Genomic DNA, 60,948 nt, shown 5'->3' with positions numbered 1-60,948 from the left:
GTATGTGTTTGGAGTTGATGATAAGGGTTGTGTTCGAGGAATGGGAGGTTGGATATCAAAAAATAAACTGCTTGCTTCTGTAGTTCCAAGGGAGCAGCTACGGAAGCAAGTGCTGAAGACTAGAGCTGTGGAAGATCGTGCCTGTAGTCTTGAGGTAACTGTTGAGACAATAATGGCTGGTTTGAGTTGCAATCCTAACACCAGCAATGTTAATGCTCAGGTAACATTATATAACTAGTTTTTAGTTTGTAACTCATTCAATAACTAGTTTTCAGTTTGTAACACCAGCAATGTGTCTGATAGCTCTTTATCTGAGTTCAATTGAATTTCTTTATTCCTATTTTTCTTGCATTGTTTTTCTTATGAACATCAGTAATTCTTATTGCCATATTGGATGGGATTATGATCTGCAGGGAATGAATGGTGGTGGTTGTCAACCTAGAACTCAGAGAGTAATTGTGAGAAATATGAGAAAGAACTGTGTTTCCTTGGGATGTATAGATATGAGTAGGCCTTCACCGACTGATGAATATCATTTGGTCCGCTTTGATGAAATTTGTCTAACTTCTGAGAGTCTCTGTGATGGCGAAGGAAATTTTGGTGATGTTATCATAGGCAGCAAGATTTTGTGGCCTCAACACTCGGTTTGTCTACTTCCCACTGATGATGCCGGTTTTTAATGAATTAGGAGTTTTGTTGTTTGTGGAGGTGGAGGTGAACTGACTTTTTGGGACTTTTTTGGGGACATTTTTTAGGTATATACATGGTTGGTATACATGTACTTGGTTTATATATGTAACTATTTTGGGAAGGGAAGCTTAGTTTTTAGATGTAAGTATTTTGGGGTTTAGTCGATCTTGCAAGTTTTTATGGTTTTGAGTCTCATCTCTTTTTTATGTAAAGAATAAGACACTCAAAACATGTAAAGAAGTGTCTTGCAAATTGATGAAGTTTTCAATTGAGTTGTAGTAATAGATTCGTTGAGACTTGTGAAGGTTCGATTGTTAAATTAATTTTCTACGACTAAAAAAAATTTAAATAACAAGTGATGTGAATATTACGGAGAAACTGGGGCTAAGGGTTCCACTATTTACCAATATCAAAGTGATTTAAATTCTCTAATTATAATTGTGCAAATCATGCGTTCAAATTGATTCTAATATTGCAAAAGTTGATTTTTTAGAAATAACGATTGTAGATCGAAAGTATGGGACATCAAAACCTAGGCTAAGCATGCTCCATCAATTGAAATAACAATTTCTTAACAAAAACCATTTTATCAATTTATTTATCAAGCCAAATAATCATATAATAATTGCAAAAATTAAATAATATAGAAAATACCACTTTTCATTGGAGAAAAATCTTCCTCCGTCGCCCCAGAGGATGGGTTTAGCTCATCATCATGTTGGAAACACGCTCAAAAGTTGATTTCACAAATGATGAAAATGGAAGAAAATGATTAAAACTGGGTTTGTAACAATTATGTTTGTTACAAACCGAACTGTTACAGAGAACGATAATTAGAAACTGTCGTTGTTACTGTAGCATAAGACTGTTTGTTACTGTCGCATACAGTGTAGCTAAACGACTGTCCTTAGCAGCACTTTGTTCTTCGTGTTCTTCACAACATCAACAGAAAGGTGTTCTATGCAACTGATTTTTCTCCTTCTATGATGCTCTAAACTACTCCCAAACTCTTCGTAAACCTCACACAACTCCTCAGCGGTGTATATATACTCGACAGGGCCTCTAATATTTGATAAGAACTCCATATAATCTCCATTAATTGTTCTTATTCTTCGCTGCCAAAAACAGAAATAATTTTCATTTTTATCTTCACCACGCGTTAAACTTCTTCCAGCACGCTCTAAATCGTCATGTACACGCCTCAGATCTAGTTATACAAACTCCATCTCACGCCATGCACAGAAAAACACGTACGATCCCGTGAATATCTTCTCTTAACCACGTACTACCATGTTTTCTTCAACTCGATTATCTAGCCAATTCTATCCGACAAAATAAGCCCTAACAGGCCTGTTAAGACCAGTCACATCATCCCAACAATTCTCAGCCATTGAGTCTCATGAAATCACATCAAATTCTTGACTTAAACTTTGCCAGTTCACTGCTCCATTTTCCTGCCAAAAACTCGAAATTTGAATGATGAAGATGATGTCTCCCTAACCAAACCGGGGGTGCAAATAGAAGGAGCCCAACTGAGGTGCCCCTTATCCAGAATGAGGGTGCCTTTAGTACTTTTCTCCGGGGGTCCAAATAGCACTTTTCGAGAAACTTTTTCCACACAAGTGTATTTCTCCAAAAACACCTACAAACACACAAAACATCAAAATTAGTACAAAAATCGAGCACTAACAATACAGACACTGAGGACAATTCAGACACAAAAAATGTGTCTATCAAATACCCCCAAACTTATTATTTGTTAGTCCTCGAGCAAAACTAATCTAGAAAATAAAATCCTAACTCACTAGGTGGACCTAGTGACCGAGATATAGTCTCGTGAGGGTTTACCAGAGGTGTACCCACCAAACCTTTACTCCAGACCCTAGCTATCTACGCAGAACCTTGGAAGGCACTAAAGAGTTGACATACAATCATTGACTATAGGAGGAAGTACCCTGATGCGAAATTCCAATTGCTTTACACGATTTTGCACTCAAGCATACTAAAATTCATATATAAGTGACAGAACTCTACTCAGATAGTTTCTGGACATCATAACCGGAGTCAAACAATCATATGGAAAGATTAAGAAGATGGATGCAGAGAAAAACGTAGATGGTTTTGATGTTGACTAAGGTGAACGGTGTTTCCCATATCTATCTGAAGGCCACTACTTGGATGAACCTATCCTAATGGACTAATATACCGGTCTGACTAATATCAACACAGCTGGCATATACAAGGGGACCAGCGGGTGATAATCCTAACCCTAGGTCAACACAACTGGCATATACAAGGGCATCAGTGGTCGGCTTTATTGAATTTATTCCGGTTGATCTGATGGTCTGGTCTCAATTTTTTTTTCTTTGTATCTCAATCACTCTATTTCACCCTAGAAGCTACAAAAACTTTATTTCCCACCCCCAAACTTAAATCTAACATTATCCTCAATGTTTCTAATGAAAGCGCAATACCAAAAAGTAAAGTAACACGAGGAATCAGTAAAGAGAGACGTCGGAAAGATAGTACCTGGGTGAAGAGAGAAATCAAAAACTAATATACAACATACAATCACCTTGATGGTCAATCAAGGGTAAGCAGGGACCTCCTCGACAAGGTATAGGAATATCCTGTACTTGAGTTGTTGGCATCATGATCCTAGACACTGGTGGGTAAACATATTTTGAAGCAGATGAGCTAGCCTCCCTGATAAGATTTTTTTTTGCTAGGTGGGATAACTCGTATGACTATAAGGAAGCCACAAGCAAACCAAGGGCGTTGCTCATTTATCCTGTTGAAGTCATTTTCTGCTAAGAATCTGATAAGAACTTTGTTTCTCAATCCAGTGAAATTTGTAAGAGTGGGAGTTTTGGCTAGAGGCCATTGAGAACAGATGTGGTATCTGGTATAAGAGGTAGGAACTAAAGTCTCACTATGTACATAACCTACCATACACACAACTTCCAATTAGAATCGTTCTCAGCTAGAACAATTGTTTTATCAATAAAGACAAGTTCAGAAAGGTAAGCAGAGATATTTTTGAGTAAGATAAGCTTTTCAGCCATTTGGGAAGAAAGGTTTCGAATAGTGGTAGCATAATGAGTATCACTTGAAGAGTTAGTAGACTCCATATAAGCAAAAATCTTGATATTGATCTTAAGAGACCAGTGGGTATCTGTGTGATTAGGATTGGATGAGGGGAAAATATGTATTTGTATCTGGAGATGATAATGCCAAGAGATGGTAGAGATCAAAGAGGAATAATGACAGGTCATGTAGATATCAAAAAATAAACTAATATAATTCTGTTCAGGAGACTGAACCTTAAAAATAGAAACTCTTGGAGGGTGAATGTAGTTTATGTTGATAAACTAAGAATGAATTTGTGAAAGATTCAGGTTGGGTGTGTATTAGTGATGTTCAGTAGCAGTGGTGTTGGACAATGTATTAGTATTATTTTCATGATCCGCGATTGTTGTGTGATGTTGGTCTTTTCTTGACGTAATCAGCCAAGACTGGTGGGATAATAAGAAATCTGCAATAATGGTAGAACTCTCCGAGCTATAAAAAGTATTGAACAACATGTGGAGGAGAATTAGCATCATAGTTGTAGGAGGAGATAAACAGGCGTGCACTGGAAGAGATTCGTCAGAGATATGAGAGGGAAGAAATTGCTGCACGGGAATTGGCTTGTCAGATACGTGAAAAGGAAGAAATTGATGCTCTGTTTGAAGTTTGGAAAGTAAAAATTTTTGAGAGGGTTGACAGGAAAGAGGATGAGAGATCAGCAAAAGCGGAAAATCATAAGAGTTATGGAAGTGCCACTGAAAGTGATTCATAGGAGTCTGAGAGTGGGTTTGAATACCCGGTTGAAGAGATGAATACAAGTGATGAAGATTCCGATGTTGCAGAAGAGAGGAAGCGGATGGAGGCTTATCATGAGAGGAGACTTCGCAGAAGATTTGAAGATGAACGAGCCAATCCGAGGATATTTTCCAGAACCATGCGTGAAGGAGAACCCGGTGATGATGGTGATGAACTCTTAGAAGATAAAAGTGATGAGAATGAAGAGAGTGATAGTGATGGGAGTTCATCATCAGACGACGGTCAAGTATCTCCTGCATCATCAGGTAGTGATTATAGTGCACAATATGAAGAAGAGGGGAATTGGAGCTACGATGAAAAGGACTTTTAGAAGTTCCTTCTGGGGTACTGAAAGCAGCCAAGTCTTCAGATTTTGGGACAAGTTTGAAGATGAACAACAAGTTTTTTTTTTGAATTGGCTTTCTCGGTACTTGCTCTTCTCCTTCTTTTTTTTGAACTTCTTTAGCTTTTTCTTCTCCTGACGACCGGCTTTGTTATTAGTTTTACTGGTATTTAGTTGTTGATATGCACTGGTGTTATCAGTAGTGATGGTAGGGAGGTTATTGGTGGTAGACTTGAAAGTATTTTGTGTAGTCTGACGGTTGAGAACCACAAGAATTTCACTGATATGTAAAAATTGGTGATGTTTGCTTTTGTTAATTTGAACTTTTCCAATAGTGATTGCAGTAATATTAGAACTTTGGGCGGTATTAGTGAGTATATTTTGATAGTCGGGATAAATGATTTTCTTTCTGTTGATTTCAGTGGTGATGTAGGTGGTTGTGTAGTTGCAGGATTTGATTACGATCTTAATGAAGTAACTTAGAAATCCGAAGATAGAAAATAATAGGAACTTGAGTTGAGTAGAGCATGAATTTCTTATGGAATCTGGGAGTTGCATTAGAAATTTCTCAAGACAATTACAGAGAAGAAAATGCTTACGTCATGCTTACTGAGCAGAGCGTTCCATAAGTGACTTGGGATATATACTCTTGCTACCAAGCAAACCTAAGAAAATAGACAAACTGGTCCAGGTTTTACAATGAGTGCAAAATATCAAGCTGCAGCTGCCTCAATTTACAGCTCTCAGCCTCTAATGCTCTATGAATCATTTTTTATAATAAAGCCATGTGGATCCCTTATGGTATACAACACACAAACTCCTTAGTCCTCAGCTCCCAAAAACTATGACACACTGTCACAAATTTGGCACCTAAAGAAAAATCTTATTCTTTATTTTCATCATGGCAATTGCCCCGCTTACAAGTTACAAGCAAAAGCAAGATCGGAACAGTCTGTTTAAGACTTTACAAGCAAGGTCAGAAAAATTTAGCAAATAAAAAAAGCAAGATAACACATTGCAGCATCAACAACTAGGGGCACATGTGCCCTGAATGAGGAAACCCAATGGTATTTAATGCTTTTTTCGACTAAGTAGTGTTTTGAACCAATAAGCAGACAGCTTAGGATACCTTTTTAGGTTGCGGTAGTCGACATAGACAATACCAAACCTTGATGTGTAAGCTGATTTGCATTCGAAGTTGTCGAGCAATGACCATGCAAAGTAGCCAGTAATGTTGGCTCCATGGTCAATCGCCTTCTTGAGTTGAATCAAGTACCCCTTGTAAAAGTGCATTCTTCTGGTGTCATGTAATGCCTTAGGAAGAGTAACATTTCCGGGATCGTCCATGCCATTCTCTGAAAGAATTACGTTCGGGTTCTCGTAATGCTCCTTCACATAGGTCAGAACTTTATACATACCCCAGGGCACTTCGTAAAGCCAAAAGGAGTTTGCCCGTGGTCCGATTGGTACTCCGTTACGCTCATAAGCAAATCCAGCATGCCAATCTAATTGATAAACTCTGACCTGGTTCTTGTTTATATGCTGATCATACACGTAGTGGGTGCTGTACTCGTTAACTCCTAAAAAATCCATTGAGCCTTTCACCATATTAATCTCTGACTTTGTGAACTTTGGGAGTCTCGATGCGACTATCCGTTGCATTGATTTTGGGTACTCGCCGTATACGATTGGGTGAAGAAACCAACCAAGATGAAAGTCTGTTGCTCTCTTAGCAGCTCGGTGATCTGCTTTTGAATCTGTAAGAGGTTCATACCATGTAATATCCAAGAGAATTCTTATCCGTCCTTTTTGTTTTGCCTTATACTTTTGGCGGTACCTCTGGACTGCAGCAGCATGAGGCAATATGAGATGATGTGCGACAACGTAAGGTTCAGTCGAGGAATCCCCTTGTGTGCAGTTTCCAAATGGCGTAGAACACCTCGCTGGAGCAAATATTCCATTGTCGTAACCCAAGGCAGCAATTACTCTTGGTTCATTGAATGTCATCCAATTTTTCACTCTATCACCAAACGTCTTGAAACAGAAACCAGCATAATCTGCATAATCTTTCACAACATTCTGGCTTAATAACCTTTTATACTTCTTTTCAAGTGCATAAGGAAGATCGTAGTGATATAAATTTGCATATGGAGTGATGCCTTGGCTTGAGCATGTAGTCGATCAACCTGTTGTAATAAGCAACACCTCTCCAATTCACCTTCCCAGCTCCATTAAATAGAGAAACGGTAGGCGTCGAAGTTGAGATGTTTCATGATATCTACATCTTCTTTGTATCGGTGATACTGATCCACATCCACATCTGCTGTAGCGTTGTTTGCAATGTTACCAGGAATTGCAACAAAGACGTCCCAAATACTCGGTCCCCTACCATCTTTCTTTGCCATTCCTTCAACTTGATAAGCTGAAGTTGCAGTTCCAAACACAAAATCTTTTAGAAAACTCTCCCTACTTAACCCACCTGTGTCAAACCGGATGCTTTCCGGCAACACACTGGATCCTTCTGACGATGCATGCACACTCAACAGATCGAATTAGTAACAAAAGAAATGGACGTAGCAGTACAACCCAACAAGGGGATGATAAAAAAACTCCTGCTCCTCACCATCATCAATTGTACCAAAAGCAAGTAGAATTGACAAAGAAGAAGATAGAATAAACCAGTTTGCTGTATGAGGAGGATATGAGATGACGCATATGTGGTAGAAAAGACGAGTACTCGTAAAGATTTTCATGGTGTGGTCACTGCAAAAACAGATGGGCCGTTGTCGTGCAAAAACAGATGGGCAGTTATTTTTAATTTCTTCGGTCCAATTGTTATATATGATCTGGGTGCATCTGAGTGCACATTAGGAGTTTAGGACTTACCATTTTGTCGCATGATCAATCAACAAACAAAATACAAGGACTTAAAGAGTTATTACAATTTCGCTATACCAAGTATAGATCAAATCATACATGTTGAAAGAGAGTCATGGACTTCTGTGCTTCGCTACAACAAACTAAAACTGCAACTTCAACCGTGTCGCCAAAAACTGTGTCCATTTGATGCTGACTTCCCGCTAGTTAGATATATACAAAAAAACAGGCTCTTAACAAGAGCTCTGGAACTATCTAGTCACTGTTGATAGAGATGAAGAGGGTATGTTTTTCCTGTAGGCTAATACACCTCATACAAGTCGATCATATTAATCTTAAAATATATCACAGGTGACTAAATTGTAAGTAGGTTGCTGGAGTTAACACACAAAACACTACGAACAATCACCAATAAAATCTCATTTACTTACAGGTCTGAAGCAGTCTCTCAGTCTCCAAGTGAGGCGTGGGTTCTTAGAAACTTCCATGAAGGCTTCATTGTAGTTGCAAACTCAGCCCCATACTCAAATGCTCCTTTGAGCCGTTTTACCCTGTTAACAAGTACTTCCAAATTCATAATGGACGACTCTATCATGTCAGAGAGTGTTGAGTCAGTCTCAGTTTTTCTCATCTTCTTCGAGGACCCACAAGAATTGTACCTATGTAACCCATCTCTCGGAGGCCGAGATTTTCTTGCTAAAACTGATTTGCACGTATCACCATCGATACTTGAAATACTAGAGGGTAGAGTGGATTTATCTGCAGTGCCGCTGTTCATGTTTGCTGTGCCAGTCTTCAGTTTGTTCAGCAGATCATCCGAAGGCTTAATCAGAATTTCCCTATCTGAAGAATCCAATGATAACCCAGGAGGAAATGAGCTAGCTGAACCATTTGAAGAAGCAGAAGATGGACTAAACTTGAACGGTGATGTCTCTCCTGTACGAACGTTGTTGTTTTTGATTTTACCTACATCCGTGAATAAAAATTAGATGCAACTAAAAGAAGAAAACTAGTATAAAATTCTTTTGAGATAATGTATTTAATCACTGCAACTCCCCGACTAACTAATCACGAAACCCAATTTTAGGCAAGAAAAAAGGGAGCTTTTAAAAGCTGTGCATTCCATAACCAGGAAAAGAGGCAAATAAAAGCATGTACTTGGTAACATAATCTAAAAAGTACACATAACCATAAACAATATCAAGCAAAACAAAAATGTTACCTGGACTCTTAGGGTGTATCAAGCGAACACAGGGTTCAGAAGTCTCATCTACCTACAACCACCAAATTTAGATGATAAAGGTAGACAACAAAGTTTAGAAGAACGAACTAATCACTCAGATAAATTGAGATTAATACAGTCCACCAAAAACATAAATTATACACTACTTGATTCCAAAGCAGTGCAGGATATTGCACTTCTCTACTTATTGCGTCATTGTTGCACTTCAGAGGGTTGCATCCCTAAATAATTACCTGAAACAGCAATATATATGCATGCATAGGGAGAGACATTGCAGAACTGGTATTTGTGAGGGTCCATGCTAGATGGACCAATGGCTCATCATTGGTGGTGTGTTACACTCATCATACCGATCATCTTATCCGTAGATTTTTACCATCTGTTTCAGGCCTGTGATATTTACTGACTTTTTCAGTCAGATAGGAGGAATAGCACTTGGCTTGTTCATGATTGGGAGTTTGGGACCCCCATTAGTTTTAAAATGCATATGCTTCAACAGTGATGCAGCAATACATATATAGATACAAGGTAACACTACATAGTGTTTTGAGGGAAGGAGGACATTTAGAAGCCATCTTGAACGGTAAAATGTGTATGCCAAAGGTTTATTTGATAACTAACACAGAAGCAGTACAACTTATTTGGAGTATAATTATAGAGTAATAATGAACTGCAGAAGAAATCACCTTGGGCACAGTCAAACCTAGCTCTGGGGTCCAATCGAGGGATGGGCGTAATTCTTTGCCAGGGACTACATAAGACTCTCCTTCACCCATGGGGGATCTCGGAAACTGAACCTGAAAGCAAAACCAAGCAGAGAAAGATAAACTAGCCAATTCAGCCTTAAAGTTGAAAAATCTTCAATTCTGAATGAACTCTATTACAAATAGTCAACAAGGAAACGTGAAGTATGAACATAACCCACTGGGGTTGACAACAATTTGGTTTTACTTTTTTATAAGTCATAAATCTGTCAGTTCCCAACATACAAAACAAGGAAGACAGCATAGAACAACTTTTAGATTTGCATTAATCATGTGAATAGATATGTGGACGGAGCAGATTGAAAGGAAATACCATGTTTGACAGCACTTAGTTACGGCATACCAATTGTATTAGTCAAAATCAATGACACCCAACCCTCTATCCTCTCAAACATATACCCGTAGTGTTTCCACACCCTAGATGCCCAGGCGAGAAGACAGATATGAGATATGGAAGAAGAAAAAAAGGTCAATAGAACAGACACAATAAGGAAATAGAGAGAGTTGTCTTGACAAAGAAAACTGACAAATATCTAAGAGATGTTATGAAGTCAATATCAGTGTGTAACATGAATCAATTCATTCTAAGAACAAAGCAGGCAGTTTCCTGTGATAAAAAAATAAATATATATGGATATCAGTAGATTGCTACAACTCGTATATCCCTCTCTATTATATATGCCTTTTTCTTTTATTTCATTTCTTCCTTCTTACATCTAAGGCTCGGCTACGTAAAGGCGTAATAATAAATAAACTTGTGTCTACAAGTTCCAAAAGAGCAGCATCCTGTTATTTCTAAGAGACAGGTAAATAGCTAAGTGATAGGCGCAGTACATCCCAATAGAAGCTTTAGACGGCAAGACATGCAAAAATAAAATAAATAAATAAATAAATAAAAAAGCTTCTTTATAATTCCATCTGTTGAAATTTGACAACCAAAAACGAACTGCGAGGAACCACTATATGATATAAACTATTGCAAATTCAATCTTTTGAAACTAAGGAAATGCAATGGTCATCGGGGATCAGCTCAGAAATACGTGCTACCGCCGCAGAACAGGAATGCCAGGATGTATTGCCACATATAATCAATAGGAATGCCAAACCTATCCCCATCCTAAGAACCTCGAAATTTCTGTTTTACTAGTTCATTATATATCAACCACAAGAATCGGAGGAATGGAGTACACACTACCTGGTATATCATCTGATTCTGAACTACCTGAACCTGACTCGGGCTATCCACTCCATATTTAACCTTTTATCCTGATCTCAACCCTAGCTTAGCCTTTCTCAAGTTTGACTAATCCTAACTCTCTCAATCTTGGATCGAAGAACAGTAGGACACATCAAGTTTAACTAATCCTAACTTTCGCAATCTTGGATCGAAGAACAATAGGACACAAGCATTGATAAACATGATGCTGGTGGTAATGCCAGAATGAACCTTTTCTTAAAGAAAATGATTATCTAATAGTCAACGAAACCACAGGGAAGAGAAAAGAGGTCATCCCAAGATGATATACTGAATGAACTTTAAGGGTATATAAATATTTGCACCTGTACAATTTCATCCCCAGTACTCTGATCTACATCTCCAGCTTGCGCCACTTGCTGACCAATCGGTCCCATATTAACATCTCTGTCTTCATTTGCATCTTTGGCTTGCACCACTTGCTTATTAACGGGTTCCATATCAACGTCTCTGCCTTCATTTGCATCTTTGGATTGCACCACTTGCTCATTAACAGGTTCCATATCAACATCTCTGCCTTCTTTTGCATCTTTGGATTGCACCACTTGCTCATTAACAGGTTCCATATCAACGTCTCTGCATTCATTTGCATCTTTGGCTTGCCCCACTTGCTCTTCCACTGGCCCACCAATGGATAGCAGCGACCCAGATTGACCAACAAATTCAGAAAACAAAGGTCGATCTTCCGATGCCGACGTAGAAGGTTGATCTTCCAACGGTGGCATAGAAGGTTGATCTTCCGATGGGGGCATAGAAGGTTGATCTTCAGGTTGCGGCAATTGATTCCACAGGTCCAACACCACTTTATAACTGGCAGCGTTCTTTTTTGGTGCTTTTGGTACATTTTTATCCAATGCTTTGCGATCACTAACAGGTTTGAAGACAATTAGATTACCCAAATCACTAAAAGCTACCGATCTGAATTGCCGATCAGATAAATCCGGCCGGTGGTAGCACATTAAGTGGAAGCAGATCAACGGTATTCTGCGAGCTTCCGTTATTTGATACTTTTTGCAGTAGTTTATTGGAACTGTAAGAGATTCATACGGCTTCCATCTCACCTGCAATGGAAACACAAGTATTACAATTAAATTTTTGCATACATACGTAACAATTTATAACAAAAAAAAGTAGTGAAAAAAATGAGATTCTTACATCATCCAGCTTTACTCTACTCAGTATCTTTAGAAATTTTGAAAGTAGGCCAGGGGTATTAAGATTTGTACCCGTGAGACGCATCCAATCTAACATAAGAGGGAATGTCTTCGAAATTTCAAAAGGTTTGGTTCCCTCAACATCCAATGAATTAGAAGGCCATTTAGAAACAGCGGCAAGAAGTCTGGGAATCCGCCCCAAAAAGAAAAGCTGCAAATAGAATTACAAAGAAAATGAAGCGGAACCATATCCTCGAGTAAAAACATACATAATAAAATTATGAACTAAATCAAGGATTTAAATAAACGTAACTTACGTCAAGTGGGTATAACAGGCCCTGAAATGTTTTTGTTGCAGGCTCTATCCGCCCGAGTTCGCGAATTGTATTTACATACGAAGCAGCACCCCATGCATAATCTTGGTTTGTGGACACATCTTCAAGTAACGGCAAATATTTATGTGAGACGACACCTACTTCTATTTCGGGGATCATATAATGGTAGATAAGGAAAAGCATATATGCTCTCTCATGCTCCTTCCAAAACGCATCACCTATCTTATTCCCTTTATTTTTAAAATGTTTCACCAACCAAGCAACTTTAACTCCTCTTTTCCGGCTTGGACCTCTGTTGTCTTTCGTGATTAAGCCGTCATTCAGTATTTCAACTCGTGTGTCTTCTGGAAAAGCATCGCCAAATAATCTAGCAAAAAGTTTATCGACATTCTCCGCTGGAGGGGCAAATACTGGTTTACCACTAATTGGCAAACCAGTGATGAAAAAATGATCTTGAAGCCCGTAAAAAATGCTAACCTCATCATTTATCTTGAATACACCATCTTTGTCATAGAAATTGAGAATTGCGTTTGCCAACAAATAAGAACTATTCACTGAATGATCTTTGAGAGCCTCAAAGCACTCGAGGCCCATACGTGGACAGTGGTGCATGACTGATGGGCTCGGTGGCCATTCTTTCAAACTTCTAAAGTGTTGTGTACTACTATTAAGGCTGTACCGATTTAGCGTCATTTCTTTGTCCCTTCAGTAGCTTTTGAGTATTGCATATTTCTGTTCGAAGGAAATTCAATTAAATTCCAAAAGCAACAAACTACAAAAGAAATTTTAAGCATTCACTTTCTGACAAAACAGAAACCAAGAAGCAAGAAACCACAAAACAGAATTTAAGCATTCACTTTCTGACAAACCAACAAACTACAATGCATATTGGTTATTATTGAGGGGTTCGGTCAAACACAATTCCTCAAAGACAATTCCGAAGACTGAATTTAAAGGCGAGATGACATGATACTTGGACATTTTGCTCAAATACATTCAAAAGACTGAAATAAAAGTATATTAATTCAGAGCAGTTAGCCAATCCAGTGTGTGAGTACTGTAATAAACCTAACAACATGAAGATAAGAAGCAATAGATCTCTCAATACCAACTAAGCGATGTATGAACTTACACTAATTTCAGTACACTGATCTGTGTCTCTGGCTTCTCTGGGTTCAGTTGAAGTATCTTTCACCAACTGTGCAATATGTAATCTTGTCTTCCGCCTATGAGCATACCGAAGTTAACTGTTAGAACCGTTTTAGCACATATTTACACAAAAACAGTGCCATTGACTCAAACAGAAAAGACTGGGATCATGGGATCTAACATCCTCCCATGTATAGACAAATACTTGCCTAGTTAGACTCCCTATCCAGCAAAAGCGTATACTAGATCAAAAAAATAATTTGGCTTCAAGGGAATGAGTCAAGGTGAAATGATTATCAACAATGACCACCAGAAATGAATATTGGTTTCTCCAATATGTTTAAAGAACAATTGAACCTTAAACGAGTCTGCTAGGAACTAAGATCCTGCGGACCAGATTAAGAAGCCTACAAGATTGATATCAACAACTAGTTCAGTAGCAAGGCAAGCGTTCACTTCACCAATGAAATCTCCTAAACCAGACATAATTATGATCAACTAAAATGCATTGTTTTAAGAAAAACCCACCTATATAAAACTATCTTAGTATACTGTAGCATCTCCATTGAAACCCAAGTTTCATAGAAAACCCTTATTACCGAAAACAACCACAACCCATCATGAGTTTTCCCCAAATACAATAAAAAACCTAATTTCAGTACCCAGATTAGAGTTTATCAAGAAAAGAAAAAAACTCACTTACTGAACAGTACAAAACCCTAACTTACAAAACGTAACGAACTTAATAGATAATTGGAATTTCTGAGCATTTGGGTCTATTTACCTTTAAGAGGAACTGCTAAGTTAAGAACTTGTTTAGCAACAGAGACAACTTCAGGACCAATTCCATCACCGGGAAGCAGAGTAATGTCGTAACTGTTTTAAGTGTGACATTTAGGATCCGAAAAAGAAGATGAGAAGAATTATTGAAAGAGGGGTATTTTTCTTCTTCTTCTCCGGAGTGTCGATGAATTCGAGGGAGGCCAGAGGGGGGGAATCAAGAAGGGAGGCGGAATTCTCCAAGTTATTTGAAAAACGAGTTGAAACGGGTAAGCTAAGAACTTTATTATTGGGGCTGCAAACTCTAGTCTACGGGTTTTGGGGGTTGATATGTCATCAAATAACATCTTACAACCCCCTTATCCTACTGTTTTATTTCAATAATACTTAATGTACCTTGGCTTTGATTAGTGATAATTATAATGATTAAGTAAATTAATCATTTTTTTAATGGGAAAGAAAATACATTATATTAAGAACTTAAACTAACAGGGATGTATTGGATCAGGATTTATATGGATAAGAACAGATACTAGTTTACCTGAATCTAGAAGATTTATAAGGTTTAGGGATGGTCATGGGGCGGGTATGGGGCGGGGATCTTGTATCCCAGTCACTGCCCCGTTCAAAAAAAAAAACCCACACCCTCTCCATTACCCGCTTGATCTGGGACGGGGCGGGTATGACAAATACCCGTACGGGGCGGGTTTTTTACGGGTTACCCATAACATTAAGCTCAAATATGATGAGTTAATTTAATAATCAATACCTAAGTTTAACCAATAATAATAATAATAATAATTTAAAATTTCAAACTCATAAATTCATCGTAAAACAAGCAAAGAAAAACAAATTGGTCTATAAACGAGCATCACTCATTTTAGTTCTTAATTATTTCTTATCAAGTATCTTCCTCCATGTTGATTACCTCATCGTCTGCTTCAGTTTCTTCCCAAAATGTTTCACCATCGAATTTTGATCCACCTAGCCAAAATAAGAAAGTGTATCATATAACCATAATGATGTATCAAATGTAAAAAAAACATTTCAATAAAAAGAGAATTTCATTACCATCCAGCATATCCCATAGCCAGTCTTGAGCGCACATCAAAGCTTCCAACGTTTTTGGATGAAGTCTATTACGTTGGACACTCACAAATCTACCTCCGGTACTAAAAGCTGATTCGGAAGCTACCGTTGAAACTGGAATCGCTAAAATATCTCTAGCCATACACTGCAAGACTGGATATTTAATCCCATTTGTCTTCCACCATGCTAGTATGTCAAAATTACCAATCCTAGGTAAAAGATCTTCTTCTAAGTAATTGGTTAATATAAATAATTAATGATATCTTATACTTTTACCTTTTCTTTTATAATATAATATAATATAATTTCTTAGTTTAAATATAATATAAATAATTAATGATATCTTATACTTTTACCTTTTCTTTTATAATATAATATAATATAATATCTTAATTTAAATATAATATAAATAATTAATAAAAATATAAAATCCTAAAATGGGAACGTACGGGGTGGGTATGGGGCGGGGACCTAAAATCCCATCCCCGCCCCATCCCCGCTTCACTAATTTCGGGTATTACCCATACCAACCGCAAACCCGTTTGTACGGATAAAACCCTACCCAATAGGGGCGGGTACCCACGGGGATGAGTTTGGGTGGGGTAAATGGCCATCCCTAATAAGGTTTCTTAAAAGAATCTTATAGATTCTTATAGATATATAATTTGGATTATATTGGATTAAGTTAAGATTAATTTAGATTTATAAGAAATGAAGATCATTTTTCCCTTTCAAAAAAAAAAAAACTCATCAATAAAATTGAGGTGATGGTGGTGGTGTGTGGGGCTGGTGGTGTGTGGTATTTGTAGTGGTGGCGATGGTTGTTGTTGGTGGTGGTCGGTGACGATGGTCGACAGTGGTGGTTGTTGGTGGTGGTGGCGCTAGTGTCGGTGGTGTGTGGTGGCGATGGTGGTGGTTAGTAGTGGTGGTGGTCGGTGGTTGTTTGTGGTCGGTGGAGATGGTGGTGCTAGTGTTGGTTGGTGGTGTGTGGTAATGGTGGGGAAAAGACATGGTATGATGTGATAAAAAAAAAAGAAAAAAAATTGTCCACTACAATCCGTGTAACTCTTGTGGTTTGGGTTGGGATTATAATGAGATAATAATATGCATAATTTGCTTACAAATATCCATAACAATCCTGATATATCCTTCTCCTCAACTATCCTAAGAAATCTTAAATGAATTGAATACCTCGGATATTTAAAGATTCCTGACATATCCTAATTGAATACCTCGGATTTTTCATGAATCCTGACATATCCTAATTGAATACCTAAGAGTTTTTAGAATTGTTAGATATCTATCTAAATCCTAATCCAATACACCCCTGTAAATTTTACATAAGAGGAGTATTTCATGAGATCTCCAAACTCGAGCGGAGACTCGATCCGCTGACCTCATATTTGAGAGCCAGGCTCCTGGCCAACTAGGCTAACCCCTGATGGTTAAGTAAATTAATCACAATTAACCAGATTAGACTAATCAAATGATTAATATCATGAGAATCAAAAAAATTTATTCTTTTTTTTTTTAATTCAGAAGAAGAAGAATGATTTTGATGAAATTTTTTGAAAACTTTGAGAAAAAAAAAAGCTGATGAATCTATCGTGAAACTCTAGTATAGAAAACCTTGTAATCAACCCCCATTAGAAATTTTAATTGATTCAAATCTATTAGAAATTAGCAAAAAGTCTGAGTTTTTTTACAGGTTACAGTTGGGAAAATGTTGTCGTACCAACCGTAATACAAAATAACGGCCCGGAAAATATTTCTTCCAAGTAATCAAGTTTTACGGCTGGGTCAAGATAATTTTTTGTCTGAATACTTATCCAGAGTCATTTGTATCTCAATCTCGGCCATAGTTTTTAAAAGCATTCGCTTCGCTTCAATTTTTTTCAAAAACGGTCTGAAGCGCACTTATGAAGTGTTCTGACTGTGAAGCGTATAGTCAATGATTTTGACCAAAGTCAGAAGCGCAAAATGGTCAAACTTCAAGAAATAATGTTCTAAAAATTAAAAAAGGATGGTGGAATTTAAACCTACCACCTCGTAAGCGGTATGCGAATGCTAAACCACTGTTCTACATGGTTATTTAGGATGATATTTGACTATATTTTATGTTTATAAATATTTTTGGTTCATCTCTCTTCCAGAAACCCGTCATTAAGATTATATATATGTGCAACCCAAAATACAAAATCTACGGTCAGGATTGTTAGTTATAGATTGAATTTAGATTTTTATGTTTTATATTGGACTAAATTGACCTTTTTATTGAATTTGATTAAACTAATTTATTTAAAAATATAATCCACGATTTACGGTCAATTAGTTGACGACCACAAATATCTCCGGACATATCTTCACATTACTCCGATAGGTTGATTTTAACGTATCTTCCCGGGTGTGGTACGTAATTGACTACCATATCTGTTTGGACCTTGGAGTCTTTGAGTTAAAAGCGGATCATGGTAGCTTGAATTGGATTGGGTATTTGGTGGCTCTCTAACAGAGTCACAGAAATGATACCTGCAAGTGCACAGGGTTTGTTGTAGTGAGTGTGCAAATACGGGTCGAATCCACAGGGACTAGGGTGTGTATTGAAATTCTCCTAAGCTACTCTCTAAGTGCAAGGAAGTGAAGTAAAGAGCCAAAGAAACAAAGTAAAACAGTGGCAGTGATGGAAAGAGTGCATTGAATAAAAGAAGCAAAGAAGATCAAAGTAAACAGTTGTGGTAACACTACTAGGGTCTTGAATCCACCTTCTTAATCCTATGCTAAGGCAATACTTATTCAAATTATGTTCTTGTTCCTTTCCAGAGAAAACTACAAAGAATGATTTATCAGTTAATCTTCCTAACTCACCCCTAGCATAGGCTGTCTTCTTACAGCACAACCTATCACAGGCTAATTTGGTTCAATTAGCTAACTCTCATTCCTTTCTCAATTAAGCACAGTTCTTATTCTATGGTGGGATCTCAAATGGATAACTTATCAACCAACTTCACTAATTCCCCCTAGCATAAACTGTCTTCTTACAGTACAGCTTATCACAGGTTCATTTGATCAATGTAGCTAACTACCATCCCTAAAGTTATGAAGCATTATAAGAACAATAATATGAACTTGAATTATCTTAACATGTGATTAAGGGTTTCATCTAAACCCTAGCAGATTAATTTAGAACATGAACTGAAATTAAATTCTAAAATGAACTGAAATTTACAAGACAATTTAAACTAAGAACTAACCCTTGAGGCACTGGCTATTCCAGTCCTCTTGGGTGAAGCACTGGCTAGCCCAGGCATCCCCACAACAGCACAAAACACCTTCTATTTATACCCAAATTAATCAATTAGGGTTCCTACACAAAAATCCCCAAATTCCCCCAAATTCCCCCAAGTTGGGGTTTCGAAATCTCACCCATACTTCTCGAATTTCACTCATACGCTTCTACCCACTTGCGTCTGCCTCTCCTAGACTTCCTCTATGCGTCAATTTCAGCTCTAGGTTACCTACTTCATCAATCTCCCACGCTTAGGGTTTCAGGGAGAGAAACGTGAGAGAGTGATGGAATAGGGAGCTAGATGGAAAAGGGGGGGGGGGGGGGGGGGGGGTGATGGCTTTTAGTGGTTGGAGTGGTTGTGATGTTTTGGTGGAATTTGGTGGCTGGCAGAGACGAGGGTGTGGTGGCGATGGAGTTGGTGGATCTGTTGCAGAGGGATGGGGGAGAAGATGGAGAAGAAGGTGGTCGATGGAAAATTGGGTAAGGTCTGTTTGGATGACGGGTATAGGTGTTAGGTGCTCGGGTGCTGAGCGGGGACAGCAAGTTGGATGTACAGCGAGGATGAGACGTTGGATGTGGAGGTGATGGATCGATCTAACGGCTAGATGGAAGGAAGCTTAAAGCGACCGTTGGATGCGGAAGTACAACGAAACTGACGGCTCAAGATGGAGTTAGGTGCTATAGTGTTTGACAGGAGCTTCAGATTTCGATGCACGAAGATGATGCGACCGTTGGATGCTGAGATGATCCAATCTGACGTCTAAAAAGGGAAACGGGTATGGATATTGGAAATGGGTTTGGGTGAGGGTTTGGGTCCTTGGGTATGCCAAGCCCATATCTTCTTTAAGAACAATTCTTCCTTGTTAAGCCCATTTCTAGCTTTTTGGTCTTGTGCACAACATTCTTCGCGGCTTCCTTGTGTAATTCCTCCCGGCTTTTCACCGCTTTTCTGCTCTTTTCCGCTCCGCTATTCATCCAAACTTTATTTATTACCTAAAAATGCAAAATTAATTAATAAAAATATTTATTCTTGAAAACAATGAAAATACAGAATATGGGTTAAAATGGAGAATGAGAGCACAAAAGATGAGTTAATTGCCAAGAAAAATATATATAAATATGCACTTTTTAGCACTCATCAGTATTATAAAAGTATTTTGGCAACTCTTTTGTACCCATGTGAGACTATTGTTAGTAATGTGATACTTAGGCCAGTTCCTATGGACATAGCAAACTGACCAGTTTGCCACTTAGCCAAGTCAGGTCAAGTTTCCACCGAGCGGTCGAGAGTTTCCATCTCTCCTGGTGTAGTCTCCACCGCTAGATAATTTTTTTGTTTTTGTTTTACTTCTTGTCTCCTACTTTTTAGTTATTATAACATTTTTTATTATAAAAGGGCCCCACAAAATATTTTATAATCCCTAAAATCTAGAAAAGACCCCACCAAATACAAACAAACAAACAAGGATCCCACAAAACACAATATAATATACTACTTTAATAAAATTTTCCAGTTTTATCACAGTGGGAAAACTAATTTAACATGCCATGTGGCATGGCAAAACAATCTTTATACCAACTCTCATAAAAGCCGGTCTTATCTATTTCTTTCTTGGAAAGGTATGATAGAATCCTGTTTTGTTAAGTAATGTGGCTAGTAAGTCCAAAATACTCCGGAAGAGGCGATGAAAATCTATTCATGGTATTCTAAATGCAAATATATATATATCATCAATTCAGTGTAATAGTTAGAAATATCACCAAAGTTTCACTGTTTACTTAAGCAATTAAGGGAAACTTAGGCGCAGGCCCAAAAAAAATAATATTCTCATTGTCAGGTCCACAATTAATTTTAGGTACCGTGACATTCATAATTATTTCCGTGACACTCATAATTATATGAAATTATTAAAAATGTCTGCATGACAGATTATGCATCCGCATAACGGGTTATGCATCAGGGGTATAATTGGCAACGCAACTTGGATATAACATATCTAAAAATCTGCGCCTTGGAATTTTGCAAATTTTATATCGTCGGAAATCTTTTTAAGAGAGCTACGCAACGAGTACAAACAAGAATATCAAATTTTTGTTTTTCACGAAAAAATCGAAGGTGATCATCATGTTAGGCAAAATTTTCGAAAACTTGATACATAATTATTATGCAGCCACCAAAAAAGATGCATAACACATTCTGCAGACGCATAACGAATTATGCAACCATTTTCTCCACTGCACTACAAATTATGCATTTGGATAACAAAGTTATAACAAGTTATGTAACCATTGTTTTGGTTGATTTTAGTGCGTACATAAAAAAATTGATGCATAATGCATTATGCATCTATTTTCTCGATGCATAAAAGATTGTGCAACAATTTTCTCGATGCATAATGCATTATGCAGTCATATTTTCGGATGCATAACCTGTTATGCATCCATTTTCACGACTGCATAACATGTTATGTAGATATTATTGTAGGTGTGTGACAAGTTATATGCAGCCTTATTTTTTGTTGGTTTCAGTCCTAAGAAAAAAGTAACTGCAGAACGTGTTATGCAACCATTTGCACGAATGCATAACATGTTATGCAGACATTTTATCGACTGCATGACAAGTACTTATGCAGCCATAACAACATCATCATCTTCTTAAAACCGGACCCTTAAAAGGTCTGTAAAGCTTACAATGGGTCAAGTCTCTGGAACAAGAATAAACCCTGCAATTTGGGCTCCTATTTAAGAAGCATTTCAATATCAGATTTCAATGGTAGTGAGTGAGCCTATAAAAGAAGGAAGCAAAGTAAAGAATTTGAGTCCTTGAAAAAATCACGAAAATAATGTTATCCAAAATAAAGAGTATGCTTTGTTCCTTCATTAATTTCACGTGTAAAACCGATGCTCTCGTGGCTTCATCTTCAATTTGTTTGACAACTTCAAACTTTAATTCATCTGCTGTTTTAGGTTATATCTTTTTAAATTCCCCATTACAACTACATCAAAAAGTCTATCATCTTTAACTTGTTCACAAATTTGATTAATCAACATTTTCTTTCCAATTCCATATACCCCAAAACAATTAATCTCGTCGTTGTTCAGCGCTGCCATGGTTTTATCCGCAATAGACTTCCTTGAAGGAAATGATTCAAAATCTGGATGTTTCAGAAGAAAATCTACCCCACGAAGTGAACCTGCACCTGAAGAAACACATGGAAAATTGCTTCCTTAATGAAAAACGAAATCAATGATTTTTTTTCCTTGTCTTATTAGATTAACAACGACATAGCGACGACTAAAATAGGGACTTGAAATCACTTTGAATCCTGTTCGAAAATATTCTCAATTGACGGAAGAAACATGAGCATACTCATCTGGTTTGTCATTCTCCGTGTTCTGTTGGAGAAGGAAGAAGAAGCAAAAACCTAATATTAGAAAATATGGCGCCTATGCGAAAAAAAATTTCCCAAAAAATAGGTGCGCGCATAAAGTTTTCCGTCGGTGGGTTTCTTAGAAAGAAAAATATCAAAAATGGGTCTCACGGTAGTTTTCACAATAATTAAACATGAATCATACTCATGTTGTATGAAAGTTGGATCTTCCGGTACGAAATAGGTGATAGATAGATTTTTCACTTGAAAATGTATAGTGAAAGTTGGGTCTTTCACTAGAAATAGGTGTTCATACGTGAATACTATGAAAGTTTGATCTTTTAACTTAGAAAGAGGTTGGGAAAACTATATTTTTCACATAATAGTTCATAGCATAAACTCCAGTTATCATAATTGGCATGAAATTTTATTTTTCAGAAATTAGTGATAATTGCCATTTCCCTGTTAAAATCATCTGCGTTTTCTGAGAACCAAAATCATCCATCACCGGCTAACTTCCAAGACAACCCCTAACATTAAAAAAAAACGATAATAAGTTCAAAGAATCAACAACCATATGAATAAAAACCAAACAGAACACAGGAAATCTAATAAAGAAAAATATTTGTGGGTGTTGATTGCATTTTCCATCATTGACATCACAATTTACTATACAACTATATGTTATATTAATAAGAAATATTTTTATCAGCTTACTCAAACTTGGGTTTACCCAAACAACCGAAGTGCTATAAAGAACGTAACTTACGGTTTAAATTTTAAAATGAAACTCAAAATTACTAAAGAATGTTTCTTACGGTTTTAAGGCTTTAGCAATGAAACAAAAAAATGACTGCAGGTGAAAATCGAATCTGCTATGACATAGTACCTAATAGAAAAATTAAATCATCACAAATACTGTCAACTGAAACCTTAGGAGCCATCAATTCATTACTATTTTAAATTATAACAATGTTTTTAGATAATGTGATGATTTACACACCATGGGGTTTTCATACGTCCGTAGTATATATGTACTAAAATAACAATTCATTGAGCTTATGTTGCACATATATTCTCTAAAAAACTTTGTGGAGTCTGTATACGGTACCAAAAAATACAATTGACAATTATCACTAAACCATGGGATGATAACGTCAAACTATCCAAAATTAGTAAACGAAAACACCATATAGCGCATCATAATCCAATGATAAGTACATCTATCACAAAAGCATAATGATGACTATCACAATTTTTACTATATGAAAGCATCAATTATCGCATCAAAATTCAGAGATAACAAAATCTCTATATATGCATTTGTTGATATCGTCAACAATCAACTATCCCAAATATGCATTAGCTCTGGAAAACACCATTTTACACATCATGCTCCTGGGATAAATACATCTATCACAATTCCATGGTAGATAATGACTACTATCACATTTCTAATACATTAAAGACATCAACTATCACCACCAAATCAAATCCTTGTGGAGATAATGACTACTATCACATTCTTACTACATTAAAAACATCAATTATCACCATCAAAATCAATTTCATGGGACGATAATGACTACTATCACATTTTAACTACATTAAAATGACTAATTATCACCACCAAAATCAGGGATATGTGAATTTATCACAAATTATCTGTTAACGGAAGATTATCAACCTAATTATAAAATCACAATCGCATAAAAATCTCTGATATTCACCTGATTTAGTGTCCTTACCTGTGCCTCATTTAGCACCATCTATACTTGAGTCTTCGGTTTTCTTTTTCTTATCCGGCTTCACAAAATCATCGTCGCCACTGGATTCGTTACAATAAATGTCTTTATCACCATGTTTCTTCATCTTTAACTTATCCCTTTTAAGAAGAAAAACCCATGGTCATGACCATGGTATTAGTGTTAAATGACATCAGTTAAGGAACTGATTTTGGACAGAAAAGACATAAAACCCAATTAATTTGATTATGATGGACTAACTAAAGCAGAAAAAAAAATCATTCTTGATTGCAAATCAAAAATCAAAATAAAATTCACACATACAAAACATGCATGTGTCAACTGCAATCATAATGGTGATAAACCAGAATCAAAAAAGTTTCACATACCATTTTTGTTGACGCAAAAGGTTAAAATTTTACTGAAAAAAGAAAGAAGAGAATTACAGAAGAAGAAAGCACTAATCAAGTGTCACAAAAGTGAAATAAACTAAGGCCTACAAGCCTTAACAAAAACTAACAAAGGTATCCTCCCTCTCAGATCCAAAGGGCTTAAAATAAAAGACATACAAGCGAAGGCCGCAGCCTATTTCTTCCTAGCAGGGGTTTTTTTCCCTCTACCCAGCATATCATTGTTTGTAACCCTGGGACAATTGAGTTTCGCAAGTTGTTTTTCAGGTTTTAGCTTGGTTTACCTTTCTACTATTCCACTGAATATATTCTTCATGTCGCCTTCCTTTCCTCGAACACCTAACAAAGCACTAACATTCACAAGATTTTCAACCTTTTGCTCCTTAGTCATAGGTCTCCTTCTAAGTATTTCTTTTAGAATTCTCATCTTTGTAACTTCCATACCTTCATTACCTGTTTCATACTCCGACTCTTCGCTAGAATCATCACAAGATTCAATTGTGACTTTGTCATCGCTGACTTCCTTGTTACCTTCTTGTTCTCTAATTACTTCTTCTCTAGTCCCTGTCAAAGATTCATCTAACTCCGCATTCACAATTTCAGCGTCTGTATTTAAATCAGAGAAAGGGTTCAGGGAGCAAGGTTGAACTTGTGAAGTACCTTTTTCGCTTGATTTCTTCTTCTTTTTAGTATAAACAGTCCAATTTTCTGCTGAAGGTTCAGCTGCCACTTCTATGACCCCATCATGCTGTACACCATCAGTCAAAATCCCCTCTATTGGAGTCATTGCCTCCAAGTCTCGTTGCATAGACTTTGTAACCACTTCCGTTGTCTTCCCTGCACCAGTCTCCTGAGAATCTATTGTGACTATTGCAGTAGTTTTATGAACCCACCTTTTTTTGTACTTGGGTGTAAGATTGGAACCACACTTAGCACTTGAGTGCCCAAAACTCTTACAAAGAGAACCTCACCTTATATTTTTTGTCATCAATTTGATAAGAAAGCTCAGAAGGAAAGGTGCAGGTTGAATCAATTTCTACACAAACTGTAGCAAAGGACATTCTAGTCTTCATTGTTGTAGGAGTATCAGTCATAATTGGAGTTCCCACAGGACTACATATCCTAGCAAATCCAGTAGCATTCCAAAGATGAATTGGAAAATCTCTAATTATCGTCCATACAGGTACAGATCTAAGTGAACCAATATGTTGTTCAATTAATGTAGACCATGGACGAACTAAGAACAATCTACTAGCAACATACAGAGAACCCATTTCTAAAATTCTTGTTCTATCCTCTTCTTATGAAAACTTGAACATGAAAGCTTGTTCACCATAGATAGTCATAGAAAAATCTCCCTTTGTTTTCCACTGAGTTGTTAAGCTCTCTTTCACAAATAGAAAATCAGGTCTCTGACCCACGAAGTACCCCACAACCAAAGATTCATTCAATTTAATAATATGAGGTTGAAGCTCACCTAATGAAAAGAAGGCAATAGGTTCTCCATCGATGCTTTTAGGTTCATCAAATGCAAGTTTTGTTGTTGCTGTCGTCCTAGCAGGATTGTTGAGACATGAAATCCAATTTTGATTATCAGTAGAAATTGGATTTGAAACGCCATCAGTTCCGATGGAGTTGATAAACAAGGCAATCTTGGAAAATCTTCCAATCCAATGTTGAAATTAGAGTTAGAAGATGGTTTAGAAGGGTTTTCTCTCTGATTATTGTTAATCACAGAAGGATTTGGAGGGGAAGGAGTGCCTCCAACCATGGTTAAAGTGAAGAAGTTTCACATACCATGATAGTTAAGATCGTTCAAGTTCACGTATGGGTTAGCGTGAACCAGCAGCTCTGGTTTTTTTTCGTCTAGCTCGAACAAAGAAGAAACAAAGAAAGAATAAAGAAGAAAGAAGAAACCAATTAGGAGAATATGACGCGCGTCATGCGGGACGATAAAAATTAGGTGACCTTGATTGTTGGGATTCTCCTAAATTCTTGGTTTAGTGACTTTTTTCCGCCATAGACGAGATATGGATAATTACTAGTATTTCAAATAAGATAAATAGGGTATCTTAACGACGAGTTCTTAATCTAAGAAAAATAATATTTTGGCTACAAAAAAATTCCCCTTTTTATACCTATTTATAATATATCAAATTTTTTACTTTACGATTCACCGTCAATCATGAAAAGCCGCTTCACGCTTCAACCTATGCATCGGTTTTCAAAAATAGAAAAGAATCACGCTCCCTTTACGCTTTCAATACCTTGATCACGGCTGCAAACCCAGCCGTAAAGAAAATACACGGCTGGGATACCCAGCCGTTTTTGGGCCTGAACACTCTCAACTAATGCATTTATCGCATTAAACCCTATAAAAATATGGTTGATGACCTAAACGACTAGTTTTCAAAATAAAAATAAATAGTCGTTAGGTCATTAAACCCTATAAAAAGAGACCATTCTATCATCATCCTCACCCATATTCAAGTTATAAGATCTCATATTCATTCTCATTTATTTCCCATCCAAAAAAAAAAGACAAAGCGTTATGGTGACTCCCTACCTTTATTTTGAAGATTATGTGATTGTTGGAGCATGGGCAGCAGTCAGACAACATGATGAAGACCTAAACATTGACGTAGATCAAACATCTCTTTTTTTTGGAACCGTGTTTTCATAGTTTTTTATTGGCACTAAACGGAAATCGTAATGGAAGAACTTTGACAATCATTAAGGAAAGATTCGAGAAAGTCCTTGAAGAATGCGAAGCTTTCAAAGTTATGAAGGAAGCCAATCCCACAATGACGGGTGCTATAAAAGTATTTTTTTTATTAGAAATCATTTTGAATAACATTATCTAACATAATGAATTTTTTTCTATAATGAACGACGGTTCACCGCAAATATGAGGCAGTTCATGAGAAAGAGTTTGACCAAAATGGTAGTTATTGCATCTTCAAAAATACTACCTAACTTATACAAATAAGCGTTTATGAACAAATGTTATGATCTATCCTATCAATGTAGTATGACTTTCCAACTCAATAAATGAAAAACCATTTTGGTCTATTGAGTTTTATGTTTGTTCAATTTCTTAAAAGAAAAAGAGAATAGTTTAATTTTTTTTATGTATTATCGGCTAGGTTATAAGCATAAATGACTTAGTTGTTTAGACCAGAAAAACTGAAAATTCAAATTTACGGTTTGGATAAAGGACCATTACCAAACTGTAACCCTATTATCGGCTGGGTCCTTAGAGTTTCCAGGCCGTAACAAGTCTTCCAGAAGCATATATGGTTTGGAATTTCCTTTCTCGGTTGGTATTTAATAGGTTACGGCATGATATTTTGACCGTTGGTTGTGATTCCATAGCTGGTTTACCTACCTATAATTGAGGTTGGTTTTGTAATTTTTTTTGTCGTATTCCATCAATTTTTTCACTTTCATTCATCAAATCATAAAGTTACCATTAAATAATTAGGTCGAGTTATATTCAATAGTTATACCCAATGAAAAAAAGAAAACATAAAGCATTACACCTAAATAGTCAAAGCTTGGTTGAAAATATCAATAAACACTTTTGTGATCCAGTAGTGCTCAAATTTTTTGCCACGAATAACCTTGTATCGGGAAAAAGCCAAATCTTCCTAAAAAGACAAGTCAGGATTAAGTTAGTATATTACTCAAAACTTACTTGATATAAAACTTTTGCGCATACTCACTCTTTCGACAAAGGAATTTCTGTGAAACTTCGCCTTCACCCGTTCCAATTGCCCCCTCAAAACTTTCATTTCTAAGTAGATTTACTCGAACCTTTCCTTTATTTGGTTCATTGATGGTTCATTTTCATTACCATCTATGGCAACAAAGACCATAAATACACGGTTTAATTGAGAATCTACACTTTTGCCCGCGTTAATGCCTTGATTTTGGTCACGCTTTCTCACAGTGAGGGACACTCTTATGATTGCAATATCTTCTTCGATAGTGTATCGGGCAACCATTTTTATTCTTTTTTGTTACAACAATTTGAGAGTTTTAGAATTCTTGCACAAATTCTATGTTGGAGAAGGGTTATTTTATAGCAAAGAATGACCCAACGGCTGAAAAAACTAGTCGTTTCTCGAAAAACTCAATGCAAGCAGTTAACTATTTACAGCCAGGAAGGTTGAAAAAATCAAGCCGTAAATAAGGATGCACAACGGTCAGTTCGCTTCGGTGTTCAACACTACCGAACAAAGAACCGTACAGATCGGTTATTTTCTTAGTAACACCCAATGTAGTCAATATCGGCCGTATCGGCAGATATATCGGGGATATTTCGGATATCGGCCCAGAACGATACGATAAGAAGGATATCGGGGATACGATATTCGCCCGATAATATCGGCCGTATCGGTCGAATATCGGCCATTTCGGTCAAATATCGGCCGTATCGGTCGATACGAAATTTTCCTACATTTCCCGATATGAGACGGTATTGGTCGTTTTCTATAAAGTTTAAGGGTAATTTTGGCGAAGAAAGTCTTCCAGGTGGTAGTAGAGGTGCATGTAGCTCTCGAAGCAAGTCTACTAAAGTTACTCTTTTGTTTTTTTGATAAAATTGGTGTTATCTATTATATCTTATCCGAAAATGTGTGGAGAAAATATTTAATATAAAATTATAGTCTCTAAATATAGATCCGATATTATACCGATATTTCAACGATAATATCCCCGATATAAACTCGTACCAGTGTATCGGTCCCGGCCGAGATGAACCGATATCCGATATTAACTACATTGGTAACACCAACTAGGATTAAGGTCTTAGTTCGAGTCGGTTATAAACCGGCCGATTCAATGTCGAATAGGTTCAAATCAGTTCCCGGTTTACCGATGATGGTCCATAAGAATCAGTTCTGGAACAAAGGAATTTCATCCTTCCTCTCTCAAAGTCAATAAAATCTTCCAAAACTTTTATAATAAGCACTTTATTCAAGATCAGTATTCCTTTATAAACTTATAATTTCGTTACTTAAATCATGCCAATAGTTACAAGCAAAGTCATCTCACCATTTAAATTTCACAGTGACATGCATGTTGGACTCCCACAAAATAATCAATTCTCTTCTCTGTGTATCACCACCAACAGTATGTCAACTACCATACAGAGTAACATCTTTACATTGATGTTGCTCCTTCTTCCAAAGAAATTAAACAAAGCAGTGTGAAAAAAAATCTACCCATCAAAGATAACAATTTGTCAACCTAAAGGATCAAACAGAAAAACTAAAATCAAACTAAACCCCATTAATAAGAGACCATCTCAGTTAATCAAACTCAATCAAAAAAATCCAAATCAAACTAAAACCCATTAATAAGAATACCTCAATTAATTAAGTAATCAATTAGAACATCTAAATCAAATTAAACCCCATTAATAGCAGTACCTTAATTAAAGAAATTCAATCAACCAAATCAGCAACACTAAGATTTCAGTTAGTAAATTAGATTGATGGAGGTTGAAGATGAGATGATATTAAGTTAGTAAATTATATGGATGAAGGTAGAATATGAGATGATAATAGAGTCGCCTCTATGACTTCTAGGTAAAACTAGGGCTGCACATACCCGACCCAACCCGTATCCGACCAAAAATACCCGCACCCGACCCAACCCGCCGAGGCATGGGTCGACTATGGGTGAGGCACGCCAGAACCCACCTATTTTGCGTCGGTTGCGGGTAGAAACTTCCGTCACCCGAACCTACCCACCCACCCTCCCAAAACTAACGTAGGATCCTGACCCTTAGATCTAACCTAGGATGAATTATCAGAGCCGTTGAATTGATGTATAAAAGTAAAAGACCTAACTTAACCTAACCTAATCGCAATCTCCTTCTCTTCTCTTCTGCGGCCTCTTCTGAGTCTTCTCTCCTTCTCAGACAGACTCATCTCCATCCAAGTCTCCAACTCCATTATTTTTTCTTCGCTCAGTCTCAGATTCGCTTTGTGGATCATCGGCATCACCAGAAGCAAACCAATAACGGAAGGTAAGATTAGGAACCGTTGTAAACTTGTAATTTTTTGATGATGTGATTTCTTGTAATTTTCAATTTAGGGTTTATCTGTTTAGGGTGTTGTTTTTTAATTTCAGTTTGGAATGAATTGGTATGATGTTACTATGTTAGAACTCAGTAATGAAGAGTTTAATCAGTAGATTCAAAGGATTCTTGAATGTTTATGTGTTTAGGCAGCGCTCAATTTATCTGAATCTAATACCCTTTATTTTATTTTTCCATGTTAGGGTTTGTCAAGATTGAAGAACTGAAGTTCAGTTCATTGGAGCTTGAAGAAGAACTGGTCAGAGTTGGTTTAAGAAGAACTAAGAAGGTATATCCAACTATGAAATTGTTTTGATTATTTAGGTTCCTTTTATATGTCCTTTCCATTTTATGGTTTGTTGTTTATCTGAATCTAATGTTTTTTTTTATTCCATGGTAGGGTTTGTCAAGATTGAAGAACTGAAGTTCAGTTCATTAGAGTTTGAAGAAGAACTAATCAGAGTTGGTTTAGGAAAACTAAGAAGGTATATCCAACTGTTTTGCTTATTTTGGTTCCTTTTATATTGTTTAGGTGAAGTTTGATAGAATCTCATTGAGCATGATAAAAATGGTCCTAGCGGTGAATCTTAAAAGCTACTTGTAGCTCATTCTCTCTTTGTTGAGAGGATGTTTCTGTCGTTAACATAAGGCCTTCGGCAACCCTACCGCTAGGACTCAGTTGAAGCTACATGTTAGAATTAAATTGGTGTACTTCAATAAATTTTGTAACACCCTAGGAATCATGAGCATTTGTTTGTCTCCTTGGTGCAATTCCCAATGGATAATTAATTCTTTTATCCCTGTCATTCCCATGTGTTTGTATTGTGTATCTATGTTATTGAGGTCTTTTGGTTATTGGGGTCCTTTGGTAGTGAAGCTTCATGTCTGTCTAAACTTTATGTTCTATATTGAGGTCGTTAATGTTCAATTTATGGTATTGTGTTTGTATTAGTATCTAGAAGGATAATGCTCAGATTAGGTGGTGTACTGATTAGAGAATTTTTTGGGTTTTTCACTTCAAGACTTCGAATAGCAGGCAGGACATCTAGCTATCCTATATTTAGAACGTTGATGTAAGAGAAGTACAATAAAACTGTAAAGCACGCGTAGCTACCGTGTACTATTTAATCTAATTACAGTGACTGTCCGGTGTACTGATGGGCAGTTTGTGTTGGTACTTGCTGTTGTTGTGGATGGATAAACTAAAATGTTCATTTCGCTTGCAGAGCTATTTTACTTGTTTCAAGAAATTCATCTACCCTTTCATTCATTCTAATTGTTCATTTCACTTGTAAAGCTATTCAGTTTCAGTGACCTTGCTGCTTCTTCTATCGTCATAGACTCATAGATGATTGATTCCTATTGGCTTAGACAAGGTAATGACGCCAAGTCCCAAGGGTCATTGTCAGTATCTTGATCTTTCTGAGTTCATCTTTGTTACTGTAACTAATTTACAGACTTCGTTTTATTTCAGGCTTTCATCCATTCGGAGGTAAAACATCCACAAACTTGCAGGCTTGCAGCGACTCGCTGTTGGTCGCTTTATATGATATTAGGCTTTAGTATAGTACGCAATACTCAATAGTAATGCACTCTTTTATATTTTGAGCTTTGAACAATTGAACTCTGTTCCTTTTTATTGTTAGCTTTATCAATTTTGTTATACACTTATACTGTTATACAGTTATACTCAATAACTCTGTTCCTTGTTAATGTAATGTACTAATGTCATTTTATTTTATGGTGGGTAACCCACCACCCACCCGATCAAACCCGCCGTCACAATGGGTCGGGTGAAAACCGACCCATTGTGTTGTTGGGTCGGTTGCGGGTGACAACTTCTGTTACCCGCCATCAGTTGGTCGGGTGGTGGGTGAGGCCAAAACCGACCCAAACCGACCCATGTGCAGCCCTAGGTAAAACACTAGAAAATAGGAGGTTGCTGAGTATTTAAGTAAAGTATTTATAGTATTAAAGTTTTATAATCGATTGGATATCTGATCGGCCGGTGGTTAATAAAGTCGGTCGGTATTTTCTTACAACCGAGAAGCACCGTAAACTGGTCGGGTTTATATAACAATAATCGTACATGGAGCGGTTTGGACGGGTCCATGTGCACTCCTAGCTGTAAATCTGAACTTTCCAGGTCAATCATATGAAATCCCATATTTACGGCCAGAATTCGTTGAACGAACAAGCCGTATTTCACATTCGGCTGGGTTTTAATCTTACCAAGCCGTAATTATGAACATTCCCAATCGATTTATATACATCCCAGTTGCAAGTTTTTCTGCGATATCTCTGTTCAAATTTACAGCGTGGTCAGGTTTAAAACCCAGCCGATTATCTCAATATGGCTTGGTCTTTCCATGCTTTCCGGTCGTAGCTATGGGACTACATTGAGTTTTCTGAGGAACAAATAGTTTTTTTTTGTCAAAAACTAGCCATTGGGTCATTCTTTGTTATAAAAAGACTCTTCTCCACAAAGAATTTATGCAAAAATTCCCTCTCTCACAAACTTTCAACCTCTAACTGTTCCAATAAAAAAGAAAAACATGGTTACTTTCTACACCACCGAAGAAGATGTTGCAATTGGCAGAGCGTGTCTGACAGTATCAAAGAATTTCGAAAATGCACTCATTTTCATAGATGAAACCTCATATTATTTTTGGAACCGTGTGCATATTGTTTTTGTGGCGTTGGATGGAAATCGTTATGGAATATCGATGAAACTCACTCACTACAAGAAACTTAATATATTGCAGCACCCAATGGTTATGGCATAAACCCTTACTAGTGTCGCGATAACCTATGTAGCAAGAAGTCTATTGCTGCACCCAATCTTTATTGTTGCAGCAAGAGATTATACTTTTTTGCCACACTCTCTTGTCATATTGTTGCTACAGTTGTGTGACAAAAGTTTCATTTTGCAGCAGTAAATTATAGCTTTTAGCTGCAGCTGAAAAGTACTGTGACTAGAAATTTTCTTTTGTAACACCTATATTGAAGGTGTGGTAGATTTTCTTGTAGTGACTAAGAAAATATTCGAGAAGCTCTCTCAACAAGTGAAAGCTTTCAAAGAGGAAATGAAAGCCGTATGGAAAACAATCTCAATATGCCCCGTGCTCAAATTAAGAGTAAGTTTGTCAATAATTCGTCCATCAAATATTGTTTTTCGTAGCATAAAATTTTAATTGATTTGTTTTTCAGTGGGAGATGGCCGAATCCGATTATGAGGATATCCATGGAAAGAAGTTTAACCTTTATGGTTGCTATAGTTTCTTGGAAGAAAGTACTTATGCTGATTTTGATCACGATTATTAAGAACCATAATGTAATAATCTTTTCTGTAAAGTTTACGCTATAAATATGTATTTCCTTTCAGTTTCAATGAAATGCTATGAAATTTGTATTCATTTTTCCTTTCCTTGGTTCCTAATGTTGCGCAACTATATATGAATGTAGAAATAATTTACTTTGACTCAGACACTCACGGTTAGGAAATAATAAAAAAAATCAGTTGTCGTTAAAATTAACGGCTAAGAAATGCTTTCTAACCCAACAACAATAACATTAAACGGGTAAAAGAACCGAGAGACCAAGTCGTGAATATGAATTACGGCCCGGAAACTCACGGCTAGCACCATAAATTTACGGTGAGGAATTCCTAGCCGAGGTTAAGAAAATTATCTAGTTTTTTTGCAGATACAAAAAAACTAACGGCTAGGAAAGTCCCAACTGTTTAAGGTACTTCACGGATGGGAGTTCTTTGAGTCACAACCGTAGCCACCCATTTTCGGCTTGATCGACAAGAACTCCTAGCCGTAATCATCCCAAAAGCAGATTTCGTAAACCCTAAATTCATCAATCTTACCTATTAAGATAATCGAATGTTAAATAAATTGTGGGTTTTTCTATTCGTAACAAATTTTGGTGTTTAGACACATTCTTTTAGACAGATTCATTATCCAAATCTTAAATTTGTAGTTAAACAGCTATATAAAAATTAAAATTTGTGCAAGTCGATGATGGATTCAATCCAAATCGTCCTAATCATGTCATATTAAGAACCAACCTTAATAAACATTTTTGAAAATTGATGAAGATTTGATCAAAAATTTTGATTTTTTTTTATCATAGGTTTTAGTGTATGATTTTGAGAAGGAGAAGAGGAAAATGGGTTGGTGAATTAATTTTGGTTTTAAAATTTGATTTAGTTTTGATTTTAAGTATAATAATGATCAAAGGGTAAATTTGTCTTTTCATATAAATTAAGTCTCCCATATCCAAACTTAGGATGTTAGATATCCTATAAGCCACCAAACCCCAAAGGGATTGAATTCTCAATAATATACAATTCTAAGGCCAAGCACTATGGTGCCCCAATTCCCTACTCTATCCCTCATACGTAGGTAAAAAACCAAATTATTAACCACTATGGTCTCCCATATCCCTACTTGTTCGGGGATATCCCTTCCCTATTTGGTAAAGTGGATCAGATCTGATCCCGCTTGTAGGGAAGGGAAATCACACGGAAACTCAGTTTCCATATAAAATCTTACTTTACGAATACTCAGTATCCGTGACCTTTTATACAGAAACTGAGTACCCGTTTTTGGTTTTTTTGTTTTATCCTAAAACTTTTCTTTCTCACTCTTTTTTTACCTATTATATCTGTTTTTTTTACTCTAAATTATCTTTCTTTACCTAAGCAAATACGGAAAGAAAAATTGGGAAAAAGAAAACGGAAACTCAAGTATCCGTATGAGTTTCGGTGTCATGTAGAAAGGGATAAAAGGTCACCATAGTGGGGTTGCCTTCCATGTGATTCCCCTTCCCTTTATTTGAGGTTTGGGGAAAGGATGCACTGCACCATAGTGCTTGGACTAAGGAAATACATATTTATAGGGATAAAGAGGCTATGTTTTTCCTGTAGGCTAATACACCTTACACAAGTCGAAGCTTAAAATATACTGCTTATAAAGAACCCCCCCATATGACCACAGGTGACTAAATTGTAAGTAGGTTGCTGGAGTTGGCACACAAAAACTACGAACAATCACCAGTAGAATCTCCTTAACTTACAGGTATGAAGCAGTCTATCAATCTTCAACTGATGAGCGGGATTCCAGAAACTTCCAGGAAGGCTTCATTGTAGTTGAAAACTCAGCCCCGTGCTCTAATGCTCCTTTGAGCCATTTAACCCTGTTAACAAGTACTTCCAAATCCATAATGGACGACTCTATCATGTCAGAGAGTGTTGAATCACTCTCCTTTTTTTTCATCTTCTTCGAAGACCCACCAGAATTATTCCGATCTCTCGGAGGCCGAGTTTTTCTCACTGAAACTGATTCACTCGTATCACTATGGGTACTTGAAATACAAGAGGATAATGTGGTTTTATCTGAACCACCGTTCTTCATGTTTGCTGTGCCAGTCTTCTGTTTGTTCAGCAAATCACCTGAAGGCTTAATCAAAATTTCCATATCTAAAGAATCCAATGAAAACCCTGGAGGAAATGAGCTAGCTGAACCATATGAAGAAACAGAGGATGGACTAAACTTGAACGGCGAAGTCTCTCCTGTACCAATGTTGTTGTTTCGGATTATACCTATATCCAAAAATAAAAATTTAGATGCAACTAAAAGAAGAAAAGGAAAATTATTACAAGTACCCAGTTGAGATAAAATTTATCTTAATCACTGGAATTCCCCAATTAAAATGAAGTTTATTTCAATTATTATGAAACCCAAATTTAAGCAAGGAAGAAGGAAATTTTCAAAGCTCTGCACATTCCATAACCAGGAAAAGAGGCAAATAACAGCATGTGCTTTGTAACATAATCTTAAAAGTACACAACTACAGACAATATCAAGCAAAACCAAATGTTACCTTGACTCTTAGGGTGTATCAAGCAAACACAGGGTTCAGAAGTCTCACCTACCTACAAGCACCAAATTTAGATGATAAAGTGTTACTAGTAGATGAAGCAATCAGGCACATGCAGTCTATGTAGCTTACAACATACATTTATCAGCCACCAATAGAATGATATACAAATCAATATCTTCGGTAACAGGTATTATCATTTACAAACATGCTCTACGGACCAAGAATATAAACACCACCAAAACTGACAGACACTATAGGGGATCCCCTGAGAGCGTGGGGTGGGGGGGACCAAAAATCTGTGAGGGGTTGGATTTTTTTCGGTGTTATATTCTCGATTGGTCAAGACTTGTTGTTTCATTTATAAAGGTAGACAACAAAGTTTAGAAGAACGCACTAATCACTGAGATAAATTGAGATTAATAGAGTCCACCAGAAAAACATAAATTCTGTTTGATACAAAAGCAGTCCTGGATATTGCACATTCTACTTATTGTGTCATTGTTGCACTTTGAGAGTTGGATCCCTAAATAATTACCTGAAACAGCAATAGGTAGTCCTCCCTGGGAAACAAAAAATTTGGCCCAGAAATCACACATCAATATATATGCATGCATGCATGTATAAGGAATCAAGAAATAAACAGTCCTCATCGTTGGTGGTGTATTACAGATCATCTTATCCGTAAACTTGTGATACTTACTAACTTTTTCAGTCAGACAGGAATCAAGAAATATGCAAATCAATGTATGTGAGAAATAGCACTTGCCTTGATCCTGTTTGGGAGTCTGGGACTCCCATTAGTTTTAAAATGCATATGCTTCAACACTGATGCAATACATGGTCAGATACAAGGTAATGCTACATACGTGTTTTGAAGGAAGGAGGAAGCCTTAAATGAAGAATTAGTGGTGAAATGTGTATACCAACAAGGTAATAAGATGGTCAAAATGAACTAATTTGAAACCAATCATAGTATTTGAGTAAAATAGATGCAGATAACATAGAATGGTTTATTTGGTAACTAACACAGACGCAGTACTATATCTATGGAGTATTTGGAGTAGTAATGAACTGCGGAAGAAATCACCTTGGGGATGGGCACAGTCCAACCTAGCTCTGGGGTCCAATCCAGGGATGGGCGTAATTCTTTGCCAGGAACTGCATAAACTCCTCCTTCACCCACCGGAGGTCTCGGAAACTGAACCTGAAATCAAGCCCAACCAAATAAAGATAAACCAGCCAATTCCGCCTTAAAGTTGGAAAAGCTTCAATTCTGAATGAACTCTATTACAAGTTGTCAACAAGGAAACATAAAGTATGAACATAACCCACTTGGGATTGACAACAATTTGATTTATATATATGTCACAAGTCTGTCAGTCCCCAGAACACAAAATATAGATTTTCTGAATAATCATGTGAATAACTTAAAGATTTGCATTAATCATGTGAATATATATGTGGACGGTGCAGATTGAAAATACCATGTTAGACAGCACTTAGTTACGGTATATCAACTGCATTAGTCAACATTAATGACACCCTAGAACTCTAGCTAAAGCATGGTGCACTATAAAGCACTCAACCCTTTATGCTCTAAAACAGATATCTGTGGTGTTTCCACACCCTAGATGCATGGGCGAGCAGATGGATTTGAGATTATTGGGAGAAAAAAAGATCAGAACAGACACAATAAGGAAATGGTGAGAGTTTACTTGACAAAGAAAACTGACAAAGATCTCGACAAACCCTAACTCTCTCAATCGAAGGAAATGGTGAGAGTTTACTAGCACACACTAACAAGTATATCATCTGATTCTGAACTACCTGAACCTGACTCGGGCTATCAACTCCATATTTAACCTTTTATCCTGTCACAACCCTATCTTAGCCTTTCTCAATCTTGACTAACCCTAACTCTCTCAATAATGGATCGAAGAACTGTAGGACACAAGCATTGATAAACATGTAGGCCCACTGAGGGGGAAAAAACAAACAAACAATGGGCATGCTGATGGTAATGCCAGAATGAACCTTCTCTTGAACGAAGAGATATCTAAAAGTCAACGAAATCACAGGGTAGAAAAAAGGGGTCATCCATAAATGAATGCTGAATGAACTTCAAGGGTATATAAATATTTGTACCTCTACAATTTCATCATCTTGTATGTTAGTGATACTAGCTGACCAGTAGCAACCATCTTTGAACCAATCAACCATATCCCCAACTTTCCAAGGACGGTCGACTACTCCAACAACTTCTGATATGTCAGATATATCAGGCATTTGACTTCGAAGATAGATCTGAGGATACCCTGGGCGCAGCATCAAATGTTTCTTCTTTACCCCAATATGTTTTTCAGCCGGATTCAGACGATACAAGTTCATCCGCGTTATTTCTGCAAAATACTGAGATTTTGAAAATCAAAAGTACAAAAGAACCTGTAAACACTAAAGCTGGAGTTCTTCTAAACTCAAACTAATTCAATTCAAAATGTGATAAGATTGCAGACACAAACTATGTTTTCTTTTTCTGTATTTCCAAACACGATTACTCATAGTCATAGTCTCAACACATTGAAGTCTAAGAGTTCCGTAAATTGTCATAATGTTTTGTACTATAGATGCCAAAGGTTGGAAAAATCAATAACAGTCTGCAGCTTCTTTAAAGCAAAATTATATAAGCTCCAATTGCAATCCAGAAATTCACTTCAATCCAGCATATCTGAGACCTGATTAAGCATAAACCGGTAAAGAAAACCAAGTAATCTTAAGAAACTCAACCAATATTCTATCAGCTGTCACAGATTGAATTGAAAACCCGGTTCTAGGGTTGTTTTAATCAGCTACAATTATACGAATGCCAACTAAACTTCGAGTCTTACATATCCATCGTCATATACCGTGATTCATAAGTTTTACTAATCAATCCATACCAACCATAAGAAGATAAACTGGCGACACATTCAACATAGAACTCAAATCAGGTAAATGGAAAAAAAGTAAACCAGACTTACTTTCGTCTGGAAAGTCATAATACTCTAACGCAACAGTAGGTTCTGCACCTCTCATCCTGTAATCTTTAATCTACACAAAAAAAATAAACGAAATGACATGTACGAATTAAGTCATTCTAAACATGCCGAAAGCACAACGCATGCAACTGCACCAAGAGTACACCATTTCAGCGGACAATATAACCAAGTTAGCAAATCATATACAATTCCTAAAACTTCATAATTCAAAATGTAATGCTGCAACCACACTACCTTGCATCGAAACCATGCTCCGCGAAAACCATCTTTAAAAGATTTTGATTCTCCTAATTGACCAACTTCAAATGGAAGATTCTGTTCTCCTTCCATTGTCAACAGATTGAATAACTGCAAAACAACAAATTCAGATTTCAGACATTCATAAAACCAATCCAGACAAAGAAATCCCATAACAAAAAATGACCATTTGAAATTAGACTCTCTCTATAACCTAAAGATTGAAAATTTCTATGATAATGAACCAAATTAATCAATCATATTCTAACAAAAGGGGGAAAGAAATGAATCCCTAACATTTGAGCAGAGACCAAATGAATCAAAAAAAAAAAGAAAAAAAGAATCCTATTCTAATTCCTCAGAAACTCAATTGAAATGGGGTTAAAGATTATTACCAGATTTTGAATGAGAAATTTTACTTTTTAATAAACCCTAGAAAGGAAAAAAACATTTGATATTTTTGCTCTGAGTTTGCAGGTAAAAGAGGAACCTTTCCCTTTTAATGCTTTCAATGACACTTGTAACAGTATTTATTACAGTAATAAGGGGTTGATTATATAAGGAATACCAAATTAGATAAGAGAACGCTGTCTGGTTAAGGGCTGTTTAGTTTTCTTGAGAAATAGTTCGAGCCTATTTGTCTTATTTGGGCCTTCCTCTCCGTGAACCTTATAGATCAAATATCAAATGGATTAAAATAATTGAAAGTTTTGAAGCTCGATTATTTTCTTGGAAGTCCAAATCTCTCTCGAAAGGAGGTAAATTAACTTTGATTATTTCAGAACTCTCAGCTCTTCCTATCTATTTCTTTTCGATCTTTGGTGCTCCTATGAATATCATAAAGAAGCTGGAAAGAATCATTCACAATTTCCTGTGGGATGGAGGACCTGATGATAAGAAATACCACCCTGTTGATTGGGAACATCTGGTGAAGCCAAAATCTCTTGGTGGTTTAGGCATCAAACAATTACATTTTATGAATGTAGCCTTACTAATGAAATGGCTCTGGAAATTTAGTGATGGTGATCCGGTCCTCTGGAAACAATTGATAGAGCAAAAGTACGGCCTTGGGCTTTTAGGTTGGAATACCATGTCTCCTAAACAAGCCTATGGGTGTAGCATCTGGAGAGGTATTCACAACTTTTCTGATCAGTTTCATTCAAATTGCAAATTTATTTTGGGTGATGGAAATAGGATAAGTTTCTGGAATGATACGTGGGTAGGTCATGCGCCGCTATCCAAACAATTTCCTACTGCTTTCAATACGTCAGCCTCAAAAACAACAACAGTAGCTCAAGCCTACAACAATTCTTCCCAGAACTGGAATTTGGGTATCACTCGCAGAGTCCACGATAATGTCATCAGGGATATTGCTGCACCCTTGTATCTTCTTGAAGAATCCAATTTGTCCCCTAATAGCAATTGCGATACCAGAGTTTGGAAAAATTCGCAACAAGAAGGTGATTTCTCCGTTAAGAAATGTTATAATTGGCTAATTCAGGCCAAAATTTCAGAAGAAGACCGAACTTGTGTGCATCCAAAAAGAATTTGGTCGAAATGCTGGCCTCCTAAGGTTAGTTTCTTTCTGTGGGTTGCTTCCAAAGAGAAATTGCTTACTCAAGACGAGTTGCGTAAAAGAAGGTGGAGAATATGGGTCAATCACTGCTACCTTTGTGTGAATGATGAAGAAACAACCTCCCATATGTTTCTGCATTGTTCGTTTGCTAGCCACATTTGGAATCTCTTCAGAGCTGAGTTTAATCTTCATTGGGTAATTCCACATTCGGTCTCTACTACTCTTCACACATGGCCCAATCCCCGCAGCAAAACTCGAAAATCGCTCGTGATTAAAGCACTACCAACTGCAATCCTTTGGCATCTGTGGAAAGAAAGAAACAATCGAGCTTTCAATAATAAGTCTTTGGCTCTAGGTAGTCTAGTTCAAAAGATCAGGTACATAATTGCTTACTGGCTTTATCGTCAACCTGAGTTCAAAAATGTCTCTTTAAAAGAGTTCATGAGAAGATGGAATCTGACAGTGTTTGAACCCCCTTGAGTTGTTGTGTTGTGTAGAATCCGTTTTCTCTCGTTGTTTTTTTTGGGCTGGGAGGTGTGTAAATTTTTTTAAATCTCTGTAAGTGTTGCTGTGTGTTGGGTTCTTGGGGTAGTTTTTTCTGTTCCCTTTTGGTCGTTGCTTGTTTGTTTCGGGTTCATGCTCCGTGAATATTAGGAAATAATATAGGAGTCTATATTTAGGAGATATACACTTTAAGGAGTTTGAGTTATATTAGGAAAATTTCTATGTTTAGAATTTGATCTTAGGTAGGAAAGTGCCTTGAGTGGTCGTCAAGTTTGTGAACAATATAAATTGGCTGTTAAGCCATAAGAATTATACACCAAGATTATTATCAATGTAGTCTTTTAAGCTTCCGCGTTTATGCTCTCCTCTCTCTTGCTCGATCCTTAACATGGTATCAGAGCAAGGTGAGAGGGAGAGAGGAGAGGAAGACAAGTTAGATGTTTTGGTATAGAGTTTTCAAGTCGTAAGAAGAAGAAAATAAAACCGAAGTTAAATTTCTTTGGTCCAAGATGGGCATTCGTGATCTACATGCTCCATCTTGAGGGAGGGTATTAGGAAATAATATAGGAGTCTATATTTAGGAGATATACACTTTAAGGAGTTTGAGTTATATTAGGAAAGTTTCTATGTTTAGAGTTTGATCTTAGGTAGGAAAGTGCCTTGAGTGGTCGTCAAGTTTGTGAAAAGTTTGTTAGGTAGGAAAGATTGTTATAAGCAGGTGAAAAGTTTGTCAATGTAGTCTTTTAAACTTCCGCGTTTATGCTCTCCTCTCTCTTGCTCGATCCTTAACAGTGAAGCTTGTGTTACTCTTTCTGTTTAATAAATTTAATTTACCGATCAAAAAAAATATAATTTAAACACCATGTTTGTGATTGAGTCGTGATATGATGAACGTCCCATTTATCGTATAAAAGTAATTAAGAATATAAACTAACTATTGTTGCATCTTTCAAGTCCTGTACTTCGCATCTTAGGCCAAAGGAGGTGTAAACAGTCTTGGTTTTAAGAGATCTAGACTGGTTGGTTGAATAGGCCAAAGGAGGTGTAAACAGTCTTGGTTTTAAGAGATCTAGACTGGTTGATTGAACAGGAACGAGTCTTAGTACATAAAGTGAAGATTCCACTAAGCTAGTTACTGATTTTAAATGCAAAATATGTCGTAATCTTGCATAGAAAATTAACTATTCCGTCCCTTTACCTTGCATTGAATAGTTGGTTCGTTAATCGTGCACGTCCCTTACGTTATGTCACATAAAATGCTTTCAATGCATGTCAGCCCCATTTTATGATTATTCATGAACCTTTACCTTTTAATGCTTTCAATGCAACATGAAGCTCTAGTAGGAATTGTTGCAACAAGAAAACATGCCATAAATCACACTTCATTTCCTACTTATTGAGATTCATTTTTCAAGTCGTTAGTCTGTTGGACACATACATTTTATACCATGGAATGGATTATTTATGATTATTCATGAACTAGTGAAAACTAGAATAGCCTAGTAGTTGTATAGGTGTTTCAATAAAAGCTATGGATATATTGGTTTAGAGTTGATCACTTTGTGTCTGCTCAGAATTCCATTTCAAATTTGGAACAATTATGATCTCGTACATAAGAAAAATGGCAGGAGTTAAGTACTGCAAAGTCGGTTTACAAGAAAAAAGATTTGAGATGTCAGAGGAAATTGATTATTTTATTGTCTAACATTTTAGTTTGCCAACAGGTCAAATGATGTGTCCTTTCACGGTGAAAACGTACAACTTACGCACGTTTTGAGCCTTCTGGAATGCATATGTTTTTTCTTTCGGGTTTGAATGTTGAATGCCCCAGTAGAAATCTGGTTGCTTGGGTTTTACAAAAGTATCTTGCCACCTATCTTTGCTTCTTTATCTATTAGCACAAAATATTAAATCTGTATAGCCGTAACCTTTTCATTTTACTTGATTTGTACAACATATCTAGGGGATAATCGTTTTAATTTTCCTAGTATTACAATGAAAAGTTTTTGAACTGTCTAAGAATTTATAATACAAAATATAATGGATTTTTGAGCTTGGATGGTTGGATAATATTTTGAGAGACAAACGTTGCATCCGATCATCCCAGTCTCATTTCATCCAAAGACATCCGAAGGATGTAAGATTTGTAGTTTTTTTAATTATAAATATACGTTGATTAGATTTCCTCGTCATTATGATCATCAAAAAACATTAAATGTGACAAAAAAAAAGACCATTATTTATAACGCGTTTGGCTACAAATTTGCTTCTGACTTTTGCTTCTCCAGAACTAGATTTCAGAAGCAGAACTATTTTGCTTCACAAAAAGCTGACATTTTTTTTTGCTGTTAGAAGTCTTTCTGAAAAATTATTGTGAAACTGACTTATGACTTTTCGACTTCCAGAAATCAAAAAGCAACTTCTGAGTGTACATCTAAACACCCTATTATCTCTTGGAGTTAAAAACATGTGTAATTGTCAGTAATAAATTAGCCATCATTCATCAAACAATAAAGAAAGAACAACATTAGAATCTTTATCAAAATAAGAAAAAATATATTCTTCATTTGGGAACCATCGAGAGAAAATTAACATGCGTACACATTATTTTTAAAAAATCTGGAACTTGTCAAGGTTTAAAATTTTAGTACTAACAAAACCCTTTGGGTTTAATATAAACTCATCTACTCTAGAATGTGTGCACGGTAATTATTACACCCATAAGTTCCTCAAAAGTTTCCACTAAACATTGAATACATTAGTTTGTCAAATAAAAATCGACACTGGAACAGAAAAAAGTACTCAACTGTAATCTTTGTGCACCTTTATTTCATAAGTACCGTTAGTTCACACACTTTCTCAACATTAGACTCTATTAGAATTAACATGCATATACATTATTTTTCATTTGGGTACCATCAAGAGAAAATTTGAACAATAATGTGTATGCATGTTAATTCTAATAGAGTCTAATGTTGAGCAAGTGTGTGAACTAACTGTAGTTCTGAAATAAAGATGCACAAAGATTACAGTTGAGTACCTTTTGAGAAACTTTTGGGTCGCGCATGCATCCTAGAGTAGATGAGTTCATCCAAAGATTTTTGTTAGTACTAGAGTTTTAAACCTTGCCAAGTTCCGTCTTTTTACCTGTTTTATAAAATCACAATTGATGAGAGTAAAATTTTATTTAAATTCTATGTAGTAAATATTAGGTCTCAACCCGTGCCGTAAAGGCACGTGAAAGGATATGTATTTTAAATATATTCATCGGTTCATACATATCATAATTGTTTGCGAAAAATCGATCCAGTCGATCCAAGTCTAAATTTTTTAAGGTGTTGGTTAATATACATGTCCTTATCCTCAAATATTTTAATATTATGTTTGTAAGTCATACAATCCTTTAGGACAAACATAGTTAACCGTTAACCAACTCCTCAAAATTCTATGGACCTATGGACAGTAGAACACTGCTTCGTTCACTTCGTCAAAACAAAATAGTATCCCTACTTCGAAAAGAAATAAATCATCAAAGGTTGTTCACCAAATTTGTAACAAAACTGAAAACAAAAAATTACTTGAAAATCAATCAGATTAATCTTACAAAATCTGCTAGCTTCAGGAATTACTTTTCTCCCTTTGGTGATATAAATTATTCTAAATTTACATAAAGTTGCGGTTTCCTAAAGTTTAATAATCTGTAATTCTTGATCAATTTTGTTTCTTATCTACTTATCTTCTCTCTTTACCTATTACCATCAACTACTTCTCAAGCATGCATAATCACATGAAGTCGAGTAGAAATGGCAGAAACAGAATCATGACAAAAAATGGGAATATAGAGAGATATGAGAAACTAAATCAATTAAAATTGATTCGCGTGTATCCTTGTACATGGTCAAATTTTTTTTATAGGTTTAATCTTCTTTACTGCCCTGACCCGACAAATCTTAAAACCACATCTATTGATTTATCTTCTCCCTAGAAAAATCTGGCATTTAATTTTTCTTTTTATTTTAAAAAACAACAACTAATATATCAAATAAAAGAAAATTAACCAAGGGTAACTAAATTATTTATCTAGCTTAAGACACCTTTCTCATCCCACTACCACTACTTCTTCCACCACCATTAACGTCTTCTCTCCGCCATTCTCACTAACACCCACCATCATTATCCTCCGCCCACCGTCACATCCCCACCGCCGCCCACCGTCACATCCCCACCGCCGATCCACCACCCCCTCCCACTATCACAACCACAGTTAATACCTACTGATTTAATATAAAATAATGAAAATATATTTATTTGATTAATTAAAGAAATATTTATTATAAAATATTAATTAATAGAACATTATTACTGAAAGTTAATTAAACTGATCATTTTGCAGCCGTAGATTTATGGCACCGGTGTTATATAAATTTTGTATAATCATGTTAGATTATTTATTGAAAAAAACTTCTAGTCAAATTATTCTGGACTTTGAAACAGAAGCCCGGAGAACAGGGGCTTTTGTATACATGTAAGATCATTTTGTAAATATCAATCCATTTTTAAATTATAACGTGTAATCTGAATAATCTTGTAAGTTTCTCCCTGAGTTTATCTATTAAGATAAAATCAAAATTCTATTTTCACTAAATCTAAACAAATAGAAACGAAAAATAGGTTATTGAGAAAATCTCACCTTTCTAGACCAAAACGTTGTGAATAGATTGAAACCCCGACAACCTGTGATAGCCAAATTTTCATAATCTGGCTAATAAAAAAAAATACAAGCATCGTAAATTCAAACCATAAGGTCATCTTTGAAAATTTATACTTCACCTAAATATACAACAAATGATATTTAAGAAAATGATAGAAACCCAAAAATATGAAACCATGTAAAAAAGAAAGGATTTTCTCAAATGTTGTTAGATCATAGTAGTTTAACTGGTCACATATGTACGTTTTGGTGGACGAAGATTGAGAGAAAATTGAAAGAAGATTGAGCGGAACTATACTCTTGGATTTGAGTTTATTCCTCTCCGCAATCTATCTCCCTTCCCAACTTTATTTCTGATCTTTGTTTGCTCCAAAGTAAGGAATTAGAGTTTTCAAACTCACTCATCCTACCAAATGTGAGCGAAAGAATCAATTGTTCAGTTTTATGGGAAGGTAGGTTTGTTATTTTCAGTTGATCAAATCTTTCCATTTTGATTTAGACTTTTGAGATGGGAATAAGACAATATGTAATGAATTTTTATCAATTAATGCGTGTATTCATGGGATCGACCGAAACCGTGAATTTACCAATTGGGAGCAAAAATCAGGACTGGTCCTTATCTTTGCTAACTTAGCGAAGCTTCATTTTATAATTCAATACAAAGAAATAGGCAAAAAAGTATACATAGCTAGGGTACAACCCTTACCATAACGACACATCTCAATAGTAAGTAATTTTTGTGTATTGACTTGGACTTGTGCCCGTTTGTTTGTAGTATTTATATGACGTGAAATTTTGTGTTTTTTTTTTGATCTTTCATGTATTTTAACCGAGTTTATGTTACTAATAAGACGATCAACCACAACTCTTAATTTATAATGTTACCCATTTTGTAGCGACACAAAATTAATATAGCATATTGTTACTCACCAACCGTCGCCACCACTACAAAGTCATCTAATACCATTTATTTCTCCACCATAACCGTCACCTACCTCCCGTTTGCCGTTTGTCGTACTTTTAATTTTAAATTACAAACATCATGAGTAAAGTTTTCGTTCAACAAACTTAAGTCGTTAATTAATTTATTCCATTATACTTTTTATTTTTATAGGCTCTGTTATATTACAATCAATTTTATTTTAACTGTTAGAACCATGATTTATACATCTCGCCACTAAAGGTAGCAGGGTACCGTTTAGTTGATCCAGCGGTTATGATCATTTTTCTCTAAATGGTATGGTCTCATTATCAAAATATGATATATGTTTTTTCAATCATGATGACCAACTACATCTATCACGATACAATGTTGCCTGTATTGTAAACATACATAACTAATAGTGTCCACGACTATTCAGCAACATCATCACCATAAAACCACCCATCCGCATTATTTTTTCCACCACCACTGATATTATCGCCTCCACCACCACCGCTTCTACCAGCCACTACTTCTTCCATTACTAACCACTAATTTCTATTGATATAATTTTTATCAAAATTATTTATTGATGTAAAAATACTTAATTATTAGATTAAACCATGATTTATACATCCGGGTACTAAAGGTAGCAGGGTACCGTTTAGTTGATCCAGCGGTTATGATCTTTTTCTTTTTTTTCTAAATGGTATGGTCTCATTCTCAAAATATGATATATGTTTTTTTCATTCATGATGACCAACTACATCTATCACGATACAATGTTGCCTGTGTTGTAAATATACAGAACTAATAGTGTCCACGACTATTCACCAACATCATCACCATAAAACCACCCATCGGCATTATTTTTTCCACCACCACTGCTATTATCGCCTCCACCACCAACGCTTCTACCAGCCACTACTTCTTCCATTACTAACCACTAAATTCTATTGATATTATTTTTATTAAAATTATTTATTGATGTAAAAATACTTATTTATTAGATTAATTAAGAGGACATTTAATGATGAGAATTAAATAATTATTCATTATGAGGGATTAATGAGACACCAATTAATAAAACACTCATAATGATTAATTTTAATTAGAGCAAACCACAAACATTGATTTAGCTTCCCCCAGAATGCATCCTGGCCGCTCTTTATCTAGACTAAGTTGTCCATGCTCTGTTTTATATTCTTGAAAACCACAAATTATGTCCTTATCAAACCTACTATTACAGTCTTCAAACGGAAAGAGGAAACATATGGTAGTTTTTTTCCTCAAAGTGCACCATCAATAATTAAGAAGACTTGGGTAATGTAACAAACACTTATACATTTATCACAGATCAGATCAAGGCAGTACCGAATTTATAATTATTTGGATGACAAATATCTAGGATTTTCATAACTACAAGTTCTCATGGGTCAAAATAAGTGTTGTCACAGTTTATAGTATTTATTTAAATCATTATGAGAAAAAATTATATTGTCTCATGCTGTGCCGTTACAGCACGGGTTATTTCTAGTATATATAATTTTCAAACAAAAAATCAAACTAAAATTAAGTAATTATTTAATATTTATTTTTATTTTATTTTTGATAAATTAAATGAAATGGTATCATAAAATAGTTTGAAAATAAAATATAATAATATTTAAAGAATATAATATATGAAATAAAAAATTGATTGTATATATATTTAAGGGCAATTTTTGTTATTTACAAAATAAAATAGGGACAAAAAGATAAATCAAACATTAAATTTTGGTGGGACCAAAATTTATGTTTTTGTACCTTTTAAAAGTTCCTCCTCCTCAGCTTTGAAAAATTGAGGAATTTCGGAAGTACTTTGGATAAAAAACACTTTGATTTTTTTATACCACACACCAATTTCAAAAAGGGAAAAGTGTATCTAGCCAATTTTTTTTATTTTATGATAAACCCTTCGTTAAGATACTATATATTTAAGACCCATAATTGGTTTTAGGAGTACCAGTTTACCTAACAAATTAAAATCCTCTTTAAAGTTGAACAGTATTTAAAGAAATACAAATGCTTTGTATCTAAATTCTCATTGGGTTCTGGTTCTTGATCGTGATACGCCGCAACGTCTTAACAACATCATCGTTCTGTTAGAATTTTAAAGCCACGTTTTTTTATGCATAGAAATTTCAGTTACTGGCAATGCTGATGAAAAGCTGGAATGAGTACCTAAGTCTTAAGACGCGGCCAAGCAGGCAAGTACATAAGCAATTACCTCACAAGCCACAATAGTAAGATTCATGCACTTTGGCCGCGTTTTAACACGAAAACGGACACGATAGTATGAACTTTGGCCGCGTCTTTGCACGAAAACAGCTCCGTCCGCTGGTGCATCTACTGGTTGGCAACATTTATGTTCACAGAACTACTTAAGCATAGAGTGGGGCTGACATGCAGATTCGTATCACTGTCGGGAGCAAACAGTTTGTACTCCTAGTCCTAGTTGGCTGTTTCTTAAATGCAATGGCGTACAATTAAGGTACAACCTCCCATTTTCATTTAAAGAAAATTTCGTGCAAAATTAATTAGCATGTCCAAAATATCTATGTGCTTGTCGGTTATCACAAAAACCTGGCTAACAGTGAACATGGAATAATGTAGATAAGTTTTTTACCCTAAGGCTAATTATTCATTGTGGTTTCTCCAAATTCAACTTGAAAGTTCAATGACAAGTCATGCAGAATGGAGGCTAATTTTTATGATTTAAGTTGATTCAACTTATTTTAGTAGAACCGCATTAACTCACCTAGACAGATTTTCTGTTGGAAAGTGACTAAAGTATCCACGTTTGCAGTGTGAATGGCCATGCGTGCACCCAAATGATGATTCAAACACAATACCTGCGGATTACATAAGCAATGATCTCAAAACTTCAGACGTAAGAGAACAGCTTGGTGTGGCCGGGAACGCTGCATGCATGCATCTACTGAATGACAACTACTTTGAGGTCCTGACTGGTCCTGTTTACAATTTGTTTGTAACTAGGTCCTGAATGTTATGCACGGAGTACTGCAGTGATATTGCCGACTCGCCGACCATCGATGTTGCTGGTAGTGATTCTTAACCTTTTGAATTCTTCTCAAAGGAAGAAAAATGTAGGCGATCCTGTTTATATAAGAAAGATTTGGCTAAAGGGATGATTATAACGTTGTACCACTAGCTCTTGTGCTTGTCTTAGACTCCTATTTATACTGCAAACAGTAGCCCCAAATGATTGACATTTTCTTGTAGTAAAGGTGTTTTCAATGTTTCACAGTTTCACTGAATTTGGACCGGCCATATTTAGCACCCAATGGTTGACAAAAATTTTGTAACTAAAGCGCTTATAATTTAAGTGTTTGTATCGGATGTGATGACCTACCATCAAAAACAGAATATTTTCAACAAAATGTAGCTCAGGGGAGCCAAGATTTGCATGTTTGGGGTGGAAGAAATCAGTTTTGGGTTACAATTTTTTTTATCGGGGGCAAAAGAGTAAAAGGCCTCCAAGTAAACAAGTAATTGTATAATTGTTATTGGGCCTAAATTAGGCTTTGGAGCCGGCTGGACAGGGGTGCAAACCTGCAAATGCATACCCTTGTATTGGGCTGGCTCCTCCCCTCTGACAGTTCATATATATGTGATTTGATTAGGGGTGAGCATAAAAACCGGAACCGCGAATTTAACCCGTATCCGTCCGCAAAATTGCGGATTTCACCCAAACCGTAAAACGTATGGGCCGGACACGGGTGGGATTCTCAAATCCGCATGCGGTGCGGATGCGGTTGTGGTTGTCATTTGAAAACCGCGGATTACAAGAAAGAAGCAAAGTTTTCTTACCTGAGTATGAACCTAGGCCGAAAGAGAAAGAAGTGAAGTTCTTTGATCACTTAGTTAACTAAATGAATTTAGGCCCAAAGAGAAAGAAGTAAAGTCCTTAAAACACTAACTGAATTTAGGCCCAACAAATAGAATCAAAACTAAGTTAACTAACTGAATACAGTCAAAACTAAGTTAAGACACTAACTGAATTTAGGCCCAACAAATACAATCAAAACTAGGTCAAATCCACGGTTAATCCGCAACCGGCCCGTACAATCCGCGGATCCGCAAAGGTTAAATCCGCGAGTGATTGGGCCGGTCACGGATCAATTTTACAAATCCACAACTTTGACGGTTCGATTACGGGTGACCCCTAATCCGCAACCGTCCGTCCGTTACACACCCCTAGATTTGATAAATATAAGAATTTTTTCTATTTAAAACTTTAGAATGAGTCCTTAACCCTACTACCACCGGAGATGCTTTAAGTGTTTCCCATGTCACTGCATTATTTATTTTTTTCCAAATGCTGAACATAAATTCCGTCCAAATATTTTCTTGAGAAATCAACAAAGTTTGGATTTAAAATTTGGATTTATATATAAAACTTAATTATAATTAAAACACATATTGTCAATGAAATGGGGTATTTTTATTGATAGTCCTATTTCTTTTTCTGGAATTATGGACAAATCGTCCGACTAAATTACTCAAATCAACTCTTTCGCTTGAAAAAGAGCCCTTCTAGTGAGCCTTTATTCGTGTATTCATTTACTCGAAAATAGTTCGACATTTTTTATTTTTTCATTTTGTGGAATTTTTTTTTCGTATCATAAGTGCTTTGTTACATATAAACCTAGGTAGCTGGACAAAAAAAACCATTATACGATGATAATGAGATTAAAATCCTAGATTTTTTTTTATATGTAAATCACATTTCAATTCGTTCAAACCAAAATAATGATTACATGATTGCCTACAAGATTATCAAAAACACTAAAATACAAGATAATCACAACCCAAATACAAATAACGATACCAATTGCTAGTACATATCGAAGAGAAAGAGCCTTGAACAACAAAGACATCCAGTTTTTGTAGATGCGGTAGTAATGAATGATGGTTTAAACCGGAATCAACTCCGACCATTTAAAATGATTAACTTCTTCAATAAGAGATTCTCCTAATAAAATGGAGTTATTTTGTCCAAAATCTTGTAGATCCAAACGAATCTGGGTGCCCTAAATCCTTCTTGTTGAAGATGAATCCAGAGCTACGTCGAACAGAATTGTTTATGTTCTCGGTAAATCCAGAATAACAAGCCAAGAAACACCACAGAGATCTGAAAGATTCGCTATTACAGAGAAGAGAAAATCATCTAAAAGACGAAGAAAAGATCGCACAAACAACGAAGAAATATGTACATAGACACCAAAAACAACAAAACTAAAATCTAAAAACGTAAATTAGACTATTTTTATTCATAAAAAACTAAAAATTCTTTTAGGCTAGATATGAGCAAAAAAAAGGAGGAAGTTCTAGGAGTTTTTCTATTTTTGGGAGTAGGGATGGCCATTTGCCCCACCCAAACCCATCCCCGTGAGTATCCGCCCCTATTGGGTAGGGTTTTACCCGTACAAACGGGATTGGGGTTGGGTATGTGTAATACCCGAAATTAGTGAAGCGGGGATGGGGCGGGGATGGGATTCTAGGTCCCTGTCCCATACCCGCCCCGTACGTTCCCATTTTAAGATTTTATATTTTTATTAATTATTTATATTATATTTAAACTAAGATATTATATTATATTATAAAAGAAAAGGTAAAAGTATAAGATATCATTAATTATTTATATTATATTTAAACTAAGAAATTATATTATATTATATTATAAAAGAAAAGGTAAAAGTATAAGATATCATTAATTATTTATATTATATTTAAACTAAAAAATTATATTATATTATATTATAAAAGAAAAGATAAAAGTATAAGATATCATTAATTATTTATATTATATTTAAACTAAGAAATTATATTATATTATATTATAAAAGAAAACGTAAAAGTATAAGATATCATTAATTATTTATATTATATTTAAACTAAGAAATTATATTATATTATATTATATTATATTATTTAATACTGCTATTAAGTATCATAAGGTTTATGCTCGACTAAAGCAACGTGAGCCATAGTATGATTGTTTGCCAGATGATGAAGATTGGTTGTTGGCAAAGGAAATGTGCGACAAACTTAAGATATTTTATACCTTCACAGAGAAGTTTTTCGGAGTAAAATATCCTACCACCAACCTTTTCTTTCCAAGTTTTTGTGATATTAGATTGTCATTAAATGAGTAGAAAAAATCTAAAGTTGGTGTGATTAAGGAAATGGCATATGAAATGATAGAGAAGTTTGAAGAGTATTGGTTTGTGATCAATGGAGTAATGGCCGTAGCAATTATGTTAGATCCAAGGTTTAAGATGAAATTGATTGAGTTTTATTTTCCACAAATTTATGGTCAAGCTTTTTCAAAAATCGAAATTGATCGAGTACGCGATTTATGCGTTGATTTGGCGACGGAGTATGAACTGAAAGTAAAATTTGCTGAAACATCTGTTAGCCAAAATGATTTTTCTTTCACTTCAGAGATGCATGGTTTTAACGATGACGTAGATCCTTTTGAAAAATTTGATATGTTTGTCTCTAATACTGCTCCTACTAGTACTGTTAAGTCAGAATTAACCAATTACTTAGAAGAAGATCTTTTACCTAGGATTGGTAATTTTGACATACTAGCATGGTGGAAGACAAATGGAATTAAATATCCAGTCTTGCAATGTATGGCTAGAGATATTTTAGCGATTCCAGTTTCAACGATAGCTTCCGAATCAGCTTTTAGTACCGGAGGTAGATTTGTGAGTGTCCAACGTAATAGACTTCATCCAAAAACGTTGGAAGCTTTGATGTGCGCTCAAGACTGGCTATGGGATATGCTGAATGGTAATGAAATTCTCTTTTTATTGAAATGTTTTTTTTACATTTAATACATCATTATGGTTATATGATACATTTTCTTATTTTGGCTAGGTGGATCAAAATTCGATGGTGAAACATTTTGGGAAGAAACTGAAGAAGACGATGAGGTGATCAACATGGAGGAAGATACATGATAAGAAATAATTAAGAACTAAAATGAGTGACGCTCGTTTATAGACCAATTTGTTTTTCTTTGCTTGTTTTAAGATGAATTTATGAGTTTGAAATTTTAAATTATTATTATTATTATTGGTTGAACTTAGGTATTGATTATTAAATTAACTAATCATATTTGAGCTTAATGTTATGGATAACCTGTAAAAAACCCGCCCCGTACGGGTATTTGTCATACCCGTCCCGTCCCAGATCAAACGGGTAATGGGAAGGGTGTGGGTTTTTTTGTTTTGAACGGGGCAGTGATTGGGATACAGGATCCCCGCCCCATGACCATCCCTATTTGGTAGAGAGGGAGGAGAGGAGAAAAATGATCCTGGACCTTCTGTACAACCCACTAAATATCGAACAAATTCAACTGTAGGAGACTTTAAATGGTTCGATATTCTCCTTTCTGAAGGTCCAGTAACTAGTTACGGAAAAACAACGGCCATAAGCCTGTAAGGATGGTTTTCTGGACGGCCTGTTCACAATCAACGTGCAAACAACGGCCAATGGGACCTTCATCTTGGTCCACCAAAAGCAATAATAATCTTTTGTTAAATCTTAAAAATCCGAAATTGACCTAACCAATAGAGACGTATCACAAACAATGCATCACTCCTATTATATTAGATCAAAATTACACCACGTGAAAAACAAACCCGTTATAATAATATGTCCTACAAATTAACCACACAAGAATTTGATAAAGACTTATTTCTCTCTTCACAAAAATTCTAAAATAATTCATTGATGTCAACCTGAAATAAGTCTCATCCATGAATTCTTCTTCTATCTGACTTTACCTGTAATAGTCCCTACCGCGTTTACACCCTGATCCTCAAATCCTAACCATCCACTCACTCTTTTTTAGACACTTTTTGACAGTCACTATTTGGACTGTGCAGCACTTCAACACGTTCAGTTAGACTCACTCTCTCTAATGGAACATCACCTTCCTTCTTACTCACTTAATGATCACTGACTTCCACCTTGAAACGAAAAACTAGCCGCAATCGCTACATATATATATATATAGAAATGGCAAAGACATGCAAATTTATTCAATCATATTCATCTATGTACGTACTCATCAATTTATCATATCATAAACTTGCAATATTTGTTTCTTTTTTTAAGATAAATAATGATTCGGAACGATACAGTTGATGATCCATCATCGTTACCCAGTCTTGGAAATGGTAACGGTAGTGAACAGTCTAAATATAAGGGTGTAAGAAAGCGTAAATGGGGTAAATGGGTAGCTGAAATTCGATTACCAAACAGTCGAGAACGAATTTGGTTAGGTTCTCATGATACACCAGAGAAAGCAGCTAGAGCTTTCGATGCTGCACTCTTTTGTTTACGTGGTCAAGGAGCTAAGTTTAATTTCCCCGATAATCCTCCGAATATTCAAGGTGCTAGCTCGTTTTCTCGAGCTCAAATTCAAGAAGCTGCTGCTAAGTACGCAAATGAAGAAGACCAACAGCAACACAATGAAGAAGAAGACGTAAACCGGTTAGAAGCTTCTAACAGTAATAGTAACAATGGTACTACGGATTGGGAATTCTTAGACTTGTTATCGGCTTCCAGGGGAGCGGGAAATCCGTCGAGTACGGCTAATAATGAGTCGGATTTTGGTGTTTATTCCGGTGTTAATGATTTTCCTGGAGAGTTTTTGCCATTAACACCACAACAAGAAGTGGGTGGTGGTGATTATGGAGATGAAAATGATGGTGGGGTTTTTCATCACCACTCAAATCTTTGGAACTTCTAAAAAAATCTAATGATCCAGCTCGGACGATTATAGTCTACCGAGTCGATGATTTTCAGAAAAAATAAAAAATAAAAAGTTACTTTTCTCATGTTTTAATTTCTTTATTTTAGTCCCGTTGGAGAGTGTTGATGGCTTATTTTTGTGGTTAGGTCCATCCTTAAAGTCATGTCCCTGAGCTCTGATTTGACTTGAGTTGACTTTGTTGAGCAAATACTGCACAGTCAATCGTGTTATTTCGATTCATTTTCTGCCAACTAGACAATTTCGTAGTGCCAAACGCAATTAAAGCTTGAGAATATCAGCCGCAATTTGTAATTCTTAATTCTTTCTTGAATTTCTTTATTTTTTTTATTGTTTATTCTTCATTTTTTAAACAATTTTTTTATGTTTTGTTTTCCGAGATAGTTTGGGGCCTATTCCATTTATTTGGGGTCTATCAAATTTTCCTTCCCGCTCCACCAAATTGTTATGGACTACCAAACTTCTCAAAAATACTAATTTACCCCCAAATTAATTCTTAAAAACTTTCTATTTTCATCATAATTTTTCCAAATTTTCAAAACACTAATCAATTTTATTTTTTTGATCCTCTTTTTCAACGATCTTCAACCCAACCAAGAAAAAGGTAAATCTCCATTAACCCGTTGTAGTTTTCTCATTTCTTCATTGATTTACATGTTAAATTTTTCGATTTTTGAAAACCCGAATCTCTGATCTTACCCAGAATCGGGTTATGTTGACATATCGAATAAACCGATTCTGGATTTTGTTCTTCGGCCATGAAGATCATGCAGAGTAATCGGTTTATATGATGATTAATATCAATCGATTCTAGGTTTAGAAACGAAATATGAAAAGACATCACTAGAATCGGTATATAAGTGCATTAGAATAATCCGATTCTGAGTATAATTTTTTTTAAACTATGTGATCCCATAATCGGGTTTTATTTGTTTGTTAATTTACCGATTAAGATTGTTTCTTCAGATTCCATTCCATAATCGATATTTATATATGTATTACATAAACCGATTGTTTATGTTTGACATTCCTGTGTGTTTTCTTATCGAGAATCAGATTACATATGTTTACTTATGTATCAATTGTTAATTTTTTTTTGTAGATATGGACTTCGGACACCTAGCATTTTACGCTCGAGATCTCACCCATGAGGATATTTCACAGGGCACCAAAACCTTTCCCAGAAATAAGCCTTTACAAGTTTGCATATGGGCGTGCAACCCGTCTGGAGAAAGCACTCGCACTGAATGACAAGCTTGCACCGGAAGAGATCCATGAGGTCATCATGTTTGCGAGGATAAGGAGGGATTTGATTTCAGCAGAAAGGGATCGCCACAGATTTTTGGAAGATATGTTTTAAGAAATGGCTAGAGTTCAATCCCTTGCTGAAGCAGAGATGCTGCTGCTGCTGCAAATGCTCCAGGTGTTGCTGCTCCTGATGCTGGTGCTCCATGATTTTAGTTTAAGTTTTTAAGACTTTGGTTGTTTAATTTTTTAAGACTTGGTTGTTTAAGTTTATTAAGACTTGGTTGTTCAAGTTTTTGGTTTTTAAAACTTTAGACTTCGTATGGTTAAGGTTTATATTTTGGATGATCATGGTGTTAAACTTAATGCACTTAAAGTTTTAATTATAATTATGTGTATCAAACAAGTTTATGCATGCCAACAATCGAACTACTCGATATGTCTACACAAACCGATTGTCTAGGTTCCATAAAGGAATCGACTTATGTGTGGGTAAGTATAATACGATTCTTCATGTATTAAAAATGTTGTTTTTTCTATATGTTTTTCAAGATACAATCGGATCACAAATGTATCTATATAAACATATTGGTGTCGATGAAATTTTAAATTTTTCATATGTCTTTAATCGGTTTATGTTGGTCGTAAGAAAGACCAATTCCTGGTGGCATAAAAACACAATCAGATTTTATATACCTTCAAGAAGACCGATTATTCGAAATTATTTCACTTTAAAAAAAAAAATAGTCGTTAGGGAATTTCTCTGTCAATAGAGACCTCATCCTTGGACTCATTTTCCTTCTATTCTCTCTCACTCCATACAATCTACAACTACTCATTTCATACCTCTACATAGAACAATGACATCATTTGATTCAAATGAAGATCTATCCATCACCAAAGCATGGTATGTGGAAATTCGAATAAAAAATCAGTCCTCCATAAGGGTAGATGCTGAAACCTTTTGGACAAAGGTGCATAACAAATATAGGCAAGATTTTGGGAATCCAAATGGAAGAAGTGTTCAACAATCCCATGATAGAAACCAAGTCATTGAAAGTGCGATACTTGCTTATTTATCTATCCAACATCGGATTTTGAACACTACCCACTTTAGCTTGTCCATTGAAAAATTTGTAAGTATTTTTATGGTTTATTTTACGTGATCCATATTATTTTATCTCCTAATGAAACACCACTAACTAAGTAAGTATGTGTTGTGTTTTTGTAGCATGAAGTCGTGAAAGCGCACTACTTGGAGGAAAAGGGGGAAGCATTCGCATTCGATGCAAGCTATCACTTCATGGTTTCCAAAATTCCGGAGTATGCCCCGGAGATGATGATGGTGGGTGAATCGGATTCGGATTCCTCTGATGAATATTGATGTTTTTAGAAGTTTTTATGTAGGTTTTTGTGGGTAGATCTCTATGTAAACCCTCACGAGACTATAACTCTTCCACTAGGGTCGCCTAGGGGTTTAAAGGCTTGATGCATGTGCGAAATGCATCCGTGATTCCTATGATAATAAAATGAATGAAAAAAAAAATCTTATGAAAGACAACATTCGGTTTATATATGTCACAGAAAACCCCGATTTCGGTGATTAATCGGATTCTACATATGCCAACGTCAACCGATTATGGAAATCCTCTGTTTAACTTTGGAAACACCAACCCAGAATCGGTTTACAAGTGCATGAACGTAAACCGATCCTGGGTACTGTTTACGAAAAAAAGTCAAAAAACTTAAGTTATTTGATGTTTTAAAGAACTCTTTAACATTAACTGATCCCACATCTAAAAATATAATTAACACTTGATACGATTAATTAATGTTAATTAATCAGGGATAAAATATGTACTTAGTTAATTGTTGGCTAAGAGGTGATGTGAAAGTTATGTCTAATGATCTTTTTTGTCATCTAGTAGTAGGCCCCAAATAAATGACATAAGCCCCAATTTAACCAGGCTTATTTTTTATTTTCCGATCAACCTTAAATATTTAAATGATTTTCCTTAAGGATATTCTTGATGGAATTTCTATGAAGAAAACGTGGTATAGTTAGTGTAGCATTTATGAACTTTATTTTTAAGTGCAACGCATTATTAACCAATAAAAATCCAAAAATAATCAAGTAACATTATATAAAAATAGTGTCCAAATCCATGGGGAGGGATTATGAACTTCTCTCATCGACTTACTCGTGGCTTAGTATTCTTTTCTCTTAGCATTATGTAAGAATTCAGATTCAGCTGCTTTGTCTTAACCAAGATGATTTATCACTCAGCAAGCAACAAAATAGTCGCATGACATAAACCATGAATACTGATATCCTAGGAATGTGTTACATCTACAATTTCACTTATTTTTCGGCAACAAGCAAAAATGTATTTTCTATTTGATGCATGAATTGGCCGGTGAACTTGATACATTTACTTGATTGTCTTCTTCAGTTTCATTGTACTCTACTTTTCATGCAAACTGTTTTTTTCTTTTCTTTTTAAGACTGTAGAATAATCTATATTTAGTCTGTAATTTGTTTATTTCTTAGTTACAATTTTAGTAGATTTTGTAATAGCATTATTATCTTTTAGCACTTTTTCTTTTAAGGGCAGAGAGTGAATTCTATTTCAAGATTCAATCAAAGTTAAAGACTCATTGAAGTTATAGATCAAGCCGAAAATCAAAGCAGTAGACACATATCATTCGAGAAGTTAACCGCAACATCAAGATACAAAAGCATGACTAGCTACAACAATTAACTGCATCAAACAACTCTACCTCCATCCGAGTTACCGTGAACACTACTATGCCCATAAAAAATACAACTTTACTTGTGGAAAGCATTGACCGAAGTCCTTTCGATCTTCGACACCAACATCCGCCGTCGATGCAACTATGGTCCGAAGACTGCTACTGTTCTCCAATATCATGTTACCGTTGAATCTTGACTTACCAATCTAAATTTAATTGATGAATCTTGGAATATTATTTACCTTTATGCAATGGCCGTCTAGTATTTTAATAAATTTCATGCTTCAAAAAAATAAAAAGAAAACAAGTACTAGAGCAGAATTAGAGAATTAATAATTTTGAGTTTCTCTGGAAAGCCGGCAACGAAAACATCACTAATCGTTAGTTTATTCCCATTATTGGAAATGATGCTGATCCACCCTTAACTTAAAGTGATGGATTATGGTTTAATTTCCCTTGACATTTTAGTCGGGAATTTTCTTGATTTTTTCGAATTTACGTGGTAGTATTCCGTCGTTATTTTTTTTTAAATGTAATCTATTCCACTGGTATATCCATTCTGAGTTATTTAAAGGCTTTTTTCTAACTATTTTGATTTGTAGGTTGCTTCTGGTCACAATTAGCTTTTTTTTCTCTTTTCATACTCTTAGCATCTCATCACTTTGATGAGTTGTTAATTTTTAATGAAATTTACCTCTTCTCTTTAAAGAAAAAGAAAATTATAAAAAACTCATTAGATGGTCAGCTTTTTAATGGTGACCGACAGGTATGCCAA

General features: G+C 35.8%; 5 protein-coding genes across 5 annotated transcripts; 1 reads left to right on the top strand and 4 right to left on the bottom strand.

Moving 5' to 3' along the window:
• Positions 1–5,768: 5,768 nt before the first annotated feature.
• On the bottom strand, positions 5,769–7,587 carry LOC113326760 (beta-glucosidase 43-like). The gene has a single exon (XM_026574414.1). It carries the CDS (start codon positions 6,902–6,904, stop codon positions 5,969–5,971), a length of 936 nt encoding a protein of 311 aa, XP_026430199.1. The 5' UTR covers positions 6,905–7,587; the 3' UTR covers positions 5,769–5,968.
• Positions 7,588–7,820: 233 nt separating this feature from the next.
• Positions 7,821–14,733, bottom strand: LOC113326759. Its single transcript, XM_026574413.1, has 8 exons — positions 14,459–14,733; positions 13,658–13,751; positions 12,508–13,257; positions 12,192–12,401; positions 11,342–12,097; positions 9,704–9,814; positions 8,997–9,048; positions 7,821–8,740 (listed from the first exon to the last, which is right to left on the bottom strand). The coding sequence occupies exons 3-8, from the start codon at positions 13,216–13,218 to the stop codon at positions 8,223–8,225; spliced, it is 2,358 nt and encodes a 785-aa protein (XP_026430198.1). The 5' UTR covers positions 13,219–13,257; positions 13,658–13,751; positions 14,459–14,733; the 3' UTR covers positions 7,821–8,222.
• A 9,222-nt stretch (positions 14,734–23,955) lies between these two features.
• On the bottom strand, positions 23,956–25,629 carry LOC113326511. Its single transcript, XM_026574228.1, has 3 exons — positions 25,327–25,629; positions 24,640–25,205; positions 23,956–24,085 (listed from the first exon to the last, which is right to left on the bottom strand). Exons 1-3 carry the CDS (start codon positions 25,627–25,629, stop codon positions 23,956–23,958), a joined length of 999 nt encoding a protein of 332 aa, XP_026430013.1.
• Positions 25,630–35,324: 9,695 nt separating this feature from the next.
• LOC113326061 lies at positions 35,325–40,125 on the bottom strand. Its single transcript, XM_026573869.1, has 7 exons — positions 40,003–40,125; positions 39,605–39,718; positions 39,353–39,422; positions 38,481–38,734; positions 37,423–37,539; positions 36,336–36,387; positions 35,325–36,054 (listed from the first exon to the last, which is right to left on the bottom strand). Exons 2-7 carry the CDS (start codon positions 39,698–39,700, stop codon positions 35,546–35,548), a joined length of 1,098 nt encoding a protein of 365 aa, XP_026429654.1. The 5' UTR covers positions 39,701–39,718; positions 40,003–40,125; the 3' UTR covers positions 35,325–35,545.
• A 15,348-nt stretch (positions 40,126–55,473) lies between these two features.
• LOC113326510 (ethylene-responsive transcription factor ERF017-like) lies at positions 55,474–56,153 on the top strand. Its single transcript, XM_026574227.1, has one exon. The coding sequence runs from the start codon at positions 55,524–55,526 to the stop codon at positions 56,151–56,153; it is 630 nt and encodes a 209-aa protein (XP_026430012.1). The 5' UTR covers positions 55,474–55,523.
• Positions 56,154–60,948: the final 4,795 nt, after the last annotated feature.

The sequence above is a fragment of the Papaver somniferum genome, unplaced genomic scaffold (genome assembly GCF_003573695.1).
Source record: "Papaver somniferum cultivar HN1 unplaced genomic scaffold, ASM357369v1 unplaced-scaffold_10, whole genome shotgun sequence".
Lineage (NCBI taxonomy): Eukaryota > Viridiplantae > Streptophyta > Magnoliopsida > Ranunculales > Papaveraceae > Papaver > Papaver somniferum.
This window is presented reverse-complemented; position numbering and strand designations above follow the sequence as displayed.

Excerpts from the sequence above, each read along its gene's own strand:
- LOC113326760 (XM_026574414.1), bottom strand. The coding sequence starts at position 6,904 with ATGACATTCAATGAACCAAGAGTAATTGCTGCCTTGGGTTACGACAAT.
- LOC113326759 (XM_026574413.1), bottom strand. The coding sequence starts at position 13,218 with ATGACGCTAAATCGGTACAGCCTTAATAGTAGTACACAACACTTTAGA. Across the intron at positions 12,098-12,191 it reads GTAGAGTAAAGCTGGATGAT|GTGAGATGGAAGCCGTATGA; the intron begins GTAAGAATCTCA and ends TTTCCATTGCAG. Across the intron at positions 9,049-9,703 it reads TAGGTTTGACTGTGCCCAAG|GTAGATGAGACTTCTGAACC; the intron begins GTGATTTCTTCT and ends TGGTGGTTGTAG.
- LOC113326511 (XM_026574228.1), bottom strand. The coding sequence starts at position 25,629 with ATGGGTTCTCTGTATGTTGCTAGTAGATTGTTCTTAGTTCGTCCATGG. Across the intron at positions 25,206-25,326 it reads TTGATGACAAAAAATATAAG|GAGACTGGTGCAGGGAAGAC; the intron begins GTGAGGTTCTCT and ends ATAGATTCTCAG. Across the intron at positions 24,086-24,639 it reads TTCAGTGGAATAGTAGAAAG|GGATAAGTTAAAGATGAAGA; the intron begins GTAAACCAAGCT and ends TCTTCTTAAAAG.
- LOC113326061 (XM_026573869.1), bottom strand. The coding sequence starts at position 39,700 with ATGGAAGGAGAACAGAATCTTCCATTTGAAGTTGGTCAATTAGGAGAA. Across the intron at positions 38,735-39,352 it reads TTATGACTTTCCAGACGAAA|AAATAACGCGGATGAACTTG; the intron begins GTAAGTCTGGTT and ends AGTATTTTGCAG. Across the intron at positions 36,055-36,335 it reads GATACACCCTAAGAGTCAAG|GTATAATCCGAAACAACAAC; the intron begins GTAACATTTGGT and ends TTTTGGATATAG.
- LOC113326510 (XM_026574227.1), top strand. The coding sequence starts at position 55,524 with ATGATTCGGAACGATACAGTTGATGATCCATCATCGTTACCCAGTCTT.